This window comes from Aegilops tauschii, chromosome 1, assembly GCF_002575655.3.
Source record: "Aegilops tauschii subsp. strangulata cultivar AL8/78 chromosome 1, Aet v6.0, whole genome shotgun sequence".
Classification (NCBI taxonomy): Eukaryota; Viridiplantae; Streptophyta; class Magnoliopsida; order Poales; family Poaceae; genus Aegilops; species Aegilops tauschii.
This window is the reverse complement of record NC_053035.3, coordinates 170,771,855-170,843,943: the sequence shown is the minus strand read 5'-3', so window position 1 is coordinate 170,843,943 and position 72,089 is coordinate 170,771,855. Positions and strand designations below refer to the sequence as shown.

Sequence of the window (72,089 nt, the reverse complement as noted above, 5' to 3'; positions counted from 1 at the left end):
AACGCCTACTCACGCATACGTACGGCCAGGGCTTGCGTACATGGCTGGGTCGGAACGGAGAAGCTACGCCGTCGTCGTGTTCATGGGGAGGCAAGCGGCTGGGTCGGAATGGAATGTGTCATCATGTTCATCGGGAGCCAACCGGCTTGGACAGAACAGGCGATGGAAACGAGGCCTGGTGTACCACGGAACGGAGGAAACGGCCTTGTGTTCGACCGGCCATGGTCGAAACGGGATCCTGTTCATCGAGAGGGGTCTGGCGTACCGCAAACGGAGGAAACGGACTCCTACGGTGGAAACGGGGTCCTGTTGATCGGGAGGGGTGTGGCGTACCGCAAAACGAAGGAAACGGACTTGTGTTGGAGCGCTATGGTCGAAACGGGGGTCCTGTTCATCGGGAGGGGTGTGGCATACCGCAAAACGGGACTCCACGGGATACTGTTCATCTCCATCGTCGACCTCCTCCAGCCTCCATGGCCTACTGTTCATCCACCGTCGACCTCCTCCAGCCTCCACCTGCGACTGTTCATCCACGGGCTCCTGTTCATCCAGCCTCCACCGCACGCTCCTCCACCGGCTACTATTCATCCATCCCTCTCCACGGGGTCCTGTTCAACCACCCCTCCACGGGCTACTATTCATCCATCCCTCCACCGGCTACTATTCTTCCAGCCCTCCACGGGGTCGTCCTGTTCATCCAGCCCTCCACGGGGCCCTGTTCATCCACCGGCTTGATCGATCGGGGTACTGTTCATCCAGCGGCAGCGGCCTCTACTACCACGGGTTCCTGTTCATCCAACCCCCATCAGGAACTGCTCATCCACCTTCCCCCCCCCCAACAACGCTCACTGTTCATCCAGAGGCAGCATCGATTGGCTTCAGTTAGCAGCAGTAGCGAAGGAATCACTCGGGTTCAGTTAACAGCAAGGGATCGATCGATCGCTCCGGTTCAGTAACGCGTAGCCTACAGTGCAATCGCTCGGGTTCAGTTAGAGCCCAACGCCTTGCTCGAGTTCAGTTAGAGCGCAACGCCTCGCACACGTGCGCGTACGTATGAGAGAAACGCGCATCGCTCGGCCCTCGACCACCCACTGTAACCGGGAACTCCCCCGATATTTTCCTCGCCCTCGCTTCTACCACGGTTTTCTCTGTCATGGACGGCCCAAAGGATGTCATGCAGCTGCGTCTCCGGCCTGCCCAGGACGAAAAGCCCATTTTCTGTCATGATTTTTTGTCATAGAAGTAGGAGCCCACCACATCTATGATGATACCAGGTTTTGCCACAATTATCATCATAGAAGTGTCATAAGCATGGCAGAAAAAATTTCGTTCGGCCCAAAATGTCACGGATGTGTCTTTTTTTTGTAGTCATAACAAACGGAAACGTTTGTGGACTGGCTGTGTGGTATCTACTTACGCCCGAAACCGATTGGGCTTGTATAATCCTATTTCATCGCTCGCCCGTCGCACACGGCCTCATTTTGCCGAGCGTGTGTGCCAGGAGGGCCTATCCCCGACGGTTTATGGGTCGTGTGGGAAGGACCCCCCCCCCCCACGCGCGCGCCCACACTCACTTGGCGACGGTTCCAAATGTCGTCGCGGAAAGGGGTTAAAAACCGTTTGTATAGCACCTCGTTGTACCAGTGCCTCTCTGAATGAAGAACTCACACTCACAGTAGCTCTGCATAGCCAAGGGATGCAATTTAGTTTGTCTGCTCAGGGCGATGAGATTTTTACTATAGTGCTCTCAGACCCAGCCACTCGCCAGCAGCTCAATAGCTTTCTGTTTACTGCTCTTCGCTCACTAATGGCTTCGTTTGGCCCTTGGAGCAATGGCTATGGAATGAGATCTGACAACATGCAAGTACTGTCCAGACTACGCAAGGCTCTACTAGTTTGCATTTCTCTCAAGTAGCACAGCCACTCCCTGCTATGACTGCGGCACACTCTGTTCTTATTGAAGACATCACTGATCTACCTGATAACATTGCTCAAACCCATGAGCCTGCTGATGTTGGACTATCCTATGAAGTTCCTGTTGTATCTACACTTGCTGGTGCAGCCTTTGCAGTGTAGTCAGATGGGGATGATGCAACCTTTGACACATCTGTGACCAGTGTAAAATCTTTACTGACTCGGCTGAGATTATTGCCCACACTCCTACCTGCATTGAGGAGACCTCTGCTACTGAATCCAGTAATCAGTCTACAATCACTCAGGAGCAACTTGCTCTCCCAACAGCCACAACTGGCCTTCTATCAGTGCTTACTGAATCTAATGCTGCTCCCACTGTAGGGGAAACTGAACCCAGGACTACGGCGCGCCGGGGCAAGATGCAAGTTTCTGTTGATACAACTACTCTTCGTCATAGCTTGAGGACCAATAAATATGGTGGCTTCAGGGTCCAGCAGCCAACTAATACCCGCTCATACAAATCCAAGGTAAAGTCGCATGTGGTGCCCACAGCTCAGAGCTCTTCATCCACTCATGATGTTGCTCCTGCTCCGATTGGACAAGCCACTGCTGAGGCTATCCCACCCCCAACTCCCATTCCAGTGATGGTGTTCAGCATGTGCGATCCCTAAAGAAGAACTCACCACGGAGACACTGACAGCACCCTAGGAGGCACGCCCTTCCTCACCATCTTCTTAGTCCCCCAGTGGCTGTCTTGCGCGCACACTCGTTGGTCTTCTGCATACTAGTTCACCCTACCTTGCGTGATCACTTTGGTACTTTGTTTATCTGCTTATGGTATTGTTGCAAAAGTGGAACATGTTATGTTGGAATATCTATGGTTTGAACTCCGATAAAAAAACGACTAGCTCTTTCCAACGTGATTACCTCTAGCTATTGTTTGATCATTCGCCTTCAAGAATCAAAAATGTCTGATTTCGATCTTCACAAATTGAAATCTCTATGCCCACGTCATTTTTATAAGTATGCTTTTATTCCCTCGGTTGGGGCATCAGGAGGGATTATAACCATTTGGAACAGTCTGATCTTTAACGGTACTGTTATGTTCTCTGAAACATTTGCGTTAGGGATCCAATTCACATCTACTCAATCCGCTTAGTGTTGGACCTTAGTGAATGTCTGCGGCCCTTGTTAAGGAGAATACGAAGAACTATTTACCAAGTGGCTTTTTGACATTGATATTCCAAACAATGAATGTGGCTCTTCTTGGGTGATTTTAACTACTTCCAGTCTCCTGGCGATCGTAACAAACCCGGGGGCAGTGTACAAGACATGTTGAGATTCCATGATTTTATCAGGGAATAGCACTTGGTTGAATCCCCATCAAAGGTTGAATGTATACGTGGATTAACATGCAAGTAGACCCTCTTCTTGAACAAATTGACTGGTTTCTAACCTCCACCAAGTGGACCTCCACATTACCTAACACCACTATTAAACCACTCAGCTGACCAGTCTCTGATCATATCCCTTGCTCGGTTTTCATTTAAACCAAAATTCCCAGAAGCAAAATATTTCGCTTTGAAAACTATTGGATTGCTCACCTGGGCTTCTTTGAGGTGGTCTAGCAAGCGTGGAATAGACAATTACAAATCAAAAATGCAAATGTTGCTTCTGCATTGTGCCAAAAATTTAAACACTTATGACAAGCCCACAAGCAATGGAGCAGGAAAATTTCAAGACTCTCGGCTGCCATCGAGAACACCAGTAAAGCCCTAACCGAACTTGATGACCTTGAGAACAAACATGCACTCACAATGCCTGAATGTAATTTTAGGCGAATTCTCAAAGCCCACCTTCTTCGACTCCTAAACCATCAGGAAGAGTATTGGAAGAAACGTTGCACAATAAGATGGATTCGGTTTGGTGACAAAAACTCAAAACTTCTACAAGCTATTGCCACAGAGAGGTACAGAAAAATTCCATTGCCACCCTTATATCATCTGATGGAACAGTGACCGAGGATCATTCGAGGAAAGAGTCAGTACTGCTTGAAGCCTTCAAGGAAAGGATGGGCACCTCCACCCCACATAATATGAGATTTGACTTACCATCAATCATCAAACGGTGTGGCGACCTACACCAACTGACTACCCCCTTCCAAAGCTAAGATCGATGAGGTCATCAAAGAAATGCCTGTGGATAGAGCCCCTAGCCTAGACGGATTCAATGGAACTTTCCTCAAAGCTTGCTGGTCTATCATCAGAGAGGATTTCTACAAATTGTTCTCTGAATTCCATGATGGATCTCTGCAGCTAGATTGCCTAAATTATGGGTTCATCACTCTCATTCCTAAGGTGAATGCCCCGGCCTATATTAATGATTAAAGGCCGATCACACTGTTGAATTGTTGTCTGAAAGTCATCACAAAATTACTCGCTAATTGACTGCAAAAAATAATCTTGAAGCTCATTCACCGTAACCAATATAGTTTCATCAAAGGGCGCTCAATACAGGACTGTCTTGCGTGGGCTTTCGAGTACATACATCAATGTCAAGACTCTAAACGGGAAATTGTCTTACTCAAATTAGACTACGCCAAGGCGTTTCATACAATTGATCATTCGGCAATGCTGAATATCATGGAACATATGGGATTCACTGACAAATGGATTGGCCGGATCCAAATCTTCTCATCGGGGAAATCCTCAGTACTCCTAAATGGAATCCCCGGCCAGCAATTCCCATGTCGATGTTGTGTTAGATAGGGGGGCCCTTTGTCACCGCTCATCTTCGTCCTCGCAGTTGATCTTCTTTAGTTAGCGATCAATGATGCCTTCAGAAAGAACCTACTCCAGCTCCCAATGGAGGCTCGCGGAAACACGGACTACCCTGTTATACAGTATGCTGACGGAACGATCATCGTGATGCCAGCGTGCACGAAGCAAGCCAAAATCATGAGGCAAATTCTCACTGACTACACTGAATCCATTGGTCTGAAGATCAACTTCCACAAATCCACTTTGATCCCAATAGATGCACCGAATGATCTCTGCAATCCATCGCCAATATTTTTGGTTGCATTATGGGTGGCATGCCATTTACCTACCTAGGGCTCCCCCTAGGCACCACCAGACCCATGGTCCAAGACCTCATGCCCCTTGTTTGCAGAGCCGAACGTCGTGTGACCGCCACCATGTTGATGTTATCGTACGGCGCCAAACTATCACTGCTCAATTCAATCGTCACCTCCTTGGACATGTTTGCAATGTGCACAATCAAGATCAACCCAAAAATAATAACCCAGCTCGATAAAATTAGAAGACACTGCCTTTGGAACAAGAAAACAAACAATGGAGACCGTTGTAATTCCCTGACAGCCTGGGATCTGGTCTGCCGCCCCAAAAAGCACGGAGGACTCCGTGTCTTGGATCTGCAAGTTCAGAATGACGCCCTTCTGCTGAAATTTTGAAACAATTTCTACAATCACCACAACACACCTTGGGTCGAGCTCGTATGGAATACATACTACCCGGATGCAACCACCCACGCCTCTGATCCTTGTGGCTCCTTCTGGTGGAGAGATGTCATGCAGCTCAGCCCATTATTTCGAGGGATCTCCATGGTCCAAATCAGAAATGGATCATTTGCTCTGTTTTGGAAGGACTTATGGCATGAAGAGCTTGCATCATTGGCCTTCCCGCGTGCCTACTCCTACACAACAAATGAAGATATTTCGGTTATAAACTTCCTACGAACGACGGTGTTGAGCTCTGTCTTTCAGTTGCCCCTCTCACCACAAGCCCATGAGGAGGTCAAAACGATTCAGCAACTGCTCACAGAAATTAATATACCCGAGCAAGGTGAAGACAAATGTACATATGTGTGGTGAGCCTCGGACTTCAAGGCCAGCAGATATTATGCATTCTGCTTCAGAGACGTTCGAGCCCACAAAGCTTACAAGTGGCTTTGGAAATCCAAATGCATGCTCAGGATCAAAGTCTTTGGGTGGCTACTGCTCTCTGATTAGTTAAACACCATAAACATGCTTAAGCGACGACACTATAATATAGGCGACAACTTGGATTGTCTAGTGTCAACCACGTGGAGGAAACTATCGAGCATATGATATTTGAATGCTCTTTCAGTCGGCAATGCTGGAATAAGTTGGGGACGCAATGGAATGATGCAACCCACAGACTAAATCTACTTGAACATGCCAAGAAGAAATGGGGCAGACCACTGTTCATGGACACCTTCTTACTTGCTGCCTGGAGCCTATGGAAGGAAAGGAGCAATAACTTATTTAGAGGTGTCACGCCAACAGTTGGAGCCTGGAAGCTACGGTACAAGACTCCAACCTGATCTACAGAGTGCCAGAAAAGCTGAAACCCAGCATCTCTGCTTTGGTGAATTCTATTAACTAGAACACCCCCCCCCTTCCCCTATAAAACCCTCCCCAACGCTGTCTGTAATTCTTACCCCCCATATGTCAGTTTGTTCTAGGGGTGCCATGTAAATCATTGTACATTATCTTTTAGATATAATATATATGCAGTAGGAGCCTCTCCTACTATTTAAACCCTCAAAAAAAGAGCTCATTAGAGCTACTTGTCCTGATTTTCTACGTTTTTCTGAAACTAAGAAAGCTGATTTCACTTTTAACTAGCTTGAGTCTATTGATTCTAGGAATGGGTTGAACTCGCATTGGCTCCCTGCAAATAAAACTACAGGGGGGTCTTAGTTGGTAGAAAGAGTGATATCTTTGACATATTGTCTTGTGATATCCATGCTTTTAGTGTTTCCTGCTTGCTTAAAAACAAGAATGATAATTCTGTTTGGAGATTAATTTCTGTTTATGGCTCCTCTTATGATAATTTGAAACTTGATTTCATTAATGAACTTCATAACTTGCTAACTAGCTAGTTTGGCCCTACTATTGTTGCTGGTGATTTTAATCTCATTAGAGAGGCTGAGGAGAAAAACACTGGGCTGATCAACCATCATTCGACGACTTTGTTTAATGACTAGATTAATAAATTTGGTTTGATAGAACTTAAAAATTCTGGCAGGAAGTTTACCTGGGCTAATAACCAGGAGAACCTGATTATGGCTGCTCTTGATAGGATTTTCATTTATGCTGATTGGGAAGGCCTTTTTCCTATCTCCCAGGTTAAAGCCCTCCCCAGAATTGGGAGTGATCACACTCCTCTAGTTCTTAACACTAATGCTTTTACTGCCCCTAAGCCAAAAATGTTTAGATTTGAGAGGTGGTGGCTTGAAACTCCAGGTTTTAAGGAAATGATTCATAAAGCTTAGAATGTTGATTGCCATCTCTCCAAATCTATTGACATTTGGCAATTCAAGATTAGAAACACCAAGAAAGGTGCTAAAGGGTGGAGTGCTAACTATGAGGACTCTCAAAATAGACTTAAGCAAACCTTAGTTGTTGAATTCAATTGTTTAGACATTCTTTCTGAATCTCAACCTTTATCTCCTAATTCTAAAGCTAGAGTGAAAGCTATTTCAGGTGAACTCAATGAGATTTGGAAGAAAGAGGAAATCAAGGATAGGCAGAGATCAAGGGAGAGAGACATTCTTGAAGGGGGTCTTAACTCTGGATACTTCAAAGCTCTAGCTAACCAGAAGAGGAGGAAGAAGCAGATTACTGCCCTAGACAGCCCTGATGGGCTAGTGGAGGACCCTAAAGGTATTCTAAATATTGCAGTAGAATTCTATAAGAAATTATTTGGTTATGTTCCTACTATTGATATTGATCTCAAGGATGATTTTTGGGATCATGGTAGCATGGCCACAGCAGAGCATATCACCCTGCTTGAGTCTCCCTTCTCTAAAGAGGAGATCAAAACTGTTGTATTTGGCTCTTATGCTTGTTGGCTTTTGATCGGTAGATCAAATTGCCCACGAGCTGAAACACGTGTGTGCAAAGCTAGCAAGCAAGCAAGCTGACAGCTTGATTGATTTTGTAGCTAGCTAGCGCTACGTGCACGCGTACAGGATCGATATGATCTTGGATCGACGCAGCGACTCTCTCGACGGAACTCTGGTAAACTTGCGAACGTAAACTAGTACAGAGGAAAATTGATTTTTGGTGATAGCTACAGGGGCTTGTCGCTCCTGGCTTTTCTTTATTGCTTTTTTCGTTGTGGTACATCGTGGGGTTTACATGGGTATATAAAGGAGCTAAACAGCCCAAGTGCTAACCTAGTCGGTTCCTACTTGGGACTACTAGTCCGATACGTACACACACATGGACTGGGACATCGGGTTTAATCCCAATATTCACCCCCCTAAACATGACGTCCTTGATGCGACTTGGATCCCAAATGCGATGACTACTACTCATAGGGAATATCCTTGGCATTGCTTTTGCCGTTCTTCTTAGCATATTAGGGATCGTCTTTGTTGTGGTCAGCTCGTCCGTAGCTTGACGCCAGCGCTTCTCCTTGGTCACGTATTCAACTTTCACCTGTTCTCCGGTGCTTGAAAGACTGTCTTGTAGATCCGTGAGGGGATATCCTTTGAACCCAAGTGACACCAATCTTCGGTCTAACTTTGAGTTCCAAGCTCTCGGCGCTTGTTTGAGCCCGTAAAGTGCCTTCTTGAGCTTGTAAACTTTCCCTTCCTTGCCTTTCTTCTCGTAGCCGAGGGGTTGTTCCACGTACACTTCTTCTGTGAGGTCGCCGTTGAGGAAAGTGGATTTAACATCCATATGATGAACCTTCCAGTCCTCTTGTGCTGCCAAAGCTAGGAGCAGTCTCATTATCTCGAGTCGAGCAACCGGTGCAAAGACCTCCTCATAGTCAACTCCTTGACGTTGTACGTAGCCCTTTGCAGCGAGTCTTGCCTTGTACTTCACAATGGCATCCTTTGTGTCCTTATTTAACTTATAAACCCACTTCAAACCTATGGCCTTTTGGTTCGGAGGTCGGGTTACCAAAGTCCACGTGTCATTGCTCTCGATCGCCTTCATTTCCTCATCCATGGCGTGCGTCCAACTTGAACTTTTGCTCGCCTCTACAAAGTTCGCTAGCTCCTCAACTCCGAGTAAACACAAATCGGAGTACTCGAGTGTAACTGGCTTTGCGTACTTGTAGACTTTCTTGAGGGTCTTGTAACGACAAGGCCTGGAAGAATCCGTTGTGGCTTGCGAAGGAGGGGACACAAATTGTTTCGGCGTCGATGCACTTGAGGAAGACGGTTGAGTCTCGGGCGTGGTAGATGTCGGGTCATTGGCATCCGCGTCATCGGCGTAGTCGTCATGATCGTGACCATCATCTTGATTGTCATAATCACTATGCGCCTCGTTGTTGATGTCGTTGCCAAGATCTCTACCCGTGTCTTGCGCGTCATTATCGCTATCACCTTGCGACCCATGCGCGTCGTCGTTGGTGTCGGCACCATGATGATCACTATCATTGTGGTCACCTTGGTTGGGCGTCTTGCCAACCACCTGGACGTCCTCCCCTGCATCATCATCAGTTGGAAATTCAACTGTGAATATGTTACCGATTGGAGCATCGTTGGCTGATGCGCTCCAATTCCACGCTTGATTTTCTTCAAACACGACGTCGCGTGAAATCCGTAGACGCTTGGTTCGTGGATCGTAGAAGCGGTATGCCTTGGTGCCGGAACTCCTCTCGTATCCGATAAACACCATCTTGGTGCTACGATCGGCAAGCTTTGAGAGATGCGGCTCCGCCGTCTTCACATGCGCCACGCACCCGAACGTCCGTAGATGAGACACATTCGGCTTACGTCCGTAAATAGCTTCATACGGAGTCTTGCCGATCACCGCCTTCGTTGGAGCCCGGTTGAGAAGATAGACCGCTGTCGAGACAGCTTCCCACCCAAAAAGTCCCCAGCAGATTCTTGCTCTTGAGTAAGCTCCTTGCCATGTCAATGACAGTTCGATTGCGCCTTTCAACAACCCCGTTCTACTGTGGCGTATAAGGTGTCGTGAGGAACCTCTTTATGCCAATTTTCTCGCAGTAGTCGTTGAACTCGTTTGACGTAAACTCTCTGCCGCGATCTGTCCGTAGAGCACGAACCTTCAGCTTGTGTTCCATCTCCGTTGCAGCCTTCAGCTTCTTAAACGCTTCAAACGCCTCATCTCTAGATCGTAGGAGAACGACCCACATGTATCTCGAGTAGTCATCTACCACAAGGAAGAAATACTTCTTTCCGTGAGTTGCTGGGGTGATAGGGCCACATAGATCACCATGGAGCAGCTCGAGTGCATCACTTGCACGATAGGTAGACTTAGCAGGGAACGGCCTGCGGTGCTGTTTTCCAACCAAGCACCCATCACATACTCGATCAACATGGTCGATAAACGGCATTCCAGATACCATCTCCATCTTCGACATCTTCTTCAAGGCGTAGAAGTTAACGTGTCCAAATCTAGCATGCCATAACCACAAGTCATCATCACTCTTGGCGAGCCAACACTCCGGTTGAGATTGATCAAGGTTGAGGATATAGAGCCTATTCCGTGTGCGATTCACGCGCGCTAGCACGTTTCGGAGGTTGTCGAAGATCGTCATCACTCCGTTCTCAGTATCCACCTTGCATCCATTCTCGTCAAGTTTCCCGACAGAGATGATGTTGTTGCGAAGCCTTGGGATGTAGTATACTCCGGTGAGTATGCAATGTTCTCATGTGAGACCCTCAAAGGGGACAGAACCTTGCCCGCAAATCTCCACATTTGAACCATCACCGAACTTGACCGAGCCTTGAACATCATATTCCAGCTCAAGGAACTTCTCCTTGCACCCCGTCATGTGGTTACTGGCACCTGTGTCTAGATACCACGACACGTTCTTGCTCCCGGATAACTTTGGTGTTACCTTTTTCTCATGAAGTAGCACCTTCCGGTTTGGTTTCACAACGTTGTTTGGACGAGATCACAAACTTCGGCCATCAGAAGACATGGACGTTCGTCTTCCTACTTCGCCAAATTTGCCTTGATCTCCCGCTTGTTAGGCTCCAGACAATCCTTCGCAAAGTGACCCATCTCGTTGCAGTTATAGCACTTGACCTCGGACATATCCAAGTTCTGTGGCTTCCGCTCTTTAGATCGGTCCGCCTTACCACGACTTTGTGGCTTGCCTTTTCCGGTTTGTCCGCCGTGCTTCGCGTTGCTTGAGCCTTACCACCGTCACGCCTACCTTTGCTACTTGGGGCCTCCCAATCTGCGCGCGAGTACATGAGTTGGTCACCACCTCCTCCTTTGCCTTTCCGACAGCCACGAGCATTCTCTTCCCATGTCCGCAAGCGTCCGATCGTCGATGTCGTAAAGCTGCTCGAGTGTGCCGATGATGTACGTGAATTTATCAGTCACCAAACTGAAATACTTCTCCACAATCTCGGCTTCCTCGAGCTTTGCACCAAGCGCGCGGATCTCTCCCACCAATGTAGTCAGACGCATGGCATAGTCGTTCACCGATTCAGTTTCCTCCATCTGCAACTTGTGAAATTGGCGCTTCAGCACTTGTGCCCGAGCCTTCGTGACGCGATCTTCTCCGATCCTCATCTCTTTGAGTGCGTTCCACGCCTCTCTTGCTGTCTCGAACTCCGCCAATGTCATCAGCACGGAATCTGGCACAGACTGAGCTATGGCGGCCATGGCACCTTCGTCGCACTCCTCGTCGACGTCGTCGTCCGTAATGGCCTGCCACACTCGCAGGGTTCGAAGAATGATCTTCATCTTCACTGCCCACACGTCGTAGTTGGCGTCGGTGAGCATCGGGTAGTGGATGGGGATGTTGTGATGCACCAGTACGTTGGCGCCGCCCGTTCCGCCACCACTAGTCGCTGACTTGCCGCCCTTCTTCACCTTGTCGCCATTCTTGTTCGCCTTGGAACCGCCGTTGTCGGACTTGTTCCCCTTGGAACCGCCATTGCCGGACTTGACTGACTCAGTGTCGCTGTCCGTCATCGTAGATCGTCGAGGCTCTAGATACCAATTGTTGGCCTTTGATCGGTAGATCAAATTGCCCACGAGCTGAAACACGTGTGTGCAAAGCTAGCAAGCAAGCAAGCTGACAGCTTGATTGATTTTGTAGCTAGCTAGCGCTACGTGCACGCGTACAGGATCGATATGATCTTGGATCGACGCAGCGACTCTCTCGACGGAACTCTGGTAAACTTGCGAACGTAAACTAGTACAGAGAAAAACTGATTTTTGGTGATAGCTACATGGGCTTGTCACTCCTGCCTTTTCTTTATTGCTTTTTTCGTTGTGGTACATCGTGGGGTTTACATGGGTATATAAAGGAGCTAAACAGCCCAAGTGCTAACCTAGTCGGTTCCTACTTGGGACTACTAGTCCGGTACGTACACACACATGGACTGGGACATCGGGTTTAATCCCAATAATGCTGAGGGGGCCCTGGCCCTGATGGTTTTCCTTTTCTTTTTTACCAATACTTTTGGGATCTTATAAAAATGATCTATTTGCTCTTTTTAGAGACTGGGAAAGAGGAGAACTTGATCTATATAGACTTAGCTTCTCGCTCTTGACCTTGGTTCCTAAAGAGCCCAATGCAGTGACCATGGATAGATTTACACCTCTTGCCATGATTAACTGTAGTTTTAAAAAAATTGCCAAGTGTGCCACCAATAGGTTTGGCCCTGTGTGCAATGATTTAATTTTTCCCAATCAGACTGCTTTCATTCAAGGGTGGTTTATCTTAGAAAGTATTGTGTCAGCTCATGAGATAGTTCATGTTGTTGCCAGCAATAAACTGGTTGGTTTTGTTTTTAAGGTTGATTATGAAAAAGCTTATGACATGATTAGTAGAGAATTTTTGCTTAGAATGCTGAGGAGGAGAGGATTTGGCCCAAAGTGGATGCACAACTTGAATCTCTTCTTCATAATGGTTCTGTAGGTGTCAGAATTAATGGTACCGATTGTGATTTTTTCATTGCTGGGAAGGGTGCTAGGTAGGGGGGCCCTATCTCCCCCTGTTGTTTAATTTAGTAGCTGATGTATTCACTAGAATGTTGAAGAAAGCTATTGATAATGATTTGATTGCTGGGGTTTTCCCCCCTTCCAATCTAGCTGGTGTGAAAAGCATGCAATATGCTAATGACACCTTACTCTTTTTAGATGATAACATTGATCATGCTAGAAATCTGAAATGGTTGCTCTCTTGCTTTGAGCACCTCTCTGGCATGAGGATTAATTTCCATAAGTGTGACTTAGTCCCTATCAATATTAATAGTGAAGTGGCTGCTTTTGCTCAAACATTAGGATGTAAGCTCAGTTCTTTCCCCCGTTAAGTATCTTGGTGCCCCTCTCCATCATAGCAAGGTGAGAAGAGAGGATCTTCAGCCTTTGGTTGATAAAATCATTAAAAGGGGTGCTGGATGGAGAGGGAGGCTCCTCTCTTTTGGCAAGAGACTTGTTTTAGTTCAAGCTTGCCTAGCCATTATTCCTTCTTACTTAATGGGTTTTATTAAATTTCCCAAATGGGCTATTAAGCTTATTAACTCCCAACTAGCCCATTGCTTTTGGGATGACTACGAAGGTCACCACAAATACCATTTAGCATCTTGGGGCTCCCTCACTATGAGAAAAGAATTTGGGTTTTTGGTATTACAGATATAGTTGATATGAATTTGTGTCTATTAGCTTCTTGGGTTAGTAGATATCACAAGGATAATGGGAAAATTTGGAAAGACATCATTGATGCCAAGTACAATACCCAAGGTCCAATTTATTTGCCTGTGTTTCTACTGGTGCTTCCCCTTTTTTGGAAAGTGTTCTTTGGGCTGCTAAAGCCTCTAAATTTGGTTTCTCTTGGAACAGAGGCAATGGCAAAAAAGCTAGGTTTTGGGAGGACCACTGGTTTGGTTCTACTCCTCTAGCTACTCAATATTGGGAGCTTTATTCTCTTACTACTGAGCAAAATCTAATTGTTGGTACAGTTTGGGATGGCACTGACTTGAAAATTACCTTTAGGAGATGCTTCCTTGAAAATCTTCTAATGTTGTGGTTTGAACTGCTTGAGATTGCTAAATCTATTATCCTTTCCGACGAGGAAGACACTTTAGTCTGGAACCTCAATTCTAGAGGAGTATATATTGTTAAGTCCTTTTATAAAATAGTAAACTTCAGAGGGGTGCTCCCTGTGAATACCCCAGCTGTCTGGTCTATTAAAATCCCTGCTAGGAATCATATATTTCTCTGGTTGTTGGCCAACAACAAGCTGTTGACCAGAGATAATCTGCAGAAAAGACAGGAAGTCCCTGATCCTACCTGTGTTTTTTGCACTGAACTTGAATCCTACCACCATCTATTTTTGGTTGTGTTGATTCCTTGGAGTTCTGGAGAACTGTTGCCAAGTTAACTGGTTTTAGAGGAGAGATCAATATGATGTCCTTCTCAGATTGCTGGTCTAGGGGTGATAGTTTTGCTGCTATTAATATTATTCATGCAGCTGGCCTTTGGGCTATCTGGAATTTAAGAAATGACATGGTTTTCAACCGCACCACGTGGTCTGCTTTGCAGGCTATTTGGCGCAAGACGGCAAGACCACGGTGAGCCTTACGTTATGGGAGATGCTATCCTCCGACCGTGTCAAGCTTCATCTACAAAAGGTGGCTCAAGAACTGGAACAATTGTCAAGAGACCCACCACTACTGTTGTGGCCGGACCCAGGCTGAAAGCGGCCAGGCCCCTGAAGACCTGTCTTCTCACTTTGTGACGCAGTGGGAGCTGCTGTTTGCTGGAGACGTCCACATTGCATAATCAGTCTCCTACTGCTACATGTAGTTTTGGGGCCTCAGTTTGCTCGCCTTTCTGCCACTTGTGTATCAGCATGTTTAGGAACCTTTCTTCCGCCCAGTTTCTACCCATGCATGCAGACTGTTGTTTGGTTTTCTTTGTGTTTTCTTCTATAGTTTCTTGCTGAGGCAGCGGTTAGCTGTCCTCCGCGTGCTGGAATTGGTGTATGTCAGACGCTGGTTTTCTTTGCTATGCAAATGGAGCTGGGGTTTTTGTGCCCTTTTCCTCTAAAAACATTTATTGGCCAACTTGTAGTGTTTCATGGTTTCGTTATACACAATTACTTACTTTACAAGACATTTTACACCTCTAAAAATTGCCTCAAGCTCAAGGTAGTACAGCACTGGGACTCTCACTGGACTATCGAAACAAAGAGGACATGTCAGTGGATAAATAACAAGCCCAGCCGCACAACCATTTTCATCGCTGGACGTTGCTCGCCTCAGCTACAAAGGTTGGGTATACAGGTTCCCTCCGGATTGGGCTGCTCTTTCCAGATCCGTCCAGTCACCCTCAGCTTCAGCTCTTTCCTGTCACCGCCGGAGAAGAACAGCGCCATGTTCCTCTGGATGATGAGGCCATCATGACTGTCCCGAACCTTCCGGTGACTGTCACGAATGCTTCTAGGGGTGCCCTCCCATACCATCTTCCTACCGTTACCACCAACCTCGAGGCTGTAGGTGTAGTTCCTTGCTTCGTTCTCGTCCCCCATGAAACGAAGGAAAGCCATGTATACTGGTGCCATGCCGAGCTGGAAGGCCTCAAAGTGCAGGCAGAAGTATTGTCCAAAACAATGGAACACCTGATTCAACGAAAACATCAAATCAGCAAGTTAAGGTTGTGAAAAGCATCCCAAACCTCAGATTGAAAAATAAGATGATTTCACACAGATGTCTAAAAATGAGTACCACGAGACTTACTGTTAGCATCCAGGTGGCATTTTCAACCTCTCGTGGATTGGACTTGACATATCTATGGTTGAACGTGCAGCCGCTGTGCATATCGACTTTGTGATCATCCCTCAAATGTGCAACAAGGAAAGGTATATCACCAGCCACAGCACATTCAGAACCAGCATAGGGGCAGTTATATGGCCTGAAGCTGCACTGCCCTTCATGTTTTATCTTGCTGTAGTATGGGAAGATCTCTGGACAACCTAAAGAGCAGTACTTACAGGGAAGCTCTAGTGATTCTGCTACTTTCTCCAATGCCAAGCACCTGATGTCGCCAAGCTCTTGTCTGCATGTAGGGCAACGGTTGTGCACCCTAGCCTTGCATGTCGAACATAAAGTATGTCCATTTTGGCACTGTAGAAACATCAAAGTGCTAACAATCAGATTACAAAACTATACACATAATAGCCTTCAGATGATGAACAATATGTTTAGCACCGCCAAGAAAAATGGGTTTCAATAAAAACATGTGAGAAGGGTTTCCATGATTGTTAGTGACCCTGTAATAAATGCTTCGAGCACAACATAACAACATGCATGTTTTCTCTCACATATGATTGTCCAACAACTCAAACTTCAAAGGATAGCCTTCACTAACTCAACAATAGAGTACCTATATTTTTTATCTGGCTAGGACCATAGAATAAAGATCATACAGAAGTTGAACTGAGAAATACCACACGGCTTTACTTTTTTTAGCAAATGGAAAAGATTCTCACTTGCTGCCACATAAACATTACATCTATCTACAGAAAAAGACTAACATTTAGAGTCTTCAAAATTGTCTGATTCCTAAAACTGAGTACAGCCAGTTCATATACAGCTAGATCAATGTGTGACATGAAAAACACGGAATTAAAAATTCCATGTTGAGAGTTAAAAAAATTAATTTAAAGATCCAACATAATGAACTTGTTACAATAGGTAAGAGAAAATAGTGGCCAACATTGCACATGTGCAAGGTTTTTAGATAATGGGTATGACAACTTCAATGGTACAATGGAATAGAAACAAGGTAGCCAATCATAAGCACTAGCAATATTATTTCATGTAAAGGGATGATTAGTGATATTTCCTAAGTATCATTTTTGGATGAACCAATAAGGGTGATGGTTACTAGCGCAAGCAAGCAGCTACATTAGTCAGGACAGGCAAAAGAGTTATATTTCTGGCAGTGTTCAAGTCCACTAGGTTGTTCCAAAAAAAAGGAAGGCTCAATAGCAGGAACTAAGCAGGTGCACGCCTTGCTATCAAGAATTGAGAAACAGGCAAAGGCACAGAGAAAACTCAGGCTGCGATAAAGAACAGATGAAAGGAGGAAAGTGAAAGTAGCTACCTTATCTGGCTCATTGTACTAGCCAAGGCCCAAAATGGCCAAGCCCCCAACCCTAGCAGCCATTAAGAACAACTCCGGCAAGGAAATAAAACAGGGTAGGAGAGGCTGAGACCCACAGATGCTCCTTCAGTGACTCCGCGGAGATCCCCACAGGCACTTCAACCTACCAGAGCACCAAGCTCGTCCTTCACACCAGTACCCTCTCAAGTGGCAGGAGAAATCGTGGTCGATTACGGGGAGCTAGATTCATGGCGGACAGCCTCGATCCAGTGGGAGAGGACACCCCTCAGCCGCTGACAAGTTCCCCATCGCATCACCATGCTCTACCTCGCTTTGACTCGCCGATTAGCGGTGAACAACGGTAACAGGCTCAGCGCCGATTAGCCAGCCATCTTTCAGAACATTGACAACTGGCAATAATATGGTTGCCATATAGAAGTCACTCTTGACTTTCTGAAGTCTATGAAAGTGTGGCTACCTAGCAAGCAAATTTAGCTCTCTTTACTAGACAATAAATTTCTCTCTGTTTCTGGACTTCTTATCACCTCTCTTCCACCCAGTCAATTTAAAGAAATCGAAATGTGAATATGTTACTACTCCCTCCGTTCCGAATTATAAGATGTTCTAACTTTTTTCTGAATCAGATGTATAGACACGTTTTGGTGTGTTTGTTAGCTCATTTCAGTCTGTATGTATTCCCTCCGTTCCTAAATATTTAGAGATTTCAATAGGGATTACATACGGATGTATATAGACATATTTCAGAGTATAGATTCACTCATGTTGCTCCGTATGTAGTCCACATTGGAATCTCTAAAAAGACTTATATTTAGGAACGGAGGGAGTAGTTCATATTGAAATATTCAAAACGTCTTATAATTCAGAACAGAGGTGATACATCATTACAGTGATGTTACTCATATTCTGTCAACATCACTAATTATTCCCTGATTTCACTTTTGTCTCACAGAACTCATGTTCTTAAAAGATAATTCTCCCTGTTTCCCAACTATAAATTGCAACTGAGTTCAGGAGTGATGTACGTTCCATTCAAACAGAATACCTATGGAAATAGAGGTGATTGCATTGGTATAGGTAATTATGTTGAATATCTAATGTAAAGTCAGTCTCCTCTCTCTAGCTTTAAACAAAATGGCAAAGATAATGTCTCAACTAGATGCCACAGTAGTTTGCTCATGTCCAAACAGGGTTGATATGCCTGGATTATCAGTTTAATAACAATCTGACTAACCGACAACGGAAGACACAGAATCATCGAAACAGCCAGTCTAATTACAATGTTCAAGCAGGAATTTATATCCAAGCTGAAATGGCATGTTAGCACTACAGTTGTTACAACTGAAGTTAGCACAGATGATACAGCTGAAGAGGTAACAACAATAAACTTCAATTTTCAAGATAACTCAAATAAGTGAAACAACTGTGATGAAATATAGGCGACACCTGGCTTTTCAAGTTTCCGGTGTTAGAAATGTTCTTGGAAAATGGTCCTTAAGAAAAGAAAATTCAGCGTGTGGAAGCCGCAGCTCTCCATATGCTTCATTCATGTTAGCATGGAGAGTGCACAAATGAGTCAACCAAAAAGCAAACATGTTAGATTGCGCAACCATTATGTTTGGTAAACTATCTCGTTGGAGAATATGAATCCGGGGTCCCAAATCTGGATATATGAAAAAAACTGAGCAGAGAGCATTTGCATACCATTACTTCACTTCCATTGATATCTCTCATCGATTGTTGTGCTCTAAATTTTGCAAGTGCAACTAAAAAGCCAATCCTTGTTGCAGAGAATACCGACATAGAAGGTATGTCTAGTTGTGCATTGCCATATTGTTCTTACTATATCTGTACACAATGCACTCCCTCGGATTCCAGCATATAGGGGAGTTCCTCACTCATTTCAACTGCTATCTTTTGTTGAAGCTAACTGTGATTGCCATCAAATCGTCCAAAACGGGGCGATGGTAAGTGCCTATAGTGCCTCCTGAGGGTTTTGAATGATTAAAAGACAAAACAGTTAAGGGACTAATGTGTTTGCGAGATTACACAGGTGAAAGTCCCTGAGGATTTGGTTTAACCAAGAGTTATCTTTCCTACTTCTAAAGTTTTGAGTTGGTGGTCGTTCGTTCACTACCAATGTCACATGGGACATGCCCCTCTACCCTGAAGTGGACCATCCAACTGACAAAGCTTAAGAGACAAAACGTCAGGCAATCGATTCCTTCCCCACGATCCTTCTCGTGCATCTTGCCTTATCGTTAATTTTTTTCTAATAAAAAAAGAAGTCATCCCTATCAAGACCCTTCTCACCTCCACCGCTTCTACCGCCTGCCCATGGCTTCCACCAATGCTGGGCCTCGCCGCCGCCAATCTCCACCAATCCCGCGTCTCGTCGCCGCCAATCTCCACCAATCTTTCTCCCCCGTCCACCACTATAGGCAATCCCAGTTCAAATTTCAAATCACTATGTACACCGGCCGACTCCCAGTTGCTCCTCCATCTTCCCCTTTCCTCTTTCTTTCCTCCACACCTTGTTCGTCGCCCTGCTCGGCCGCTTTCGCCCGGCCACTCTCGCTGCCGGTGCCACTCGATCCCCGTCGTGGCCTCATGGGTACGCGGAAGCCGCACCCCCTGCTTGCGTTCTCGCTCGCCATCCTGGGACTGCATGGAGGCCGCGCAGCCTGACGGCATGCCTGCCCGTTGTCGCCGGAATCAAAAGCTCAGTGCTGCCACGTCGACCAACATCTGGACCATCCATCCCGCTCTGCGCTGCCTGTGATTTTCCATCCGAGCACATCGCTGGCTCTTCGGTTCTATTGATCTATTCACGTTTTCTGGGTCTCCAATAGGTACACACCATGGCTCCTGAATGAGACATGAGTCAGTTGGTTTGTAGTTTTATGAACTGTACTTTACTGTTGTAGTTGAATGTATGCACGAGACATGACTGTGGATTGTAAATTTCTTTCATGATGCTTGTACTTCATGCACGTTCATGTCTTTCTGCTTGAAACTTTCTCTGTCTTCTATGTGTTCTAGAAAATATGATTCATCTCTGAACATGAGCAATTTGTACTTCTTAGTGCTTACTCAAACGATTACTCCTTGCAATTCAGATTAGACTTACAAGTCCGTGTGTACAGACATAATAAAAATAAGATGGGCAATTCAGATCAGATTTGAATACAAGAAATTCATTCAGTTTGAGATACTATTTGTTTTAGGTGAAGAGATTGCCAAATATAATCATGATATAGCATACAGCATGAGGTTAATGAGTGCAAAAGGAACTTTTAGGTGACTGAAAATCTGTGTCAGAATGTACAAAAGGTTCATATACAGCTAATTAGGTTAGATAGAAAGAAACGAAGGATATGCTCAAATTGGAGACGTGATCTGTTCCTAAAAACAGATTGCTTCAGACGCCTATACCTGGATAGGAGTGCAGACAATATAGAGAAGTACAAGATGGCGAAGAAGGCTGCAAAGCGAGATGTTGGTGAAGCAAGGGGTCGGGCATATGAGGACCTCTACCAACAGTTAGGCACGAAGGAAGGCGAAAGGACATCTATAAGATGGCCAAGATCCGAGAGAGGAAGACGAGGGATATTGGCCAAGTCAAATGCATCAAGGACGGAGCAGGCCAACTCTTGGTGAAGGACGAGGAGATTAAGCATAGATGGCGGGAGTACTTCGACAAGCTGTTCAATGGGGAGAATGAGAGTTCTACCATTCAACTGGACGACTCCTTTGATGAGACCAGCATGCGTTTTGTGCGACGAATCCAGGAGTCTGAGGTCAAGGAGGCTTTAAAAAGGATGAAAGGAGGCAAGGCGATGGGCCCTGATTGTATCCCCATTGAGGTGTGGAAAGGTCTCGGGGACATAGCGATAGTATGGCTAACCAAGCTTTTCAACCTCATTTTTCGGGCAAACAAGATGCCTGAAGAATGGAGACGGAGTATATTAGTACCAATCTTCAAGAACAAGGGGGATGTTCAGAGTTGTAATAATTACCGTGGAATTAAGCTGATGAGCCATACAATGAAGCTATGGGAGAGAGTCATTGAGCACCGCTTAAGAAGAATGACAAGCGTGACCAAAAATCAGTTTGGTTTCATGCCTGGGAGGTCGACCATGGAAGCCATTTTCTTGGTACGACAACTTATAGAGAGATATAGGGAGCAAAAGAAGGACTTGCATATGGTGTTCATTGACTTGGAGAAGGCCTATGATAAGATACCGCGGAATGTCATGTGGTGGGCCTTGGACAAACACAAAGTCCCAGCAAAGTACATTACCCTCATCAAGGACATGTACGATAATGTTGTGACAAGTGTTCGAACAAGTGATGTCGACACTGATGACTTCCCGATTAAGATAGGACTGCATCAAGGATCAGCTTTGAGCCCTTATCTTTTTGCATTGGTGATGGATGAGGTCACAAGGGATATACGAGGAGATATCCCATGGTGTATACTCTTTGCGGATGATATGGTGCTAGTTGACGATAGTCGGACGGGGGTAAATAGGAAGTTAGAGTTATGGAGACAAACCTTGGAATCGAAAGGGTTTAGGCTTAGTAGAACTAAAACCGAGTACATGATGTGCGGTTTCAGTACTACTAGGTGTGAGGAGGAGGAGGTTAGCCTTGATGGCCAGGTGGTACCCCAGAAGGACACCTTTCGGTATTTGGGGCCAATGCTGCAGGAGGATGGGGGTATTGATGAAGATGTGAACCATCGAATCAAAGCCAGATGGATGAAGTGGCGCCAAGCTTCTGGCATTCTCTGTGACAAGGGAGTGTCACAAAAGCTAGAAGGCAAGTTCTACAGGACGGCGGTTCGACCCGCGATGTTGTATGGCGCTGAGTGTTGGCCGACTAAAAGGCGACATGTTCAACAGTTAGGTGTGGCGGAGATGTGTATATTGAGATGAATGTGTGGCCACACGAGGAAGGATCGAGTCCGGAATGATAATATACGAGATAGAGTTGGGGTAGCACCAATTGAAGAGAAGCTTGTCCAACATCGTCTGAGATGGTTTGGGCATATTCAGCGCAGGCCTCCAGAAGCTCCAATGCATAGCGGACGGCTAAAGCATGCGGAGAATGTCAAGAGAGGGCAGAGTAGACCGAATTTGACATGGGAGGAGTCCGTTAAGAGAGACTTGAAGGATTGGAGTGTCACCAAAGAGCTAGCTACGGACAGGGGTGCGTGGAAGCTTGCTATCCATGTGCCAGAGCCATGAGTTGGTTGCGAGATCTCATGGGTTTCACCTCTAGACTACCCCAACTTGTTTGGGACTAAAGGCTTTGTTGTTGTTGCTGTTATCTGTTCCTAAAAACGTGAAGAAACCATGGTTGGATCTTTGACGGTTTGATACCTAGATCATGTACCAGATCCAATTCCATCAATATTATAAAAGTACAGCTTCATATGAATGTATTCTTAAAGTGAAAACTCAACATTGCTCAATATTTCATTTCTCCAGGGAATCGTCGGTAACTACTTTTAAAGTAAGGACTTATTTGGGCAATGTCTTGCCGTCCAAGTGATTCCGCTGCTAAAGCAAAGCAAGGTCCTTCTTATCTCAGCCCTTCAAATTGTGTGTATATATAGAACTATATATTATCATAATTCTTGAATAATAAGATAGGCTGACATAGTTCACTTTGGAATAATTGCAGCGGTGCTGGATGAACATGATAAAGCAAAGAAATTGTGTCTCGGCACTGTGCGCCATAGTTCAACAGGTTTGTCCATAAGGGAGCCATTGAACACGGGAAACTTAAGTGATTTCTCCTCGGACGAAGAACCTGTACTTAACCAATTAGCTACAACATTTCCTGCCTTCAGTACGGGAACATTAGTTCGTGTGTTGGAACAAGGAGAAAGCTCAAAGGGTATTGTTCTCTAACTACATGACGTTTTTATATGTCAATATATCAGTATATTTGCACAAGTACGCTGATTATGAAAACTATTTTTCCTGGGATTATTTAAGGGAAAAAGCGATCCTATGATTCTGCTCGCTATGCTAGCCTTACAGCAGAGCAAAGAACAGCCAGACAGGACCGTGATAGAGCCCGCAGGCAAAGTTTAACACCTGAGGCTAGGGAAGAGGTCAATGCTCACCGAAGAAGTCGCATGCAAAGTTTAATACATGAAGAAAGACAAGAAAAGAATGCACGTCGAAGAGCGCGGCGGCAGAGTTTACCACCTGAACAGAGGCAATCATTGCTAGATCGGCGCAAGGCAAACTATATTGTTGGGCGAGACACGATATGTGTTGAATCCATCGCAATGCGATGCCCCGAGCTAGGTGCTTCATCGTCAAGAAACCCATCATTGAGCACACCGGCATCAACTGTTGGAGATGGTACTAAAGTCCCAATCTGTATTAACTTTCTTCTATTCAAAGATTTATTCCATCGTATTTACTTGCTCACCCAAATACAGATGCTCGAGAAATGCTCCATAAGGATATCATGGATATGGACACCATCCTTGAGTCTGGTGCTTCACCGCCGGCCATTTCATTTTTGAGCACACCAACGTCCACCATTGGAAACGGTAGTAAAACTCACACCTGTGTTCACGCTTTTCTTCTAAAAGATTGTTCTGTTATTTACTTGCCCACCCACATGCAGGTCTGGTGGAAACCCTCACCGGCGATCTCATGGATGGGGAAGCCAGGCCTGAGTTGAATTCTTCATCAGAAACCAACCCAACATTGAGCATGCCGGCATTCACCATCGGAACTTTAGTACCATCTTGATAACTTCCTCGAAGATGTTATGCATGAAGGAACAATCCCCGAAGAGGACATGGACGAGGAGCACTATATGTTTGCTGGTGAAGGTACATTTTGATGATGTTAAGATAATAATGAGCAAATTCTGTTATATTAATTATATGTTTTCATATAAATTAAATTGCTTGAATTAAAATACAAAACAGGTGGGGACATTGGTGAGGTCTTAGAACCAGCTGAGCTAGCAGATGCCTCTATCCTCAGTTCTAATGTCCCCGATCCTTATGAACATGTCTGCTCAAATATCCCTGATAGCACACACGTGTTGAAGCCCATGGCAGATTGTAAACACTCTGGAGCAAAGAGGTTTGAGTACGAGCCAAAGTCATTTTGTTGTCGTGGTGGGCAAATCAGGTTACATGAGGAACCTCCCTTAGAACTCCGGAGGTTGTGGTCAAGCTCAGATGGCAACGCGAGGCACGCGTTGCCATTTTCGCGACAACATTAGGTTCTTCAATGGACACTTTTCCTTCACCACCCTTGGTGTAAGCCTTGATAACAAATATACGATTATGAGGTTGGGGGTGTACACGTTTCAGGCGCACGGACAGATTTATCACAACATATATTCATTTGGCCCTAGCGAATCATGTGGGCCATTTGCAGTTGTACTTTTACGATGACGATCCGGGCTTGCAGCATCGGTTTCAACACTCCCCTAGACTTGACCAGGTGGTCATTAGAAGGCTGGTTGACATTCTTAGGGACAACCCCTACTCGCAAACTTTTAGGAGTTTGGGCCAAGCTGAGGACATGGAGGAGTATCGTATCTCTGTAAACACCGACCCAAGGATGGACCAACAGACATATAATGTGCCGTTGTCTTCAGAGGTAGCTGCCGTTTGGGTCAAGGGAAATGATCTTATCAAAAAGTTTAACCGTAGTATTGTCCTCTATGGGAACAACAATGTGAAAGTATGGAATAAAGCCATATTATGGATGCTATGACCCATTGTCGTACCCTCCCTTTTTCCGAGAGGGGGGGGGGGGGGGGGGGGCTTGGTTGGCATGCCCAAATCCCAAAGGTTGGTGTGTCCTTGGATGAGGTGCTTCGGCCCCATGATAATGAAAATGAGGGCCCAGGTTAGCCTTCTTAACTATTACCCCTCTTCTTACTAAGAATTGCACCGCTTAACATTTTTTCATCTTTACATTTCAATAGATATCAATACTCGGTTGTGTGTCTCCGTTCGAGACTACTACTGTTACAAAATCCAGATGCGTCGTGGGATATTCAATCCCATATTATACGGCAAGCGTCTTTTCCAGCAATTTGTGGTTGACATGTACATAAAGATTGAGGGTGCAAGGCTTGACTGCATCCGGGGTCACCAGAAGGAGATATGTGTCGATCTTTACAAGGGAGTTGTTGATAGCATAAATGCTGGCGAAAGTCGTGCTGATGCGGTAGGCAAAAGGACGGTACTCCCGGCAAAATTCATCGGGGGAAAGCGAGATATGAAGCGACGGTTCATGGATGCAATGGCCCTGGTTCAGAAGTACGGGAAGCCCGGCATCTTCCTAACGATGACGCACAACCCCAACTGGGAAGAGATAACGCGTGAGCTTGAACCTGGATAGACGCCTCAAGATCGTCCTGATCTCATCGTTCGGGTCTTTCGAGCGAAGCTAGCAGATTTGAAGAAGCAACTATTTAAGAAGCACATCCTTGGTAAAGTGATTGCATATGTCTATGTTGTTTCCGCATGCTCACTTCCTCCTTATCATGGAGTCTGGGTGCAAGCTCATAGTTCCAGAACAGTACGGCCGTCTCATCTCGGCTGAGCTCCCGGACAAGCATAAGTATCCAGAGCTTTATGCGATGGTCGTTAAACACATGATGCATGGGCCATGTGGTGTCCTCAATCCCAAGGATGTGTGCATGTAAGACGGGCATGATGCATGGGCCATGTGGTGTCCTCAATCCCAAGAATGTGTGCATGCAAGATGGGGGTTGTAAGAATTGATATCCACGTCCTTTTAACTCAAACAACCGTCCAAGGAAAGGATCCATATCCTATGTATCGAAGACGCGATGATGGTCTTTGGGCACAGGTTCGAGGGCGGACGCTGAATAATAGGTGGGTTGTGCCATACAACCCTTACCTTCTTAGGAGGTACAACTGTCACATCAATGTCGATGTGTGCTCGAGTATCAAGGCGGTGAAGTACCTATTTAAGTATAAATACAAGGGCCATGATCGGGCTTCAGCTTCCCTTGACGAGGCTGATAGCAATGGCAACATCGACGAGATCAAGCAGTATAGGGATGCAAGGTGGCTAACACCGCCAGAGGCGTTGTGGAGGATCTACAGCTTTAACCTTAGTGGGATCTTCTCATCTGTGAGACAATTGCAACTTCACCTCCCGAACATGCATATGATCTCATTCAATGCAAGAGAGGATCTGAGTGATGTCGTTACTCGGCATGGTGCCTCCAGAACAATGTTGACCGAGTATTTTGAGGCAAACAAGAAATACCCGGAGGCTCGGGCATTGTTGTATAGGGATTCCCAAAGGCATTCGTATGGGATGTATGTAGAAAGCAGGTAGGCAGAGTCGTGTCGGCCCATCCAGCCGAGAGGGGCGATACTATCTCCGAGTGCTCCTAAACCATGTCGTAGGCGCAACCTCCTTTGAAGAACTTAGGACAGTCGATGGATTTGTTTGCCCAAGCTTTCGTGAAGCCGCTGAAAGGAGAGGCCTTGTCGGGGCCGACAACACAATCGACGAGTGCATTGCGGAGCTGAGCTATTCCAGATCCATCCTCACTTCGAAGGCATTTTGCGACTGTCGAATGTGGGGTTCCGGCAAACCCTTAAGGTTCGAACTCTGGGGTGCGCACGAAGTCTTTCCCTCCTACCGATCTTCGCCCTAGCTCACTAAGATCTCGCGGACGAACTCGACGAACTCGCAACACAGAAAGACACGAGATTTATACTGGTTCGGGCCACCGTTGTGGTGTAACACCATACTCCAGTGTGTGTGGTGGTGGATTGCCTCTTGGGCTGATGATGAACAGTACAAGGGGAAGAACAGCCTCCTGAGGTCGGGGCGTTCTTGTGCTTGTCGAACTTGTGCGGGTGAGGACTCGATGCCTCTACTGTGGTGGCTAGCTCTACTTATATAGGCCCTGGTCCTCTTCCCAAATATTGAGCGGGAAGGGAGCCAACAACGGCGGGCAAATTTGAAAGGGGACAGCTAGTACAAACTATCCTGACAAAAGTGGTCTTCGCCTGCGAAAGGCTCTGGTGGTGACGCTGTCTTGGGCTCCACGATGACCTCCGTCTTGCCGTCCTCCTGGTCTCGGTCTCGTTGCACCGATATAGCAACCTTTGCCTGATGCCTCGGTACTCCTCGCCTGCGCTAGCCTTCTTAGCACCAAAGAGGAAACAAGGACGCTGCGCGCGCTGGCGCCCGCCTGGTGCCGGTCGTCATGGCTCACGTCACGAGAGCCTCGTGAGGTTTGCCCCGCCTTGATATCTCCGCTCTTCGTGAGCCTACCTGGCTAGGCCACTCCTGAGGAGGTCTTGCTTCGTCCGCCTCGCGAGGCTTGGCCCCTCGCGAGGGTCTTGGATGCCTTGTTGATGAAGATGGGCCATACGGCCCGCTGACGGCAGGCAAGTCTGGGGACCCCCGTTCCCAGAACGCCGACAGTAGCCCCCGGGCCCAAGGTGCGCTCGGGCTTGGCTTCGCGGCGAAGCCAAGGGTCAAGTATGGAGCGCCGCGGGCCCCCAAAGCCTGCGGCCTCGGTTGACGCGTGGCGGTTGATTGGACGTGGGCGTCTCCGCTTCCCCACGCTGCCTCGGCAACTGCACGACTTGACAAATCCCTGCGACATGCAAGGAAAACCATTATTACCTGCGATCGTGGGAGGCGCCGGTTGGCCTTCTTTCGCTATAAATGGGAAGGGGGGGCGAAGCCCCCGTCGCCCATCTCTTCCTTGCTTGCTTGCTCCTTCCTCCTCGCTCCACTGCTAACAACAATGGCGCCTATCAGAAGGTTCTCTGCTGAAGAGAAGGGAAAGGCCCCCCGCGATGATCCGGGGCCGCTCCCACTGAAGAAGAGGCCGGTCCACCGCCGTGATGAAGCGGCGATGCAGGTGGTGACGAGGCCTTGGTGCGAGCGGCCTCCTCCCGGGTATCCGCTACCCTTGTATGCCCGAGCCGAGGGCTCAGGAGGACGGAGCGACGAGCGGCGTCACCCGCGCTGCGCTCGTGGTCGCCGCGCCACGGCGACATGCGTCCATGCCGCGGACTCCTCGCGCGAGCTTGTGCTATGGGCGCCGATGCCTCCAAGCTCTTGGATCCGCTTCCCTCGGTTCTTCTCCGACGTGCTGCCGCCAAGGGGGCCTCTCGAGCTCTGGTTGCAGCACGCCGACTGCGACACTCCGGCGACCGGAGCAGTCCCCACCGGCAAGATCTTCATGACTCGCGGCTGGGGCGAGGTCGCGCGGGTCTGCCGTGCGAGGGGCGCCCTCGCGATCCACTTCGCGTATGACGGCGCCTCCACGCTCTTCTTCAAGGTCTGATGCGGAGGGCCGCTGCCTGGAATGCTGCTCCGTAGAGGAGCGTCAGGCTGACGCGCGCTCCGCTCGCGGCCACTCCAGCAGCAGCAGCCCTTGGGAGTCCAGCAGCTCTCCTGAGCTCTACGAGACTCCGGAGACGAGCGACGACAGCTACGTGCCGCCGAGCTCTCGCCGCGCTCGGAGCAGAGCCACGGCGTCCGGCCGTCGCCGCGCTCGGAGCAGAGCCACGGCGTCCGGCCGTCGCCGCCGCTGATCTGGATGGGGTTGGCGCCGGCCTCCCGTGGCCCACTGTTGATGATGGCGTCCGCCACGGGAGGGTGTAGATAGGATCCCTCTTAGTTCTAGCTTTTGTTCCCTGCGAAGAATCATAAAGTGCCCCATGGGGGCGTGTAAAGGGTCTGTAATGTCTTTTGCGCTCATCTTCCCTGTTATGAAAATTTGGTGAACGCATGTCCCGTTAAGGCTCGGTCCCCCCTTTCTTCCCTCGTGATAGCTTGTTGCTCTACGCTGACAGGTCCCGGTCCCCAGGCAGGCTACAGCCGTCGCTGGTATGCCAGGCCGCGTGCCGTGGTCAAGGCCAGGAGGTGTGCGGCCCGAGGTCCAGTAAGAGCCCCTGAGGCGCGATGCTCAGGAGGTCCCCCTTAGCGCTCAAGCAGCCATGGTAAGGCAAGAAAGAGAGTCGACGTGGCCGCAACGGGGCTGCGGCGAGGGTGACCCTTAGGCCCCAACATTTAGCCGATCCGAGAGCGGGACTTATCTTGTTGGTTTCGTGGCGATTCCTGGTGGTGCGCTAGGCCTGCGCGCCAGCTTGTGCGGCATAGCTAGGCCGGCCCATACGAGTTTCCCTCCCCCCATGCTCTCCTTAGTGCTCTACGTCCTCAGGTCCCGGCCCTCGAGCAAGCTCAGCCGCCGCTGGTATGCCAGGTCGCGATGTCGTGGTCAAGGCCAGGGGTGAGGGCTGGAGAGCCAGTAAGAGCTCCTGAGTCGTAATGCTCAGGAGCCCCCCCTTTAACGCGCAAGTGAATTGCACGAGAGAAAAGGAGACTCGCGGTGCCGCCTGCTATCCTCCCCATGGGATCCCTATGAACAGGCACAAGAAACACGGTTTGCCGTTATAGCTGCCAGCCTGCCGCTGGCTGCTCTGGGATGAAGCGAAGGCACTGAGGGCCTGGTGAGGTGACGTGCGCGGGGCGTGCCGCGAGCCAGAGCTCGACCGCTCAAATTTGTCGACGTGGCAGGGACGGACCCATGCACCAGCGCCGTGCCTGTGAGAAGGCCCCGTGGGAGGCGCTGATCGAGCAGGTGATAACCGTAGGCAGGTTAAGCATGAAAGGCAAATCAGCGATAAATGCAGGAAGATACATGCCACTGGGTCCGGCCCGAGCGGCTTGGGGATGATGCAGCCCGAGGGGCGCCCCCAGCAAGGTAAGCTAAAGACATAAGCAAAAAAGGGGTACATGCCACAGGGACGAACCCATGCGGCCTGGGAATAATGCAGCCCGAGGGGCGCTCCCAGCTAAACGAGCTTGGAAAATGTCACCTGGTTCTGTAGACGAAGTAGAGTTGGTGCAGCTGAAGGCGCACGTCGAAGGAGTGGCTCCTCACGAACCACCAGGGCCCTGAGCCTCGGGAGGCTCTGGGGGCTCGGGAGGTTCCTTGAAGACCGTCTCCATTTCCTCCAGAACGGCGTGGTATCTGGCCTCCTGAGCCGCCAGGGCGCGCCGCATGTTGCGCTGATAGGCTGACACCACGCTCGGCAAACCGAAGGGCATGCGAACGGAGCTGTGTGGTGGACCCTCGCAACGGCCCACACGCGAAGGCCAGAAACGCTCCTGAGAAGCGGCCCTGTTGAGCCCTGGGACGTCGATGCAGACGCGCAACCCAGCATCCTCGCCTGGATGGGGAGCTGCGCCTCGTGAGCGGCTGTCGCCGCACATGGCCCTTGCGTCTTGCAGTTCCTGAGTGGTCTTGATGATGAACTCCTGAGTGGTGGGCACTCCTTGCCCTGTGTTCTCCTGAGGGAAACGTGCCGCGAAGCACGCCTCCAAGTGGCGCCCAAGCGCCTCCCTCGTGAGGTTGGCAAGGTCTGAGGCCCTCCAGAAGAGAGCCTCGAAGCCCTGCCCGAGGAGGGCGCCGGGCGCGCCTTCCTATGTGATGGAGGGAGGCGCCCCTGGAGCGGGCGCTGATCCTGACGAGGCACCAGCTGCGTCGCCACTCTCCTGAGGTCCGGCACGGCGCTGCTGCTTCTTCTTCTGGGTGAGGGCCTCAGGAGGGCCCTCACTCCTGCTGTCGGGGTCGTTGATTGCTGCAGCTTGGAAGGCGCGCTCGAGGGAGCACACCGCATCTCTTTCTTCACATGGGACCGTGATGATTCCGCCGCTTCCCGGCATCTTGAGGATGTTGTAGCCGTGATGGGTGACTGCCATGAACTTGGCCAGGGCCGGATACCCGAGGATGGCGTTGTACGGCAGGCGGATGTGCGCGACGTCGAAGTCGATGAGCTCGGTGCGGTAGTTCTTGCGCTCTCCGAAGGTGACAGGCAGGTGGACCTGCCCTACCGGTGTGGTGGAACCGTCAGTCACTCCTGAGAAAGGCTTGGTAGGCTGGAGCTGCTGATATGGCACTTGGACGTTGTCGAACGTGTCGACGGACAGGATGTTGAGCCCTGCGCCGTCGTCGATGAGGGTCTTGGTAACCTGCCCATTGCTGATGACTGGGGAGCACAGCATCGGGAGGGCGCCAGCGGTGACCGCGCACTTGAGCTGATCTGCCGAGTTGAAAGTGATGGCGCATTGGGACCACTTGAGCGGGCGCGTGGCCTCGAGCTTGGGGAGCACCGTATTCACTTCTCGAGCGAACTGTTTGAAGATGCGTTCAGAGGCTGGGGCCTACGCGCCGCCCAAGATGCAGGCGATTGCACGCAGCTCCTGGAAGCCCCCAGCCCCCTCGTCCTGATGGTGATCGTTGTTCCTTCTTGGTGGTGGCGGCAGCGGGGGAAGACCGGCGTTGCCCTGAGGGCGATCCTGACGAGGCTGGTCCCTCCAGGCGCCCTCGCGAGGATGGTCCTGCCAGCGGTCCTCACGAGGCCTGTCGCGCCACTCCTGGCGCGGGCCACGGACGTCCCAGCGTCCGCCTCCACGTCCTCCTCCACGGTCGTAGCCCCGGTCGCTACGCTCGGGGCGTCGACCGAAGCGTCCTTCTCGTATGGCTCTGAGCTCTTGACAATCACTGGTGTTGTGGGTGTTCAGGTTGTGGAAAGCGCAGAACGGTCGGCTGTTCTTGGATGACTCGGGCTGATCTCTGCCCCGCTTGGTGTCGGGCTCCGCTGCGAGCACTGCCGCTTCCTTGCGCTTCACGTCCTTGGCCTTGGCTTTCTTCTCCTCTGTGCCCGCGGCTGGCAGCTCGAGGAGGGAAAGGCGCCCCTCCTCAGCTCTTGCACACTTGGTCGCCAGGTTGAACAGCTCCTGAGATGTGCACAGCTCCTCATGGATAGCGAGCTCTTCCTTCATCTTGACGTCACGGACGCCGTCCGAGAACGCGGAGATGATGGCCTCGTCCGTGACCTTGGGGATCTTGAGGCGAGTGTTGTTGAAGCGTTGGATCTACTTCTGGAGGGTCTCCCCTGGCTGTTGCTTGATGCGGCGCAAGTCGCCCGCGGCCGGCGAGCGGTCGCGGGTGCCTTGGAAGTTGGCGACGAAGCGCTCGCGCATCTCGTCCCAGGAGGAGATCGAGCCGTGCTGCAGGTTCAGGAGCCAGGAGCGGGCACCATCCTTGAGAGCCATGGGAAACCAGTTCGCCATGACTTTCTCATCGCCGTTGGCTGCTTCGATGCTCAGCTCGTAGAGCTGCAGGAACTCCGCGGGATCGGCGGTGCAGTCGTAGTGGGGAGGCAGATCCGGCTTAAACTTGCCTGCCAGGCGACACTACGCAGCTCGGGGGTGAAGGCGCGGCAACCGGCCGTGGTTGCCAGGGCCCGCTTCGGAGGTGGAGCTTGGTCTTGATGAGGTCCGCGCAGCGCCGCTGCGGACGGTGCGCGGTCTTGACGAGGCGGCTTGGGGAGCGCGGGTGCAGCTTCTCGCGGCCGTGGGATTTCTTGGCAGCTTCTCTCTTCGCGCGCGAGCACCGTACGTGGTGGATCACGCCGCGGGGCCGCACGCCTTGGTGCCAAGGCACCGTCTTGGGGCAGAGGTGGTGGAGGCGCGCCATGAGCCTCGTCGCCCGTGGCTGGCGGAGGGTGAGGCAGAGAGAGGAACGGCGCCGGGCAGCCCCCTGCGGCGCGGACGAGCTCGGCGACGTGGTCGAGCCACTCGTAGAGGTCGTCGACTGGGCGGTAGCGCAGGAGCTCGTTCGCCGCGAGGAGCGCGGCCCGCGCCTCCATGGGAGCGCGGCGAGCATGAGACGAAGAACCGGCCGGGATCAAGCAGCGAGGACGCCTGCTGCTCATTCCCCGCCGGGCCGGTGGCAGCGTTGGCGGCGGGAGACGGAGAACGATGAGGTAGCCCGCCGACGGGAGCCGTCTGAGCAACGCGGGCGGTGAGGGCAGCCCGACGCTCAGCTCAAGCACGGCAAGCGTCCACCATGGAGACGACGGAGCGACGGATCGACGAGAGGGAAGCTACAGTGCCCCCCTACCTGGCACGCCAAATGTCGGATGTGGGGTTCCGGCAAACCCTTAAGGTTCGAACTCTGGGGTGCGCGCGAAGTCTTTCCCTCCTACTGATCTTCGCCCTAGCTCACTAAGATCTCGCGGACGAACTCGACGAACTCGCAACACAGAAAGACACGAGATTTATACTGGTTCGGGCCACCGTTGTGGTGTAACACCCTACTCCAGTGTGTGTGATGGTGGATTGCCTCTTAGGCTGATGATGAACAGTACAAGGGGAAGAACAGCCTCATGAGGTCGGGGCGTTCTTTTGCTTGTCAAACTTGTGCGGGTGAGGACTCGATGCCTCTACTGTGGTGGCTAGCTCTACTTATATAGGCCCTGGTCCTCTTCCCAAATATTGAGCGGGGAGGGAGCCAACAACGGCGGGCAAATTTGAAGGGGGACAGCTAGTACAAACTATCCTGACAAAAGTGGTCTTCGCCTGCGAAAGGCTCTGGTGGTGACGCCGTCTTGGGCTCCATGATGACCTCTGTCTTGCCATCCTCCTGGTCTCGGTCTCGTTGCACCGATATAGCAACCTTTGCCTGATGCCTCGGTACTCCTCGCCTGCGCTGGCCTTCTTAGCACCAAAGAGGAAACAAGGACGCTGCGCGCACTGGCGCCCGCCTGGTGCCGGTCGTCATGGCTCACGTCACGAGAGCCTCGTGAGGTTTGCCCCGCCTTGATATCTCCGCTCTTCGTGAGCCTACCTGGCTAGGCCACTCCTGAGGAGGTCTTGCGTCGTCCGCCTCGCGAGGCTTGGCCCCTCGCGAGGGTCTTGGATGCCTTGTTGATGAAGATGGGCCGTACGGCCCGCTGACTTAGCCATGCCGTGGGCCGCAGGCAGGCAAGTCTGGGGACCCCGTTCCCAGAACGTCGACAGCGACAATCTTGGTATTCTGTGAGCCTAGCGATGTGCGTGGGTTATGGGATAGGCACCTGGAGGCGATGTCGGATGACTATCAGTGTTCACAAACGTACCCACACACAATAGAGCAGATGGTGCTGCATGATATCAAGAACATGTTGGAATCAATGGGGAAAGATATAGCATCATTCCCTCTTCCCAAGATCGACGAGTCATATGACACTACTGCTGGAGAGGTTAGAGAAATCATTGAAGAAGCCATGATTGAGGTAGACCATGAGCATACTTGTCTGGCATCCTCCCTCAACCCAGAGCAAAGGTCCGCCTTTGATGAGATTTTGGGAGTTGTCGATAGTGGCAACGGAGGCATCTTCTTCGTTGACGGCCCAGGAGGCACAGGGAAGACTTTCTTGTACAAAGCATTGCTCACGAGAATCCGAAGCGAGGGCAAGATAGTTGTGGCAACCGCAACATCCGGTGTTGCCGCTTCCATCATGCCTGGAGGCAGGACTGCTCATTCAAGGTTTAAAATCCCCCTTAACATTGAAGAAGGTGCGATATGCAGATTACAAAACAAAGTGGCACGGCCAAGCTACTTCGAATGACATCTCTCATAATATGGGATGAAGCGGCAAGCTGTTGAAGCACTAGACAATAGCATGTGTGATATCATGGGCCGATATGACATGCTTTGGAGGAAAGACTGTCGTGTTTGGAGGTGACTTTAGGCAAGTGCTTCCAGTTGTGCGGAAGGGGACAAGGCCGCAGATAACTGACGCGACCTTGCGTATGTCCTATCTATGGGAAAGTATGCAACAACTACGCCTTGTTCGTAACATGAGAGCCGACAACGATCCATGGTTTGCGGAATTCCTCATGCGCATAGGGAATGGCACGGAGGAGACCGATGAAGAAAATAATGTACAACTTCCAGAGGATATTTGTGTGCCCTGCACAGGGAAGGACACTGACATTGACATGCTGATTGAACACGTCTACCATGATCTAGATGAGAACCAAACCGATCCTACTTATATTACCACAAGGGCGATACTGATGACTAGGAACGAGAATGTTGATAGGATAAACATGAGGATGATCGAACACTTCCCAGGTCAAGAGATGATATATCACAGCTTTGACCACGCGGAGGATGATCCATACAACTACTACCCCTCTGAGTTCTTGAACTCGCTTACTTCCAACGGGCTACCGCCACATATTCTCAAGCTAAAGTTGAACTGTCCAGTTGTACTACTACAAAACATTGACCCAGCAAACGGACGATGCAATCGAACGAGGCTGGTGGTACGGGGGGTTCCAAAGAAACGCTATGAATGCCGAGATAGTGCTAGGACAACATGCTGGAAAGAGGGTGTTCTTGCCTCGGATACCCCTATGCCCCTCAGACGATGAGTTGTTCCCTTTCCGCTTCAAGAGAAAACAGTCCCCAGTCAGGCTTAGCTTTGCCATGACAATCAACAAGGCACAAGGGCAGACTATTCCTAACATCGGCGTGTATCTACCTGATCCGGTGTTCTCTCACGGTCAGTTGTATGTGGCGCTTTCTAGAGCAACAGCAAGAAGAAACATCAAGATACTCGCTGTCATGGAGAGACAAGGGCTGGCAGTGCAAGTCTACTAGGAATCGAGGAACAAAGACAAGGAATATTGTCTACAAGGAAGTCCTTAAGCATGTAAACATGTTTGGCAGTTCCAAAGGGCTCGCCTAATGTCGCGTGGGTTGCATTGTTGTTATTCGTTGAGGAAGTAGCAGCTGCTTATTCAATCTAGAAGTCTCAAATGTACAAAGTGTTTGTTGAATATCTTCTGAGAAGACTTTGGAATCTCCTTTCAGGCGAGCTATTTAGCCTCAATGTCTTCAAGACATCAGAGCCAAATGTCTTCATTGAGGAGTTGAATGTCTTGCCCCGCAAACCAGTTGAGGAGATGGATGTCTTGCCCCGCAAGCCGTCCACGTGTGTTTGACTTCAAATTCGATCAATAGCCACTTGTCGTGTCGTCGTTGTGAGTGCGCCTCCAACGATCATATCAGCCCTTGGTTGCCACCCTCGGCTATAAATAGCCCCCTACCTCAACAATTGGTGGTTCGTTGCACCGTGAGCAAATTAAAAAGTGATTGTTTGAGCAACCCATCTTCCTGAAGATTTGAGTGATAATCCTAAGTGAGGAAAAACCCGGAGCCTAAGAACATAAAGTAATTGAGCATCACTGAAGAATTTGATCGAGGCCTAACTTGAGCTTTTTACTATTGAGGATTGTGCATCCTCTAGACGGTTAGACGTCTATTCAAGAACATCCAGATTGTGTATTCGCCTAAGAACAAGTCTGTGAAGGTCCGGACATCCCCTCAAGATCTACCTCAAGTGACTAGGCGAGTTCCAAGGAACTTAGCTCAGGAAGAACAAGACAAGGATTTAGTGTTCTCAGAGTTGTGGTGCAGCCTCTCCAGTCCAGACGTGGAACTGTGCGACCAGTTTGAACTGGGGTAACACATCTATGTGTCTTCGCCGAGCAATGGATTGTAATTGCCTCTGTGACGAAGTTCTACCCTTTCTTCATTATCCGTGATTGTTGCAAAGACATTTGTAAGTACTTTCTGTTTATCCGCTGCCCAACTTCATGCTTAGCTTTGTACTCTATTTCGCTATGCTGAAGTGTATTTGTCTATTTGTTAAGACTTCTTTTCCTGTACTACTTAGTTATTCTTCTAGCTAGCATGTCTGTGTCTCTAGCTTACTAGTTTTGCCTCGCATACTTCTAAGTTATTGTCTGTTTTTGTTTAGCTACTCCTCTATTCAGTACTTGCGAAGTTCTGTTTACGCTGTTATTCTTTGGAGAAGTTTGCTTTCCAAAGAAATTGTTAAAATCTTCCATTCACTCCCCCCCCCCCTCTAGTCGATAACCTGATCCTACAAATTGCCACCGTTGATGTTCAAGAATCAACTTTCCACTAGAGGCACCCTTAGCAACGTGGTTAGAGATTAGTAGGTGGGGTTGCATTCGGCCCTATAGCGAAGGTCGTTGTACACTCGACAAAGTGACACAAGGATGTTTTTTAAGTAGGTTCAGTCGCCTCATAGGAGCACGACCTACGTCCTATGGAAGGGTCATCAAGAGTGGTGCCCGACGCAAGGAACACTTGAGAGTGTCACCGCTTCCAGAGTCCCACGGCTCCCAACTAGTCCGGGCCTTTAAGGTCCCTCGGACTCCGAGTCTCGACCTTCTTTGCTCTCCTGAAGGAGCTTGGAAGGGGAGAGTGACCCTTCTCTTGAGTTTATTCAAATGGGAGTGAGTGATCTTACATGCCCATAGGGGGCTTATATAGCTAGGTGTCTTTGACAACTGACGACTACCCTTTAGGGTTGAACTAGGTAATTTTCCATCCTTTGGCCCATGTGCTCCTAGTTGGGCTAGGAGGGGTGGAGGCCCAATTAGGAGGAGATTTTCTCTACCATAGAAAGGCCTTCTTGCTTGGGCTTGGCCTTCTTTGCTTCTTTGTCTTCATCTTTGACTTATTCTTTTATGTGGTCTCCTTTCTCTGACTTGTTGACCACGAAGGCTTGCTTGGACTTTTGTTGACCGGGGTGTCTTGCTTGGACTATTGTTGACCATCTTGACTTGTGTTGACTGCCTAGGTGGTGTGCCTCAAGTATGGGACCTCAAGTATGGCAGGAGTCATTGCTACAACAACCACTATTTCCTATTTGTACTAATCCACTCTGGTGAACTAGAAAGGGAAGGACTATATTATAACTGCAAAGGGCAATTTCATCCAAAACAAGCAGAGAAGACACAACCTATCAAGAATACTGAAATGGATGCAAGACCAAACACGGTACTGAAAAGTCAGTGGAGTAAAAGAATACTATACTAGCTCACAACCAAATACTACAAGAGTGATCCAACAGAGGAATCCTCTACGTACTATGAAGCAGCACAAAGGTTGTGGAGGAGCAACTCCACTTTGTTGCTACAATGTGTACAGCACAAGTGTTGAAGGAACAACTTCAACGTGTTGCGCTAGATAGAGCTCTAGAGGCGAATGTAGGCTGATATGGCAGCAAGAGTTCAATCCAGAACTCCTAGAGCACAAGATCTACTCCAAGATCTTAGATAAGAACAACAAGTTCTATTATAGGTAGTGGGTACATAGTCTGGGTTACAAAGTAGAGGTGGGGACCTCTATTTATAGGGCTTTGGGAAGCCTTCACATACTTCTACTTATAGCTGGAACACTCTAGAAAACATTATTTAGGATTCACCATTCTACTCACGGCTACTTATAACTAGAGAACTCTAGAAATAGCAAGTAGGGTAGAAAGAAAAGAAACACTACACTAGAGTGGAAGCATCTAGAAGTAGCCAAACAAATCTGACACGATTTTTTTTTCATCTAGTGTTCCTCATCATTCTCCTCTGGTTGTTTGGAACTCGCCCTCGAGTTATCTTCATAGAGCGCTTCTTCTGGATGATAGAGTCAAGTCCGCAACATTGAAAGTGTTGGATATGCCCATGTTGCTTGGAAGATCTATCACATAAGCATTATCATTTATCTTCCTCATGATAGAGAAGGGCCCATACCTTCGCTGCCTAAGCTTCCCCTTAACACCTAAAGGCAGCCTCTCTTTTCGAAGGTAGACCATCACCTTATCACCAACTTGGAATGATTTTGGCCTCCTTTTGCAATCAGCAAGTTGTTTATATTTCTAATTTTGTGCTTCCAGAACACCACGAATCTCTTCAAATAACTCGGTGTAATTATCAGCAAAGGACAATGCTGATTTTGAGTTTCCCCTTGATGGTAGCTTCACCAGGTCTACCACATGTGTTGGAACTTTAGTGTAGACAATGGAAAAAGGGCTCCTCCCTGTGGATCTATGCTTGGAGTTATTGTAGAACTCTGCAAGAGATGGGGCCAAGTCCCATTGTCTCTTTCTTTCTCCACAAATGCAACGGATCAGATTACACAAAAACTTGTTCACGACTTCCGTTTGTCCATCTGTTTGTGGATGAGCAGTGCTAGAAAATTTCAAATTCAGTGTTGAATTGCTTCCACAAAGTGAGCCAAAATGCAGCAAGAAACTTGTTATCACGGTCTGAGACGATGGACCTTGGTACTCCATGAAGTCTGACCACTTCTCTAAAGAATAGGTTTGCCACATGATGAGCATCCGTTGTCTTGCAGCATGGGATGAAATGAGCCATCTTAGAGAATACAGCATCACTTCCTCGTCTTGTTCTTGGCAAGCCCAAGACAAAGTCCATAGAGATGTCCTCCCATAGAGCGACAGGAACAGGCAAAGGCATGTATAACCCTGTGTTCTGGACTTGGCCTTTGCAGGTTTGACATATAGGGCATCGCTGAACAAACTTTCCAGCATCTCTCTTTAGTTGTGGCCAAAAGTAGCGAGCTTCCAGGCTAGCGATAGTCTTGTCCCGTCCAACATGGCCACTAAGATCACTTGAATGGAGCTCTCTAACCAGCTTGTCGCGTAGAGAACCTCTTGAAATGCACAAACGATCATTTTTGAAGAGATATCCATCTTGCATCAAATAGTCATCACCTAATGGTTGGCCCCTTGCGTGCTTTTACCCAAACATGGCCAAAGTCTTCGTCACCCTCATACAACTCCTTTATTTGATCCATGCCCGGAAGTCCAGCTTCAAAAGAAGTCAAGAGGCATGCACGGCGACTCAAAGCATCGGCCACTCTGTTAGTTAGTCCAAATTTATGCACGATAAGATAGTTAAACCTCTCCAAATATGCTGCCCATCTTGCTAGCATGTGGTCAACATGCTTTTGATTTCTAAAATGCTTCAAGGATTGATGGTCGCTATAAACAATGAACTCTTTAGGCAGCAAATAGACTTCCCAAGTTTTCAACGCTCTGAAAACGGCATATAATTCTTGCTGATAGGTACTCCATTTCTGTCTAGCTTCACTTAACTTCTCACTAAAGAAAGCAATGGGCTTCCTTTCTTGAGATAGGACAGCTCCAATGCCTACTCCACTTGCATCACACTCCAACTCAAAAGTCTTGTTGAAATCAGGTAGCACCAAGACAAGAGCTTGTGATAGTTTTTGTTTAATCTCATTGAAACTAGCTTCAGCTGCTTCTGTCCATTGGAACTTTCCTTTCTTCAAACACTCGGTAATTGGTGCCATGATAGTGCTGAAATTCTTCACAAATCGCCTATAAAAAGTTGCAAGGCCATGAAAACTTCTTACCTCAAAAATGGTCTTCGGAGTTGGCCATTCTTGGATTGCTTCAACCTTAGAATCATCAACATGAATGTCGTCACATGTTATGACAAATCCTAGGAAAAGAAGCTGTGTTTACAAGAGAACACATTTCTTCAAGTTGACGTAGAGCTCATTTTCCCTTAGTACTTCTAGCGCCTTCCGAATGTGATCAAAGTGTTCATCCTCATCCTTGCTATAGATCAAGATGTCATCGAAATAGACCACAACAAAGTGGGATAAGAAGGGTCGAAGGACTTGATTCATTAAGTGCATAAAGGTACTTGGTGCATTTGAGAGTCCAAATGGCATGACTAGCCATTCAAACAACCCTTCCTTTGTCTCGAAGGCGGTTTTCCGTTCATCCCCGGGTCTTATACGGATTTGATGATATCCACTTCTTAAATCTAGCTTTGTGAACACTCTTGCTCCACTAAGCTGATCCAACATATCATCCAGACGGGGAATCGGGAATCTATACCTTACGGTGATCTTGTTAATGGCTCTACTGTCCATACACATGCGCCAAGATCCATCTTTCTTTGGCGCGAGTAGGGCTGGTACAGCACATGGGCTAATACTTTCTCGAATGTGCCCCTTTTGCAGCAATTCCTCCACTTTCTCCTTCAATATATCATGCTCCTTTGGGCTCATTCGATAGTGTGGAAGATTAGGAAGACTTGCTCCCGGAATTAAGTCAATTCTATGTTGAATTCCTCTCATCGGTGGTAGGCCTTGTGGCTCCCCAAGTATGTTATGAAATTCTGCTAATAAGCCACGTACCTTTGCTGGAATTTCAACAGTCGGGTGCTCTTCTCCTTTTATAATAAGTGCAGCACATAAATCTGCCTCCTTCAAGTCTTCCATAAACTCATTAGAGGTGTGGGAGATAGTTAACATACTTTTCCCCTCGTCCTTAGATATATTACCATTAGTTTTGTTTGGTAGAATAATGATCTTTCTCTTGTTCCAAATGAAAGGGTAAGAATTTTCCTTGCCCTCGTGTGTAGTATCCACATCAAATTGCCAAGGTCTCCCAAAAAGAACATGGCTGGCATCCATGTCAACCACATCACGCAACACATTTGAGCAATAATGCTTATCCAAAGAAAGTGGCAGGTTGCATTGTTTGGTGATCCTCATATTCACTCCTTTCTTGATCCATCCAATAGTGTAGGGATTTGGATGATCATGGGTTTCAAGCTTTAAATGGTCCACCAACTTCTGGGAGATAAGATTCTCGCAGCTGCAACTGTCAATCACTAGTTTGCATACCCTGCCATTCACCGTGCATTTGCTCTCAAATATTTTCTTCTGTTGTGTGTCATCGGGTTGTGGTGCGGAACATAGGAGATGCTGGATCACAGATACCACCTCTTCACCTTCTTCTTGACAAACCTCTTGTCCGTCTACATCTTCAGATTCGTATTCAGTATTCTTCCTCATCGCCTTCACCATCATGGATAGTCGTGTTAACAAATTTCCTTAGTGGGCAACTGCTGGATATGTGTCCCTCTTTACCACATTTATAGCATTTTGGGCCTTCATTTGCCTTACAACTGCCTCTAGTTTGCTTCGGGATGAGTTGTTTTGTCTTTGGTGGAGTGGTCTTTCTTCCACTCTATTAGGTTGGCTCCTAGATGAGCCTTCGATATGAGGATATGGAGCCTTAGTTGTATTTCTCATCCTCACAAACCTCTCGGCCTTTAAGGCTAGAGCTTGTGCTTGATCAACAACAACAACAACAAAGCCTTTAGTCCCAAGCAAGTTGGGGTAGGCTAGAGGTGAAACCCATAAGATCTCGCAACCAACTCATGGCTCTGGCACATGGATAGCAAGCTTCCACGCACCCCTGTCCATAGCTAGCTCTTTGGTGATCTTGTGCTTGATCAACGGACCAAATTTGTTGCATCATCAATCGATCTTGAATAGCATCATTGAGACCATTGATGTACCTTGCAACTTGTTGATCTTCAGTTTCAACAAGGTTGCACCTCACTTGTAGTCGTAGAAACTCCTCTGTGTAGTCTGAAACAGTCCTATTTCCTTCAGCACAATTTTGAAATTGGATAAATAGGATCTGGTCTTAATCAGCGGGCAAAAATTTCCCTTTCAAGAGACTTTTCATTTGCCGTCAAGTTCTCACACGAGGTTCTCCTCTCAGCCTGCGCTCTTTTTGAACGCGATGCCATCATGCACCGGCTCCTCCTTTCAGCTTGTATGCGACCAAAGGAACTCTACGATCTTCCGGAACCTCCATGACCTCAAAGAAAGTCTACACTTCATATAACCAATCTAGGCACCCTTCAATATCAACATTTTCATTAAAAGTTGGGATCTCATCTTTCACCTTGTATGTATCCCTTGCATATGTAAGGTTGGGTACTCTCCAATATGCATAGGCATCAGCTTCTTCAAGGGCTTCATCATATTCTTCACCTTCAGAAGTTTCAACATAAATTGGCCTTCTTGAAGCACATTGAAAAGCACGTTGTTGTGACGGTCTTGCTCCAAGATTACCTCTCATTCTTCTTTGATGAACATCTTCTTCTTCTTTAGATGAATCTCCTTCATTGGTAGCAGGGGGAACACCCTTTCTTATCATCTCAACCAGCTGATCAAATCTCCGATTAAGATCTTCACGCAGCTCTTTGATTTGTTGTTCTGCAACATCCATCCTTTTCTCCAATTGCTCCATTGCTTGCTGCAGCTTGCTCTCGAAGGGGACAGCAAGAACTAGTATGGATCAACGAGGCTCTGATACCACCTGAAGCAGCACAAAGGTTGTGGAGGAGCAACTCCATTTTGCTGCTACAATGTGTACAGCACAAGTGTTGAAGGAACAACTTCAACGTGTTGCGCTAGATATCGCTCTAGAGGCCAATGTAGGCCAATATGGCAGCAAGAATTCAATCCAGAACTCCTAGAGCACAAGATCTACTCCAAGATCTTAGGTAAGAACAACAAGCTCTATTATAGGTAGTGGGTACATAGTCTGGGTTACAAAATAGAGGTGAGGACCTCTATTTATAGGGCTTTGGGAAGCCTTCACATACTTCTACTTATAGCTGAAACACTCTAGAAAACATTATTTAGGATTCACCATTCTACTCACAGCTACTTATAACTAGAGAACTCTAGAAGCAGCAGGTAGAGTAGAAAGAAAAGAAAAGAAACACCACACTAGAGTGGAAGCATCTAGAAGTAGCCAAACAAATCTGACACGATTTTTTTTTTTTCATCTAGTATTCCTCATCATACTACCTAAGCGACTGGATCAACAATTTCTCTCACTGGATCAAGAATTGCTCTCAGTTGCATACAGTCCAAGAAACTAGAAGTACCAAAGGTTACTAAAAGCAGCAACAAGACAAATGATCGGCAACAACAAGCTAAACAGTAAATCAAAAGAAAAAGAACAAGTTAAGCGGCAAATAAAACCAAAAAAATGCTCCACTATTCCAAAGTATTTGGAGCTTGCGAAAGCAAAAAAAAAAAATTTACCCCCTAAATAATACAATTAATTCGTAGATAGGGAAAGACTCCACACACTAATAGCTCGACTCAGATCCAAAACAGAAGATATGTGTCAATTCAATATGTGCATGGAAGGGAGCAAATCAACACAAAACCTAACAAAAATCCGTATATGTGCCCATTTCGAATCACAATCACCCAATCCCTACAGGGAGCAAAAATCCCCATTCCAGCTAAACGATTCCGCTAGAATACGCGAGTCTAATTCGATCCCATCAAAATTAGCATAAAGACCAACCTTTGTGCACCTGAATACCCTAATCACAGCCACCGGATCCAGTTCTAGACTCAAACCCACACGCATACTCATCTCAAATCGAGAAGCGTAGACAAGCCACCCCCAAATCAGGGAACGCGGAGTGCCACGAAGAGCACCTACCTGGTGGATGGGCGGGAACATGGAGTTGGTGCAGACAGGACACTCGAGCAATTCGTGTACGCTGGTCGCCGGTGGCCCGCCGGCGGCGGCCGCGGTAGCACCCACTCCCCCGGCCGCGGCCGCGCCCCCGGCATTCATCTTCGCGAACGCGCGTCCTCCGACGCCCCCGTTAGCGGCGAGGTGCACGGGATGGATCGGGATGCTGTGGTGGTGGTGCTGGTGCTGGTGGCTGTCGACGTCGTCTACGTCCATGGAGGCGTCCGGGAGGGAGAGGCACTCCACGCTGTCCATGTCCATGGTGGCCTCCCAGGCGAGCGTGCCCCGGCGTCCGCTTCCGTGTTTCTCTCGGTTGCGCTGGGAATTGAGGACGGAGGCGCCTGGCCGCCGCGGTGGGTTCGTTGCGTTTAGGTAATCGGGATTGGTTTGGTTTGGGGACGGGACGACGGGGCAACGACGCTGGGGCCGTCTCATTTGGCGTCCGAAACTACGCGGTGATAGCGACGACGTCGTCTCGTGAGGTAGGCCTACCGGGCCTCTCAAACCAGTGAATTCTTTTTTGACACCGATATCCACTACACGTATGGCATTTAAGATGATGGGGAGCATTCCAAGTCCATCTGTAACGACACTTCATCATCACCGCAAGCACCGAGAGGACCAATGATAAGAGCACGTGCACGCGCCATCCAGAATGAGGTGAACTCCTTCTTCGAGCTCCACTCAAATTCACACGAGAGTTGGGTCCTACCTTAAATGGAAGGCTAGCACGAGGACCCGAGCAACTACGGACGAGAAGAAGGAGGAAAGGAGCGAGAAGGATGAAGGAAGGGAGACTCTGGACACTCCGGGTGTCCAGTCACTTTGCCCCCGGGTGCGCGGCCCCTGCAAGCCCCGGGTGCCCGGCCATGGTGGGCCCGGGTGCCCGCACCCCCGGGCGCTGCTCCCAGCCACCCCTGGGTGCCCGGCCCCTGCTCCCAGCCCCCTCCCCCCCCCCCCCGGTACCTGGACATGGAGCCCCGGGTGCCCGGCCACTCCCCTGTCGGCCCCCTGACCAGGCCGGGTGCCCGGCCCCTTCGCCCCCGGGTGCCCTGTCCTTCCTGAGCGGGTGGCTCTGACCGGTCCGGGTGCCCGGGCCACTTTGCCCCAGGTGCCCGGACCCCTCCGAGGGCCTGCGTGCCTTTTTGGGTGTTTACCCTTGTATCCCTCTTCCCCTCTTATTTCGCCTCTAAACTATAAGTACCCCCACCTAGCTCATTAGAGGGATAGAAAAGATTTAGATGAGACATTTGTGAGTTTTACTCTTCTCACCTCCTCCCTTGGAGATTAAGGCCTCCTAGGAGAGGATCCACATATGGACTCAAGACCTCCACCTTGGAGTAGACTAACACCATCAAGCCCTCATTTCTAAGGAGTGGGATGAACATTATCATTGTATCTTTCCTTTGATTGTGTTTTGTGAACTTGTGGATCTTGTGATGCTATTCTAGTGGATGTCTCATTGGGAATTGTTGGAGTGATTTTCTCTTGTGTTCTTGCCCTTTTCCCCCTCCAAGTGTGAAAAGATCCCACCTAGGGTTTCACCCTACAACATCTTTGTGACACCCCAAAATTTCGGCCTTGTTTTATTTATTAAAATGTTGCCAGGAAATAAAACTTTTTCCAATTGTCAAGTTTTACCTTTTGTGATTCTGGATTTTTGCTTCAAGTGGGAAAAACCTTCAAAGGTATTGTTGGACTTGATTGCTCTCTTTTATAAAACAATTCCTCATCAGTGGATTTAAATTTTGCAAGATTTATTTTTCCTCAAAGCTTTCTTCCTTTAAAATGATTTCTTTTACATTTGGAGCCTGTTTGCACTACAACCATTTGACAAATGCATTTAAAATTTCCACCAAAATTTTGGGATGTCATGTGATGGTTCCACATCACTTTTAAAATACCTTCTTGCCATTGGAGATTTTGAGCTCTACACCAACTTTTCCAATCTGGTCCAGTAGGCATTTTTGCACTACAACCCATTTAAATATTTCTTTAAAAATTCTTCCAAGTGTTTGGAGATGTCAGTGGATGCATACAATTCATCTTCAAGCAAAAACCCAGTGATGTTCTTTGAAAAAATTGAGTGGATCAACCTCTTTTGCATTCTGGTCCAAATTGGTGATTTGTACTGCAACCTTATTTCCTTTGCTCTAGTAACCCTGAGCTTTTTCCTACTTGTAGCCCTCCCTACCAAACTCTTAAGTCCAGGAGATTGGGCTCATTGGAGTTTTGAAGTGCATGCTTTAAACCCTTTTTCTTTCTGTCCAAAACTGGAGTTTTGCAAAACTTGCACTAACAAGTTCCTGGTTTTGACCAAGTGATCTTACCATCATCTCCTGCATCTAAAGAGACCCTGATCTGGGGATTTTGGCCACTCCAAGAGTTGCCTAAGTGCTTTTGGCATTCTGTCGAACACCTGGTGTGCACAGTCTGTTTTGGCATGAGTTCTTTGTTTGCACTGTGATTTTGTTCCACTGGCCCAACAACCTTGTCCACTGAACTCCTAGCCACCCCTACCCTTGTTCTGTTCTTTGCCAGCCTCGCCCAAGCTCTCCAGAGCACACTGGCATTGCGTCGAACACCTGCCGTGCGTGCTCTGGGCGCGCCCAGAGCGCACGTTTTGCACGCGCGCGCACTGAGCCGACACGCCGCTCTGCCGCCCTCGTCGCGTCCCATCTCTGGCCCCTGCTCGCCTGCCGAACCACGCCAGGCACTCGCCCTCTCTCCAGTACCCTCCAAGCTCTCCCTGGCACCCTGCAGCGCCGCCTTGGCAGCACGCCGGCGTCGGCAGCGGATTCCGCCGCGGACGGCGCCGCCCAAACCGCCAGCGCACGCCAGCTGCCCCAGAGCACAGGCCGTGCTTATCCTCCCGCTCGTCGGCACGCTTTCGTCGCCGCCACGATGCCCTGCAACTACAGAAAAGTGGTCGCCGGCGATCTTATCCTCGGCCACCGCGGGAGCCAGCCTCGAGCGCCTATTTAAAGGGAACCCCGAGCCCCTTCGAGCACTCAGGCGACATCAGACCCTCCTCGTAGAGCTCCCCTAGCAGTAGATTGACCGGAGAGGACCGTCTTCACCAACTCCGGCAAGTTCGGTCGCCGCCACAATCCAGTGCCGTTCGTCGCAACCGGAGCTTCCCCCGCCAATCCAACACCACCAGTAGCTCCCTTTGGTCCTTGCGGAGCTGCCCAGCTACCCAACTTCGATCGGAGACCACCGGAGCACAAAAAGCACTTCACCACCGTAGCCCTCTCCGCCGCGGAGCTCGCCGCCGGCGACTCCTTCCACCTCCGACGACCCAACAACCACCCAGAGGACCGCCTCGGTCTGGCCGTTCCATCCCCGCCCTTGGATGCCCGTGAGGCGCTGCCGTTCGTCGACGGCGATCGCCGGAGCCCCGCTCCCGTCGGGTAGAAGAGAGGAGAAGGAGGGAAGAACGGTCAAACCTGACCAGTGGGCCCCCTGGACCCACTGTCAGTGACCCGCGCGGCCGTCCTCTCTCTATTTAAGTGAAGGCGCATAACTCCCGAGTGCGTCTCCTCTACTGCGAAAGCGTATTCCTTCTGAATCGTTTTCTTTTCTGGTTTTATTTAAAAACAGAGATTTGACCAAACTTTGACTGACTATAACTTTTAAAATAAAACTCCAAAAGAGTTTATTCTTTTTCCTACCTCTCTCAAATTTCATCTAGTTTATTTTAAGATTTATTTCAAAAATATTTGAGACAATTTTTGGTACTGTGTTTGAAATATTTGTTATTTGTATATTTTGCAAAATAGGATTTTGGAGGAAAGGGAAAGCTTTCAAAAAGTGCATCCCTTGCATACTCTTGAAGGCAAGCATTTCTGAACTCTGGCATAATATTTTGTTGTGGTGTTCTGGTGCGATCACAACACCTTTTGACTTGGTATATGCGTTGGCTTTATGTATCGATATAGTCTCATGCATCAGTGCACTTTGGAGTTGTGTTGTGGTCAGCAATGGATACATTAGTGATTTGGATCATCCTCGTGAGCTCCTCATGCATACCGGTAGGAAGCCGGGAAAGTCGTGGTCTTGGGTAGACACGAGCTTGTCCCTAGTCCCTCGTCGAGACGAGTATGTCCGGCATGGCATGGTGAGGCTTGAGGAGTGGTGATTTATTTCACTAGTGGTAATATTGTTGGAGGATTCTTGGACCACCTGAGTCGGTTGTAGATCGAGTCTTGATCAATAGCTTCCTTATTTGTTGGTACCACCACTTGTCCCTGCAGGGGACAGGGTATGGTTCAGTAAGTTGTTAACCCCTACCAAAGCACACACCGTACAGAGGGGCCATGGTGGAAGATACCGGAGGCCTCCGGTAGGCATGCCACTTGGTCAGGGGGCATGGGTGTTTCCGGTTGGGACCGAGAGGGGGGGCACCCCCTTAGAGCGCGCGAATAGAAATTTGATCCCATGCTACGTCGAGGTTGTAGCCTCCCCACTTAGAGTTTTGCTTGGCAGGTGTCGTGGGTGATTCCAGACACCGGTGAGTTAAGCTGGTGTGTGCAGGTCAGGCGTGTTTTCAATTAAAAGACCGTAGACGGAATTAGTCCCGATGGACTAAGTAAACCCGTCACTCGTGGGAAAATGGTACTCCCTCTGCAGAGGATATATCCTGTTGGATAGTCATGTTCTTGAGTAGAGACCACAGTCTGAGTTGAAACCAGTAACGGTATTCGGATGGAGAACGGTTTAGCTAGAACTCAGTGACGGTTTTCGGATGGAGAACGAATTAGCCAGAGCTCAGTAACGGTATTCGGATGGAGATACGTTTCGACTAGACCATATTATCGGTTTTCGGATGGAGAAACGACTGAACTAAATATTGTTTATGATTATGGCACATATGAATTATTTCTGGACTAACCATTTATATTATGTATTCTTTTTGAGTATCCCTGGGATGGTTCTACCTCCTGGATACTCACTGTGATTATTCTCTTATAAGCCCTTTCTGTGGTGTCGCTCAGACGCCCGACTACGGCATGCTTGTTGTTCATTTATCTTTTATAAGCCCTTTATGTGGTGTCGCCCCGACGCCCGACTGCGGCATTTTTATTCTTGCAGTTTCCTCTCGAGGAGTCATTCAGACCCTCGTTTGGCACCAGTATTACTATTCTTGCAGTTTCCTCTCGAGGAGTCATTCAGACCCTCGTTTGGCACCCAGTATTTTATTTTGGAATATTTTTAACCATATGTGTGCATCATGGTCTTTTGCATATTTCGCGGCAGACGTGTGATCATCTAATTAATCTGGAGCATGTTTTGATATATTATACCCGTGTTCTTAATGTTTGCGAGTACATTCAAACGTACTCACTGGCTTGTCCCTGGCTATTGTCTTGGCCAGATTCCTTGCTTGGAGATAAGCATCGCGGTGACAAACCTCGGAACCTACGTGTTGACGTTTGCAGCCTCGCGAAGATAGGAGTTATCCTGGTCAGCTGTTCTTGTGGGAAATGGAGTCCCATAGACGCAGATGTAACCAACCGCTTCCGCCCTCAACCACTAGAAACCAAGTGTTGTACTCCTAGGCCTAAATGGTCTTGTACTACATATTTTTTGTACCTCGCTTGGAATCCTTGTATCAAGTTGGTGCCTCACCAGCTAACAGTAATCCTGGGGCTGGTGGGCACAAGGCCGTTTTTTTGGGAATTTATATCCCGAAAATCCGGTCGTGACAATCTTGGTATCATGAGCAAGGTTGATTCATATCTTGGAGTCCCATCCCCCCATTTGCTAGTTTGATTTTGTTGTTTTTCGTCCAAATTCGAAATTCCCCACAAAAATAGCCTCAATTTTTTCTTGCAATTTGTTGGATCTTGTATATTTGGTTGTTTTGGTCCACGGATTTGTTGTTTGGCAAGTGAATCTAGCCCCTACCCATCAATCCCCACCCTTCCCACCACGAAATCCACTGAATTTTGCTTTTCCCCACAATTTTCCGCCCAAATCGACCACCACCGGGTGCCCGCACCCCGAACCCCCGGGTGCCCGCACCTCCGGGCCAATTCCCGCTGACCACCCCGGGCACCCGCACCTCCCACCCCCGGGTGCCCGCACCCCCCCCCCCCGAATCAGCCCACCAACAACACCATATTGACCATAACTTCCACCCCCAAAGTCTGTTTTTCGTGTTCTTTAGCTTGTTTGGAAGCTCTTGACATCCCCCATCCACATATATCATTACCACCACCATTAGCCTCCATAAAAAATCATCATAAAAACACCCACCTTCCGCATTTGACCGATTTTGAGTTGCGGTTTTCGTTTCCTAAGGTGTTTCGGCTACTTAGGAACGTGTGACATCGACATCACCGCCATTCATCATCGCCTCGGAGTCATCTTCGCCAACGATCGTCACCGTTGACACCGCTAACCGTAAGAAAGTACGGTAACCTCGACGACACTTACTTCTTACCCTTGCTTTTGCATTGATAACCCGAGCCATTTTGCGTTACTTACCCATCGAGACTAGCAAGTTGAGAATTGCCGGGCCACGCTATTGTGCACTGTAGTGATCTTGTTATCATCTTAGTGACATAAGTCTCTCCCGTGCATATCTTACATGCTTGTCTCATATCATATTTGGCTCGAGCATCAAGCATAGTGAAAAAAAAGAAAAAAGAAAGAAAAGCTTTTAAGCAAAAGAGGAGAAACAAAGAGCTTGTAAGAAATAGCATTGAGCATCGACATATCATCTTGGTCACCACATACATAGCATAGTTGGGATTGAAGACGGCACGTTTCTCTCATAGGTTGGTCCACAAGCGTATATTGCCCATTTGAGCAATCGAGCTAGCGTCTCTCTAGCATTCGCACAACAAGAGCATTTTCCGTGGTTACACATTTTGAGCTCACTCCTTGGTTGTGCGGATCCCATCTATCTTCTGTGCGTGTGTTCCTAGTGATATTCTTGGCTTTGATCTATTTGCTTTACTTGCAATTTTGTGAACCTTCTCAACCTTATCGATATCTTGACTAACATTTGCTTGAAATTTTTTGCCACCATCCTAACCGAGCTACTCCATAAGCCTTTTACTTGTAGGTGTGAGAAACAATACCCGGTACCAATTCTCCTATTATAGCATCACGTGGGATCGTACTTGTTTCATTCACAATCTTCGGAAAAGGTAACTTTGGTTTTGTTCTCTCATTTTCCTACTCACCTCCACTTTCATATGATGGATAGGCCGAGTTCTTCTACCAATCCACTCTTCCTCAAGCAAGACGGCGACATGACCTCCTTCGTCACCAAGAGCCACCTCTTTGGTGCACAACGAGCTTTGCATCAAGAACAACAAGCAATGAGCGACCGCATCGACCATCTCGCCACCGACCTACGCCTCTCCGAGCAACGTACAAGAGACTACTTCGACAACAAGCTCGACGAACAAAAACAAGAGAGCAATGCAAGAATGGACAAGATTCAGGCTTTGTTGGTCAACCGCTCTTCTACCTCGTCGTCCTACTCAAGACAGAGTCACTCGAGTCGGCACTCCTAGGACACCATCGTCGGCTCAAGTACTCCGACATCAAACACTCTTCGACGAGCTACGTGCCAAGACCGTCAAGCAAACCGCAATCCTCTTCACGGCATTGATCCTCAAGAGCAACTTTGAGCACAAGAAAATCGCCATCGCCACAATCAAGCTACCTTTGTGGAAGCACAAGAAAGGCAACGCCAACGTCTACAAGAGGAAGAGCGGGCGCGCCAACACCAAGAGGAGCAAGACGCTGAAGCACTTCGACAACAACAACTCATCGACAACGACCATGTACGTGAAAGCTTAAGCCCTTGTGCCGTTCCGGTTATCCTTGTGCCTAAACAAGATGGTAGTTTTCGCATGTGCTCCGATTGTAGACCCATCAATGCTATCACCGTTAGATATAGGCATCCCATATCTCACCTTGATGATATGCTAGATGAGCTTAGCGGTGCCACTATTTTCGCAAAAATTGATCTCAAAAGTGGTTGCTATCAAATCCGCATACAAGAAGGTGATGAATGGAAAACCGCTTTCAAAACTAAATTTGGCTTGTATGAATGGTTGGTTATGCCTATGGGCTTATCCGAAGCTCCCGGTACTTTCATGCGTCTTATGCATTTTGTGCTTCGTCCATACATATTTGTTGTGGTCTACTTTGACGACATACTTGTTTTTAGAAAATCCATCAAAGATCGTGTAGCTCATGTTAGGGCCGTTTTGCAAACTCTTCGCAAGGAACGTCTTTATACCAACATGAAAAAGTGCATGTTTGGTGTTGACAAGCTTGTTTTCTTGGGTTTCGTTGTTTCTTCAAAGGGTGTCCATGTTGATGAGTCTAAAGTTGAAGCAATTAAAACTTGGCCACAACCCACAAACTTGCAACAAGTGCATAGTTTTCTTGGCCTTGCGGGCTTCTATCGTCGCTTTGTGAAAGATTTTAGCACTATTGCCGCACTGTTGCATGCCTTGAGTAAGAAGAATGCACCCTTTGTTTGGGGACCTTTGCAATCTACCGCATTTGATGAGCTCAAATCCTTGCTTACTCATGCTCCGATTCTTGCTTTGCCTAACTTTGAAAAAACTTTTGAGGTTCATTGCGATGCTAGTGGTAATGGAATTGGTGGAGTTTTGATGCAAGAAAAGCGAGCCATTGCATATTTTAGTGAAAAACTTTTCAGTGCTCAACTTAATTATCCCATCTATGACAAAGAATTGTATGCTTTAGTGCGTGTGTTGCATGTTTGGGAGCATTATCTTCGCCCACATGAGTTTGTCATGCATACCGATCATGAGACACTTAAGTACCTTAAAGGTCAAACCAAGTTGAATAAACAACATGCTAAATGGAATGAATTTATTGAATCTTTTCCCTATGTGATCAAGTACATTAAGGGAAAAAATGTTGTGGCGGATGCCCTTTCCCGCAAATGCATGTTAATTACTCAACTTGAATTGAATGTTGTTGGATTTGACCATATCAAAGATTTGTATGCGCATGATGTGACTTTTGCTACTCCTTTTGCTAAGTGTGTGACGCCTACAACCGCGCAAGACATTATACCACCGTCAATTCCCCCTTCGAGGTTGTCTACGGCTTCAACCCATTGTCGTTGTTGGACATCCTTCCTCTACCGCTTCAAGAACGAGCAAACCTAGACGCTAGTGCAAGAGCAACCTACCTCAAGAAGATGCATGAAGAAACACGTTCCACGATCAAGCGCCAAGTACAACGACTTGCCTCCAAGCTCAACATCAACAAGTCACTGATGGTGTTACGACCTGGTGATCTAGTATGGTTACATCTATGTAAGGACCGTTTCCCCAAGGAGCGCATGTCAAAGCAACTTCCGAGAGCCGATGGACCATTCAAGGTGCTCGCACGCTACAACGACAACGCCTGCAAGATCGACATTCCACGTGACAAGTACAACATTAGCGACATCTTCAACGTCAAAGACTTGGCCAAGTACCATGGTGATGATGATCATGATCCGTGGACGGATCTCTCCCAAGGGGGGGGGGGAGATGATGCGGAGCATCCCGAGTCCATCCGCAACGACACTCCATCACCACCACAAGCACCGAGAGGACCGATGACAAGAGCACGCGCACGCGCCATCGAGAACGAGGTGAACTCCTTCTTCGAGCTCCACTCAATTCACACAAGATTTGGGTCCTACCTCAAACGGAAGTGTTATGCATGATTAGATATCAAGGTGTTGATCATGAAGAGGCTAGCATGAGGACCCGAGCACCTACGAACGAGAAGGAGGAAAGGAGCGAGAAGGATGAAGGAGGGGAGGCTCTGGACACTCCGGGTGCCCGACCACTTTGGCCTCGGGTGCCCGGCCTGAACCTAGGCGCGGCCCCTGCCAGGCCCAGGTGCCCGGCCATTGTGGGCCCGGGTGCCCGCACCCCCCTGGGCGCTGCTCCCAGCCACCCCCGGGTGCCCGGCCCCATGCTCCCAGCCGCCCCCCCGGTGCCCGGACATGGAGCCCCGGGTGCTCGGCCACTCCCCTATCGCCCCTGACCAGGCCGGGTGCCCGGCCCCTTCGCCCCCAGGTGCCCTGTCCTTCCTGAGCGGGTGGCTCTGACCGGTCCGGGTGCCCGGGCCACTTTGCCCCAGGTACCCGGACCCCTCCGAGGGCATGCGTGCCTTTTTGGGCGTTTGCCCTTGTATCCCTCTCCCCTCTTATTTCGTCTCTAAACTATAAGTACCCCCACCTAGCTCATTAGAGGGATATAAAAGATTTAGATGAGACATTTGTGAGCTTTGCTCTTCTCACCTCCTCCCTTGGAGATCAAGGCCTCCTAGGAAAGGATCCACTTGTTGAACCAAGACCTCCACCTTGGAGTAGACTACCAGCATCAAGACCTCATCTCTAAGGAGTGGGATGAACATTATCATTGTATCTTTCCTTTGATTGTGTTTGTGAACTTGTGGATCTTGTGATGCTATTCTAGTGGATGTGTTATTGGGAATTGTCGGAGTGATTTCCTCTTGTGTTCTTGTGTGTTCTTGCCCTTTTCCCCCTCCAAGTGTGAAAAGATCCCACCTAGCGTTTCACCCTACAACATAGGGGGTATGTGCCACACGTCCCGTGCGGCATCGACACCGTCCCGCCCGCATGAGGATGCCCGGGTGCATCCAGTCACAGCCCGCATGTCTGGTGTGCGGCGCGATCATCCACACGTCCGGGCGAGCGACCCCGTGGCCCGCAGGACCTCTCTCGGTCGTCGTCCCTCTCCGCCTGCGAGCCACAGTAGCCATCATCCGTCGTCTCCAACCTCCGGATTGGCTAATCTTCCCTTACCTCCATTGTCTTCCTTCTCTACTTGCAATGGCAACTAGATCGGATCGCTAGCGCCCCCACCCTACCTCCATCCTCTTCCCTCTCTACTTGCCATGGCAACCAGATCAGATCGCTAGCGCCCCACCTCCCCCCACCCACGGCGACGAACTCACACAGAAGGTGAGTTAAACATCCTGCATCTAGTTCTCGTTCTCCTATCTCCTCCCCCCAATAATTTCACTTCTAGATTTCCCACGTAGATGGCAACTGGATCCACAAGGTCATGGCAAAACATACCACATACATACTAGATTTGTGTCGCATGGATCTACGAATCACATGAATCAGACCGTTCATGTGCATTATCCTCTGCCCTGCAAAGTATATAAAAGTTGCCATCTTGTATCCTACATCTGATCTTTCATAATTATGGGTGATCAGAAGTTCGAACTAAGCTCTTAAGTTGGGTTGCCACCAGAAGGTGCTCGAAAGTATGTTTAGGATTCACTAAAAGTTGGACGAAAAAACGATGGGGGGAAATGTTGAAAACAGTGGGAAAGCAGGGCATAACAGAGAAATTCGGCCAGTACGTATGAAGGGAAAAAAATAGTTGCCACCTATCTATGTTGGTAGTTGCCGTCATGTTATGTTGTTAGTTGCCGCCAGTTCAACATGGTAGTTGCCATCCAGATTGTAGAAAGAGAATGAATATGCATGCCCTATCAACAGAAATGCACGGCTACGATGTTTCCTACTTGCCATCCTGTAATAGCTGTTTATGCCAGAAATGTGATAAGATTGCCGTGTTCCCTTTTATGTGGAAATAGCAAATTGGAATTCGAATAATGATGCGTTCGTATTCATCCAGTGATTGAGAACACAGTGGGAGAAGAAGAAAAAAATGAATCATGAAGACGGGACTGATCCTTGGTTTTTCGGAAGGCCGCAAGCGCCCCCTTGAGATGCAATAGAGTACGATCAACTCGTTTCCGCAGGACCATTGCTGCCACTACTAGAGCAGTACGCGGGCATAGGTACGATACATGATCAAAAAAAGGACAGATGACATGTTCGTGAACTTGGAAATGGCATTCTACTTATGTACTACAATGACATTGTTCACAGGTTCTTACGACACAACCACAGGCAGGGATACCATGGCAAGATGCAACAGGGGGACTATCGGTGATACATATGCGGGGAACCAACTTCAAGTAGCAAATGTGACAAATCAAGGTAACACAAAAAATAGCATGTTAATGTGGCGAAGAAAACTTGCAAGGATAGCAGTACTCACGAGTATTTTGAAAAAAACACGGGACCATCATGCAACACGTGGCAACAGGTGGCAACCGGATACCTGCCATCAATGTCATATAGAGGTGCGACGTATGAAATGATCTTGCGGACAGTGTATCAGAAAAGGAAACTAGATGACATTGGTGTTTACGTGGTGTGACGAGAAATGAAAAATAGATGACATTGGGTAGAAATCAAAAAAATGATGGAAAGTGCACCTGCCAAGCCTGGTCAGCTGTATTTGCCATCCGTGGACAACTGCATGTGTCAAATTAAATGTACGACTACCAGTTTCCATACCTGATTGCACGCAGTTGCCATGTCTGAACAATTGTAGTTGCCATGACTGAACAACTGTGCTTGCCATGTGTGAACAACTACAGTTTCCATGAGTGAACAATTATATATGTCATGTTTTAATAGCTACAGTTGCCATGCCTGACCAACTGCAGTTGGTCAATGCTTGTCAACTGTAATTGCCTTGCATGGTGCACTATGTTTTCCATGATTTCAAAGCTAAACTTCCACATGATACGACAAGGAAAAATGAGATTTAACATGTTTTCATACAAAAAAATAAAACATGGCATCCCATCTTATGATATACGTTGACATGATCGCAGGTTCTTATGGTACAACCACACCAGCAGAGGTCTCGTGGCAAGCTGCACCATTGCAGGCCATCAGTAACGCAGATACAACACACCAACTTGAAGTGGCACACCAACTTCGATTAACACGTATGGCACAACAAGGTAATATGTGAACCAGGAAAAATTATGCATTTGCTTTGTGGAAAAGCATTGGGAAAGTGCACTTGTCACGGTGGTGCTAGCATGTGCAATTGCCACCAAGTGAATACGGCCATTAGTCATCTATGATCATCTAGATTTATCAATTACTGTCTGTGTGTACTTGCCATTAGTGATTATCTGCATTTTCCTTTTGTGCTCATATCTAGAATGCATTTGATGTTAAGATGTTGATTGCAATGACTTGGCAACTGCAGATGCCATATTAGGTCAACTGTAGCTGCCATGGCTGGAGAACTGCAGTTGCCATACATTGCCAAAATGCAGATGCTCAAGACTTGCAGATATGCATGATGTCATGCCAAAAAAAGATGGTTTATAGTTGCCATGATTTTTGAAGTTGCACCTTCCAACAATTTATACATGTAAATTATACAACTGCAGTTGTGTACCATATTTTCATATGCGGTTGCCATGAACAATCAGATGCAACTGCCATATTTCATTTCAATGAATATGCCATTCAAGCAATACTGCTTACACACGTACCTGATTTTGCAGGAGCTTCGACTACAATCAACAGTGATGCACGAACATCTACTATGGGTACCTCAGAGCACGCGGAAGGGGCGTTCCACGAGCCAGTCACCGATACTACGAGAAACAATGCAGAATCAGTGTCAGAACTGGCAATCGTTGCAACAATGACGACAAGCACGCCTCTGCGCACCAACACAAGCAATGCTTAAACAGAAGAAACAACCGCCAATACTGCAGTGGATTATGAAACTGATGACGAAACACAAGGAGAGGAAGAAGAGGGGCAATCAAAAATCATGCCACCTCAACCACCTTATGTTGGATAGAGATTTGGTTCATTTGAAGATGCCAAGGAATACTACCAGAGATATGCGTTGTTTCATGGATTTGCGGTGAACACAGAATACCATCGGAAAATAAAAAAACTAACGAGTACAGCAGAGGTGAGCTAAGGTGCTACAAGGCATGAAAGAACAAGAAGAGTTAAGGTGTTGTGGATGTCGTGCCGGAACGAAAGAGAGGCATCATTCTCAAGACGGGATGCCCTGTCACGATGGAGCTAAACGCAGATGGAGCATGGTGGGTGGTCACCGAATATGTCAAAGAACACAACCACAACCTGATAAAGAAGTTTTACCTAGTAAAATTTCTGAGCGCCCATAGAGGATTCAGTCCTCACGAGAAGAAATTCATAAAGTTGCTACATGATTGTAACATCGGTCCATCAAGAATGGTCCAGATACTGTCCCTGATCCACAGCAAAGATGGAAGTTTGAGTAGCATGCCCTACATACCAGCAGACATCACAAACCTAAAGGCAAAGTACCGCAGAGAGAGCAAGTTGGCTAACATAGAAGACACGATCGCCTACTTCGAAGAGAAAGCAAAAGCAGATCCTGTTTTCTTCTACAGGATAAGACTGGACGATGAGGACCGTGTCAGAAACATGTATTGGGTGGACGGTGCTGCAAGAAGAGCTTACAAACATTTCTGTGATTGCATTTTGTTCGACGCGACATATCTCATGAATATGTACAAGATTCCATGTGCTCCATTCATAGGAATAAATAACCACAATCAGTCCTTGCAGTTCGGTTGCGGTCTCGTTCGGAACGAAGATACTGATGGTTACACTTGGCTGTTCAAAACCTTCTTGGAGTGCATGGATGGACTTGCTCCGATGAACATAATAACAAACCAGGACTTTAGCATGCGTGCATGCATAGAGGAGGTATTTCCGTTGGCAGTATACAGGCACTGCAGGTGGCATATTATTAAGAAGGCTGAAGAGACGCTAGGACCATTCTTTGCTGACCGTCTAGAGCTACACAAGGCATTCGAGTTGTGTGTGGACCACAACTTGACAGTGGAGGAGTTTGAACGGAGCTGGACGGCTATGATTGAAACATACCAAGTCCAAGACAACGAGACACTTAATAGCCTGTGGGAGAAGCGGATGTACTAGGTGCTAGCCTTCTTCATGCAGTGCTTCTATCCATTTCTGCAGACTACGCAATGAAGTGAGGGTTTCAATGCTGTTTTGAAGCGTTACGTGAGCCCTGGCAACTCATTGCTGCAGTTTGCCAAGCAATATTCAGCTTTTCAACAGAAAATATTGGGATCTGAGCTACAGCAAGAAGCAAACACCGCACTCAAGCAGCTTAAATTGCTAACATATTTACCGATGGAGAGGCAGATGAGCAAGATATACACCAACAAGATATTTAACAAGTGAATGATCATACGGTCTTATTTTCCATGTATGATACGGCACATTCAACCATGAAAATTGCTAAAAAAAAACAAAAAAATGTTTGCCATGTCTGCTGGTTTGAAGCTGCCATCTCTAGTGAACACATGAATGCAAAAAGATGAAAAAATGGAATAAAAATTATGTAGTTGAAAAACAAATATTAGTTGATGTTTGTTGTGAAAGTAAGTGTAGTTGCCATTTTGAATGTGGTGTAGTTGCCATGTGGGATGTAGTGTAATTGCCATGTATAGTGCAATCGTATGTCACATGTAGGATGACCTGATTTGCCATGAGAACAATATGATGCAGTTGCACTACCAGGAAGACATTAGTTGCCATGTGGAATGCACTGTAGTTGCCATCTTTTTACATGCTAGTCATTTCAAAAATAGCACATGATTACACTGTAGAGCGTAAATTGTAGTTGCCATGTGAAATAAATTGCAGTTGCCATGTGAAATAAACTACAGTTTCCATGTTGATGAGGACATCAATACCATTGTTACACCCTCAGCCCCTAGTGGTACATATATTGGACCAATTACTAGAGCTCGCGCACGCCAATTAAATTATCAGGTACTTTCGTTTCTTGGTAATGATTCTAATGTTCATGAGAATATGATGCTGCCTAAATTGGATACATTTGTTTTGTTGACAAATGAAGGGCCTGGCATGGATAAGAGGGATGAACACTGGAGAAAGACCAAGCATGGAGATGATGGCATGCGCAAGGGGAACAAGAACGAAGTTACAAGTGATGATTTCAAGAGTTTGAAGCCACCATAATGAGTGCATGAAGCCTTGGATGAAATATACATGATGCCACTTCATAAATTTCGTCCAGAGGCTATTCTAGGTGCTGCGTCTCCTTATTATTGGGTCAGGCCCATGTAATTTCGAAATACTTAAGTATAGGCTGTTTTTAGAGTCCGTATGTGTGGGGAAACAAGAGTTGGGATGGGTTTCGGACCCATCCTCCAAGGGCCACGAAATTCCCCCCTCTTCCTCCATATATACTGCCCTTAGGGCGTCGTTTAGACTTTGGGTTTTGTTTAGATTAAAAGTTCGCCATAGCTACAACTTCGCGTACTTCGTTTGTGTTCAACGACCAGACCAAGACATCACAGAACCCCACCTTCATTAATAAAGCTTTCCTCTTATATTCGCAACCAGATTGAAATTTCAGTTTCTTGCTCGTTCTTCATTTGCTTGCAGGAAATAGACCTTCGTGGTCAGGTTGATCCTGCTCCGGCGTGGTCAATAACCTCTCGGAGTTGGTTTAGTGATTGCTAAGGTGCGACGTCTTCGCACGTTCGTAGTCGGATTATCAAAGTCTACTCCACCAAAACGATAGCCACCATCTCATCGAAAGACAGGACACCCTCGCCTCTATCAAGTGGTATCAGATTTCCAGGTTGCTCGGTGAGACTTTACAATTTTTCATAGTTTAGATCGAGTCTGATCTTCATACCTACAGTCCATGAAAAAGCCAGAAAAAAATTTAGGGTTAGTTCATCATATCTGAACCCGTCTGAGCCTTTGCATAGTCTTTTCAGTATTTTGCTTTGTTGAATTTGCGGTTGCATCGTCGTGTCAAGTTGCTGGTCTTAGCGTCTAGTCTTTTAGAGTTTTGACTTCTAGTCATAAGTTGTCACGCTCCCGCCGCACCATCATCATCGCCCCTGCCATCTACCACCACCGCTTGTCCGCCACCGATCCATATCCATGTACCACCACCAATTCGTATCCATATACCACCACCGCTACTATATACCACCACCGTTGCCATATCTTACCATCATATATCCACCACTAATCCGAGTTCTTTTCATATTAGGTTTGTTTTCGAGATCCATCTATTTTCTGATTCGTGTTTCCTTGCCTGAGTAGGTTTCGGAAAAAAATCGGCAGGCGAAAATATTTTTTCCCTATCCTGTTTTTAGGCTGTTCTGAGTCTTTTGAGATACTCGACATCATAGTGATTTTTTGTCGCACTTTTTCGTCGTCGTTGCCCTGTTTTTTCGAAAAAATAGTCAATTTTTTTTGTGCCTATCCTGTTATTTTGACTTGGGAAGAGTTTTGAGACACCCGCTATTATAGTGATTTTTCAAAAAAAAGAGGAGCGCAAAAAAAGAGTGATTTTTTTTCAGAGTGGGCTTTTCCCTTGTTTCTGTGTCGCGCCGTGATTTTGTTAGTGTCCTAGGCTCGCGTCTCTAGTACGGTCTAGCCTAGGACCAGCACAGTACCGTCGTTGAGCGTTTATTCAACTTTGTATCTCTGAATTGATCATTGCTGACCCTTTTTGCTACCATATTATAAGCCTCCCCAGCTCCACATACATCTACGTCGTGCGTTTGACTCTCCCTGGTAATCGCTCTATCCAAGCTTTGAGAGTTTTTGACTACAACGGTTGCCAATCACCACCTGCTGCTTGGTAAGAACTGGTAAGAATTTGTGATTCGCTTGACGGATTTGTGACTTTCCACAACACCACAGCCACTTCCTAGCAGTCTATAGGATCATATTCTTGTGTTTTTCGCTTGCTGCTAACCATGCCAGGATCACAAGCGGATGAGCTGGACTGGGAGAACATGACGAACAAGGAGCTCCATGATAGATTCCAGGAAATGTTGGATCAACAGGTAGAAGACGTGATGGCCAGTTTTGGCAAGGCATTAGCGAGGATTGATGATGTTGAGAAGACAATTAACACCAAGTTGGACGCCAAGTTCGCTGAAGTGCTTGCGTGTCTACCTCCACCTCCTGCCTCTGCTACACCATTGCAACAACAACAACCACCTCCACATAGCGAAACAGCTCTCCGCCGAGCAAGCCGTGTTCCTCTTGAGCCTGGCCAAGCTTCTGGTGCCGCTGCTACTACTGTTGATGCTTCTGTTGCTCCTGCTGCTGCTGCAGAGGAGGATGATAAAACGGGCAATTACGAGGATGAGGTTGGTCAAAATCATAACTACGTGCAACCACCACCACCAGGTCGTCCACATGCAGATACTCGCAATGGTAGGGCTGCACCACCACCTCAGGTACGAGAGCCTGGCCATCTCCCTAAACTAAAACTGAATATTCCACCATTTGAGGGTAGATATGTTCCTGATATATATCTTACTTGGGAGTTAGAAACTGAACAACGTTTTACATGTTCATAATATCCCGAGGAGAGACATGTTGTTGCTGCTCTTTGTGCATTCACTAGTTTTGCCTTTGTGTGGTGGTCTGAACATCGTAGATTATATCCTAATAACATTCCAACTACTTGGGCTGCTTTGAAAGCTGCTATGCGTACTCGTTGGGTTCCACCATATTATCAACGTGAGTTACTACAAAAATTGGAGCATTTAAGACAAGGAAAAATTTCGGTAGAAGAATATTATCAGGAATTACAAACTGGCATGATTAGATGTGGTATTGTTGAGGATAATGAAGCTATGCTTGCATGTTTTATGGGTGGATTAAATAGAGAGATTCAGACCATTTTAGAGTATAAGGAGTACAATAATATCACTCGTTTATTCCATATTGCTTGTATAGTTGAACGTGAAGTGCAGGATCGACAGGCATTGACGCGAACTAACTTTTCTGCAGGTCGACCTTCATCATGGACACCGCGTGCATCCTCTACTTCCACACATTCTACTGCACCGACACCTCCATTAGCTGTCACCTCCAGCCGTGATACAAGAAAGCAGGCACAACCACCACTATCTGCCAAGAGCACACCTCCCGGGCCTACACAGAGCTCTTCTTCTTCCATGGCATCAACATGGCACACAAGTGATATTATTTGTCGTCGTTGTAAGGGAAGAGGTCATTATGCTAGAGAATGCAAATCTCAGCGTGTGATGATTGCTACTGAGGATGGTGGGTATGAGTCCGCTAGTGACTATGATGATGAGACTTTGGCTCTTATTACGCGTGAAGAATACGGTGGAGATGATTCTGAACACGAGACGCAATACATGGTGCCTGAAGATGCTGATAGGTATGAATGTTTAGTTGCTCAACGTGTTTTGAGTGCGCAGGTCACACAAGCTGAGCAAAATCAGAGGCATAATTTATTCCATACAAAGGGAGTTGTGAAGGAACGTTCTGTTCGTCTTTTGTTGTTGCAGGAGGCGCATGGAGGAGGATTAATGGGACACTTTGGTGTGAAGAAGACGGAGGATATACTTGCTACACATTTCTTTTGGCCAAAGATGAGACAGGATGTTGAGCGTTTTGTTACTCGCTGCACTACATGTCAAAAAGCTAAGTCAGGACTCAATCCTCATGGTTTATATATGCCTTTTCCTCTACCTAGTGTTCCTTGGGAGGATATATCTATGGACTTTGTTTTAGGGTTACCTCGAACAAAGAAGGGGAGAGATAGTATATTTGTTGTCGTGGATAGGTTCTCGAAAATGGCACACTTTATACCATGTCATAAAAGCGATGATGCTATTAATGTTGCTGATTTGTTCTTTCGTGAAATTATTCGCTTGCATGGTGTGCCAAATACTATTGTTTCAGATCGTGATACGAAATTTCTTAGCCACTTTGGGAGATGTTTATGGGCTAAGTTGGGGACTAAACTACTTTTTAGTACTACATGCCACCCCCAAACTGATGGGCAAACTGAAGTAGTCAATAGAATATTGTCTACTGTGCTTAGGGCTGATTTGAAGAATAACAAGAAAATGTGGGAAGAATGCTTGCCTCATATTGAATTTGCTTATAATCGTTCATTGCATTCTACTACTAAGATGTGCCCTTTTAAAATTGTGTATGGTTTCCTTCCTCGTGCACCTATTGATTTGTTGCCTCTTCCATCTTCGGAGAAGGTTAATTTTGATGCTAAACAACGTGTTGAATTGATCTTAAAAATGCATGAGTTAACTAAGGAGAACATTGAGCGTATTAATGCTAAATATAGACTTGCTGGAGATAAGGGTAGAAAACGTGTTGTCTTTGCACCTGGAGATCTTGTTTGGTTACATTTGTGTAAGGATATATTTCCTAATTTGCGCAAATCAAAGCTAATGCCACGTGCTGATGGTCCATGTAAGGTGTTAGAGAAAATAAATGATAATGCATATAAACTTGAGTTGCCTGCAGATTTTGGGGTTAGTCCCACTTTTAACATTGCAGATTTGAAACCTTATTTGGGTGAGGAAGATGAGCTTCCGTCGAGGACGACTTCATTTCAAGAAGGGGAGGATGATGAGGACATCAATACCATTGTTACACCCTCAGCCCCTACTGTTACATATACTGGACCAATTACTAGGGCTCACACACGCCAATTAAATTATCAGGTACTTTCATTTCTTGGTAATGATTCTAATGTTCATGAGAATATGATGCTGCCTAAAATGGATACATTTGTTTTGCTTACAAATGAAGGGCCTGACATGGATAAGAGGGATGAACACTGGAGCAAGACCAAGCATGGAGATGATGGCATGCGCAAGGGGAACAAGAACGGAGTTACAAGTGATGATTTCAAAGCTTTGAAGCCACCATAATGAGTGGATGAAGCCTTGGACGAAATATACAAGATGCCACTTCATAAATTTCGTCCACAGGCTATTCTAGGTGTTGTGTCAACTTATTATTGGGCCAGGCCCATGTAATTTCGAAATACTTAAGTATAGGCTGTTTTTAGAGTCCGTATGTGTGGGGAAACAAGAGTTAGGGTTGGTTTCGAACCCCTCCTCCAAGGGCCACGAAATTCCCCCCTCTTCCTCCATATATACAGCCCTTAGGGCGTCGTTTAGACTTTGGGTTTTGTTTAGATTAAAAGTTCGCCATAGCTGCAACTTCGCGTACTTCGTTTGTGTTCAACAACCAGACCAAGACGTCACAGAACCCCACCTTCATTAATAAAGCTTTCCTCTTATGTTCGCAATATCCAGATTGCAATTTCAGTTTCTTGCTCGTTCTTCGTTTGCTTGCAGGAAATAGACCTTCATGGTCAGGTTGATCGTGCTCCAGCGTGGTCAATAACCTCTCGGAGTTGGTTTAGCGATTGCTAAGGCGCGACGTCTTCACACATTCATAGTCGGATCGTCAAAGTCTACTCCACCAAAAATGATAGCCACCATCTCATCGAAAGACGGGACACTGTCGCCTCTATCACACGCGGAAACAATCAATACAAAAAAATGTGGAAAAATGCTTTCTTTGCCATCGTTGATTTTATTACGTTTGCTATGTTGTGCCCTACCCCAACAAAAGTTGCTACAAAAAAGAATACAAGAATTTAACGAGCACAAAACATGTAGATTCCAGGAAGAAATAAAGCGTGCCAGCATGTACGCAGCTTACCAGGTTGACGAACATACCTTCAAGGTGTGTACTCTCAGGGGCATGTCCGGTTCAGAACCTGAAGCTCGGACAAGGGAAGCAACTACTTTGTGAGGGCTTCGATAAATGAAGGTGAATACTACTGTGAATGCTGCAAATGCAAACAGGACGGGGTTGTGTGCTGCCACATACTCAAAAAAATGGAGATGCACGTGGTGACGCGATTGCCCCGCCATTTCATATGACGGTGATGGACTTGGGACGCTGACAATGCATTGGGGCCGCAAACATCAAATGAAGTTTTGGCTATACATGATGACAGACCAGAGGCAACCATGTACTCGGTGAGGCACGTTGTATTAACCAAGAACTATGTTGAACTAACAGATGAAGCATGCAAGAGCGTCGAGACAGCACGGGTGGCAGAAAAGCACATGAAGGCCCTGAAAAGAGAGCTTGAAGAGATCAAGAAGAGGAAGGATGAAGAAGCCTTACACACGTTCCCCCGCACTTCAAGTGTGCCTTCGTCCATGGGTCCATCATCTGAAAACTCGGACGTAGGGTCTGGAACAGCAAGCACACAAACTCAGGTCAGGAACCCGCCCCGTTCCATCACAAATGGGCGTCCAAAAGAGGTGAGATACAAATCAGGTTTGGAAATTCAAGCAAAGCACAAAAAACCAAAGAAAGGGACGGGCAATCCATAAGCAATAGTGGAGGATTCTAACTTTGGTCTTGGTGACAATTTTGTAACGTAGATGATGAAGGTTTAAAAATGTGAGAATGACTGTTGGTGGACAACAGAAACTGAGGAAAATGCCATGTATGCAGAACTAAATATGCCATGTAGTTGCTACTGAAAAATGCCATGCAGCTCCTACTGAATCTGCCATGTACTTGCTACTAAATCTGCCATCGCGTAGCTTTCCATTTTCAGTCCACACATTTTTTGGAGATAGTAGAAAATAGTTGCCACACATATTGTATTGTATACACACTATGTAGGACCTAATTGAATTGATCACGTGCGAATCACGAGAGAGAACAGCTGCCATCTAAGTTGTATTGAAATTGACGTGCGATAGGTGCCACATATGCGAACTTATGAACTACCATGCCTACCAATATAGTTAGCACTGCAAAATCCCAAAAAAGATATGAAATGATTACTCGCACTAACCATGCATGATCAACTATATTTGCCGTGTTTCAGGCATCGTAAACACCAAGTCAGGGAAACTAAGGTTACCACAAGGAAAAAATAGCAAAAAGTATCAAACTATATATTCCCCATTAGAAAATAACTAGACATACTGGGCCATCCACAGTTTTACACATTTCTGAATGTAGTAAAAAGATGACAAATGCAAACACAAAATTATTTTAAAAAAAGAGTTTCAAACTATCTGCCACGTCCCCTCGGAAAGAAAAAAAGCATAAGACAGAAAATCAAGCATATGCCAAGAGAATTTCAAAACCACATTTCAGACAAGCACACAAACTCACATTCAAACTGCCAATTCGTACTCACATTCACAAACACATAATAATAGTGAACATAAACGTAGTTCTTGTCACACCTAAACAGGTTCTGGTCCACACTTATATTACAAAGCTTAGACGGCACATACACGCCACCACTATATACTACATCTACGGGGAATGAAGTCATAACCTAGCACACGAACATAGTTTCGAAGAGCGAGGTGATACCTTACATTCATCAGCCACAGTGTAAGGTAGGCATGTGTATGGAGCATCGTGTGATCACTTGTACTTCTTGTTCGCGGTTTTGACAGCTCCCTCTGTGAATTCTCGTGCTGATGCCCGCGTGTTGAAATCTTCATTCATCAACCAGTTCCATGTATATATTTTATGGAGCACGGGGAACATGATCTGCAAGTAAAAAAGAGAAAAAGGAAAAAAGAGTTCACATCAAAACAGATTGATGTAGTTGCAAAAATGTTATGTAGTAATATTGCCATTTGCAATAATGGATATATGAAAGCAAGCATCAAATGGCCAAGTGGACACATGGAAAAAGGGTTCAGTTGCCATGTGTAATTGTCAGAAGTTGCGATCAATGGTTAAACAAAGTTGCCCAATATTTTAAGAGAAGTTGCCACATGAGTTCCATTAAAGTTGACACTTCCTTACAATGGCAGCTGTTGCCACATGAAAACAACTGCCACGAAAAGTATGTAACCCACGTATCAAATATAACTATGGATAAACATAGCATGGGAAAAAGTAAAATATCCACAACGAGAAGAAACACTCACATATTTTTCAGTGTCAGCTTGAAATCACCATGTGCGGCAAAATGTTTCCTCAGGATACGATGGTGGAAGTCACCATCCCTTATTTTGCAGGTCACGCTGTACTACATGATCATCTTGTCAGGACAAATGTCCACATGCCTGTTGATGAAGTCAATCCCACACGCAACTACATTCTTCGGCATTTTACTAGTAGGCCTCACAGACTTGGCAAGATCACCCAAGTCGACGTATGTCGCATCACATTGTATGATTTTGGTTCTGTCCAAACATGAGCTGTATGAAAATGATATAACATGAAAGAATCATATCTACTAAAAATAAAAAAAATAAACAACGCATGCCTAAAAGGGCAAAAAAATTCAGGAAAAAGCAAGTAAGGGGTTATGTGGTGTGGACATTACTTTTTCAGCTCCTTCATGTGTTTGCCATTCGACCTCGCATTTCCGAAACGCTTGACAATATCGTATAGTTGGATCTGCTCCTTTGTAGCCTTGACATCGGGCTTAAAGTCATCCACTGGTGGTGCATGAACTACCCTCGTCTGCCTCACAGAGCCAGGGGTTGCACTTCTGACGATATGTTCGGATACTACCTCAGCAGGCACATCAAAACTTGATTGCCCCTGATTCTGTGACGACCTCCTGTTTAATGCTTCCTGCTCAATCCTACGGTAAGCTTCATCAAGGAATGGCGAAATCTCCTCAGGGGTGGCTGAAATAAACAAACAGGGGAATAAGAAAGTTGCACACAACAAGTTATTTTGCAAAAATTTCAAGCTTTGAACTGTAAATGCTGATAAGAAAATATTGATTTCAAATGTCAATTCAGAAACAAAGTTTGCCATGGGAAAATGCACTGCAGTTGCCATGTGTAATGCACTACAGTTGCCAGGGGCAGTGCACTACAGTTGCCATGTGGCAACAACTGTAATTGCCATATGCAATTCACTCCAGTTGCCAGGTGACAGAAACTACAGTTGCCATGCAGCGACATCTACAGAAAAACATATGTGATCGAAAGTGTTTTGGCCGTGCCAAGATAAACAACAGACGTAAGTCCAAATAAAAAACAGTTGCCATGATGTATGAAGAGCAACTGCCAAATTAGGTGGCCTGCCAATGCCATCTACATGTGCATCACATAAAGATTTGCCATCACAATTCAAAAACCAAAAGCTTGCGATGGATGTCAGATAAAAAATGTAGAAACAAATGATAAACACAAAAAAGTTTACCTTGCACTATAGGCTCCGTAAACTTCACAGCCTTCCTGCCATCAGCCATGGGCTGTGCCATCATGGGGACCGTGCCTACTGGGAAAGCAAAGGAAACATGCATAGGATCGTGGACTGGTTCATCCTGAGTGCGATCGATCCCAAGGCTGCAGCTTGGTGGGGTGAAAGCCATGGGGTGCCTCTCCTGCTGATCAGCCAGTTTGCGAACAAAATGTTTACCAGAATCTAGAGGTTATAGATCAACAAACATGTCAGTCTCGTCTGCTGCAGAATCATCAGGCTTATTAGTAGGGCGGGGCGTGCTGTCAGCGGTCTCAATCACAGCCTTCTTGCCTATCTTCTTGTTTGGGATGTACGGGACACCGATGTTGACAGGAAGCTTAGAAGTGCGCAGTTTTAAACTGGTGTTCTCCACAGCAGTAGAGGACACCGTTTGCTCTGGACGTCCACCTCCTTCAGTGGTACACTGCTTACCACCTGCATCTGTTGTATTGCGGACTTCCATCTTCTCAACTGCAATGCTTTTGGCAGAAGGTGGGAACAGTGTGGAAGAAGGCACATAGCCAGAGTCAGCTCTGTTGCTCTTAAGTACCTCTGGTGCATTGGATAACTGTGCAGGATTCTTGTGGGGGCTACGCCTAGGTGGCAGGCCAGCTCGCACAACGGTTGCAGTAGCAACCTGTGCGCCAACAGCCGCTGAAGCTGTTGTGCGGTGAGAGTCATCTATGGATGTCCTGTCATACTGAAATTTGGCCGCGGCCCCTTATTTCTGAAGGAAATATGCCCTAGAGGCAATAATAAAGTTGTTATTTATATTTCCTTATATCATGATAAATGTTTATTATTCATGCTAGAATTGTATTAACCGGAAACTTAGTACATGTGTGAATATATAGACAAATAAAGTGTCACTAGTATGCCTCTACTTGACTAGTTCGTTGAATCAAAGATGGTTAAGTTTCCTAGCCATAGACATGAGTTGTCATTTGATTAACGGGATCACATCATTAGAGAATGATGTGATTGACTTGACCCATTCCGTTAGCTTAGCATTCGATCGTTTAGTATATTGCTATTGCTTTCTTCGTGACTTATACATGTTCCTATGACTATGAGATTATGCAACTCCCGAATACCGGAGGAACACTTTGTGTGCTACGAAACGTCACAACGTAACTAGGTGATTATAAAGGTGCTCTACAGGTGTCTCTGATGGTACTTGTTGAGTTGGCATAGATTGATATTAGGATTTGTCACTCCAATTGTCGGAGAGGTATCTCTAGGCCCTCTCGGTAATGCACATCATTATAAGCCTTGCAAGCAATGCAACTAATGAGCTAGTTGTGGGATGATGTATTATGGAACGAGTGAAGAGACTTGAGCACTGCGTTGGTTTTCCCTTGAAGAGGAAAGGGTGATGCAGCAAAGTAGCGTAAGTATTTCCCTCAGTTTTTGAGAACCAAGGTATCAATCTAGTAGGAGACCACGCTCAAGTCCCACATACCTACACAAACAAATAAGAACCTTGCAACCAACGCGATAAAGGGGTTGTCAATCCCTTCACAGCCACTTGCAAAAGTGAGATCTGATAGAGATGATAAGATAATTTTTTTGGTATTTTTATGATAAAGATAAAAAGTAAAGAAAGCAAAATAAACGGTAATAGAAATAACTTGTTGACGGGAGATTAATATAATGGAAAATAGACTCGGGGGCCATAGGTTTCACTAGTGGCTTATCTCAAGATAGCATAAGTATTACGGTGGGTGAACAAATTACTGTCGAGCAATTGATAGAATTGAGCATAGTTATGAGAATATCTAGGTATGATCATGTATATAGGCATCACGTCCATGACAAGTACACCGACTCCTGCCTGCATCTACTACTATTACTCCACACATCGACCGCTATCTAGCATGCATCTAGAGCATTAAGTTCATAAGAACGGAATAATGCTTTAAGCAAGATGACATGATGTAGAGGGATAAACTGAAGCAATATGATATAAACCCCATCTTTTTATCCTCGATGGCAACAATACAATACGTGTCGTTTCCCCTACTGTCACTGGGATCGAGCACCGCAAGATTGAACCCAAAGCTAAGCACTTCTCCCATTGCAAGAAAGATCAATCTAGTAGGCCAAACCAAACTGATAATTCCAAGAGACTTGCAAAGATAACCAATCATACATAAAAGAATTCTGAGGAGATTCAAATATTGTTCATAGATAATCTTGATCATAAACCCACAATTCATCGGATCTCAACAAACACACCGCAAAAGAAGATTATATCGAATAGATATCCAGGAGAATCGAGGAGAACTTTGTATTGAGATCCAAAGAGAGAGAAAAAGCCATCTAGCTAATAACTATGGACCCGAAGGTCTGAGGTAAACCACTCACACATCATCGGAGAGGCTATGGTGTTGATGTAGAAGCCCTCCGTGATCAATGCCCCCTCCGGGAGCACCGGAAGAGGCCCCAAGATGGGATCTCACGGGTACAGAAGGTTGCGGCGGTGGAAATAGGGTTTTTGCTCCTGTTTTGATGTTTCCAGGGTATATGAGTATATATAGGCGAAAGAGGTCGGTCAGGAGAGCTACGATGGGCCCATGAGGGTGGGGGCGCGCCTTCCTGCCTCGTGGCCTCCTCGTTGATTGCTTGACGTCCACTCCAAGTCCTCTGGATCACGTTTGTTCCGAAAATCACGTTCCCGAAGGTTTCATTCCGTTTGGACTCCGTTTGATATTCCTTTCCTTCAAAACACTGAAATAGGCAAAAAAAAGCAATTTGGGCTGGGCCTCCGGTTAATAGGTTAGTCCCAAAAATAATATAAAGTTGTATAATAAAGCCCATTGAACATCCAAAACAGATAAATATAATAGCATGGAACAATAAAAAATTATAGATACGTTGGAGACGTATCAAGCATCCCGAAGCTTAATTCCTGCTCGTCCTCGAGTAGGTAAATGATAAAAACAGAATTTTTGATGTGGAAT

The 72,089-nt window shown here is 47.1% G+C and overlaps 2 protein-coding genes across 2 annotated transcripts; one reads left to right on the top strand and one right to left on the bottom strand.

Moving 5' to 3' along the window:
* Positions 1–14,937: 14,937 nt before the first annotated feature.
* On the bottom strand, positions 14,938–44,581 carry LOC109766443 (E3 ubiquitin-protein ligase SINAT5). Its single transcript, XM_020325206.4, has 3 exons — positions 44,079–44,581; positions 15,649–16,035; positions 14,938–15,530 (listed from the first exon to the last, which is right to left on the bottom strand). Exons 1-3 carry the CDS (start codon positions 44,547–44,549, stop codon positions 15,171–15,173), a joined length of 1,218 nt encoding a protein of 405 aa, XP_020180795.2. The 5' UTR covers positions 44,550–44,581; the 3' UTR covers positions 14,938–15,170.
* Positions 44,582–58,068: 13,487 nt separating this feature from the next.
* Positions 58,069–58,980, top strand: LOC109766445 (protein FAR1-RELATED SEQUENCE 5-like). Its single transcript, XM_020325207.1, has one exon. It carries the CDS (start codon positions 58,069–58,071, stop codon positions 58,978–58,980), a length of 912 nt encoding a protein of 303 aa, XP_020180796.1.
* Positions 58,981–72,089: the final 13,109 nt, after the last annotated feature.

Excerpts from the sequence above, each read along its gene's own strand:
- LOC109766445 (XM_020325207.1), top strand. The coding sequence starts at position 58,069 with ATGGAGCTAAACGCAGATGGAGCATGGTGGGTGGTCACCGAATATGTC.
- LOC109766443 (XM_020325206.4), bottom strand. The coding sequence starts at position 44,549 with ATGAGACGGCCCCAGCGTCGTTGCCCCGTCGTCCCGTCCCCAAACCAA. Across the intron at positions 16,036-44,078 it reads TGTTCCCGCCCATCCACCAG|TGCCAAAATGGACATACTTT; the intron begins GTAGGTGCTCTT and ends ATGTTTCTACAG. Across the intron at positions 15,531-15,648 it reads ATGCCACCTGGATGCTAACA|GTGTTCCATTGTTTTGGACA; the intron begins GTAAGTCTCGTG and ends TCGTTGAATCAG.